This window comes from Ixodes scapularis, unplaced genomic scaffold, assembly GCF_016920785.2.
Source record: "Ixodes scapularis isolate PalLabHiFi unplaced genomic scaffold, ASM1692078v2 PGA_scaffold12__126_contigs__length_90152505, whole genome shotgun sequence".
NCBI lineage: Eukaryota > Metazoa > Arthropoda > Arachnida > Ixodida > Ixodidae > Ixodes > Ixodes scapularis.
Genome location: NW_024609838.1, coordinates 71,608,798 through 71,680,619, shown reverse-complemented (window position 1 = coordinate 71,680,619; position 71,822 = coordinate 71,608,798). Strand labels below are relative to the sequence as shown.

General features: G+C 47.2%; 2 protein-coding genes across 2 annotated transcripts; both read right to left on the bottom strand.

Annotated features, from left to right (window-relative positions):
• Positions 1–29,426: 29,426 nt before the first annotated feature.
• On the bottom strand, positions 29,427–41,906 carry LOC115312510 (sodium-dependent glucose transporter 1B). Its single transcript, XM_040218724.3, has 4 exons — positions 41,816–41,906; positions 33,782–33,908; positions 31,701–31,859; positions 29,427–30,818 (listed from the first exon to the last, which is right to left on the bottom strand). The coding sequence occupies exons 1-4, from the start codon at positions 41,882–41,884 to the stop codon at positions 29,788–29,790; spliced, it is 1,386 nt and encodes a 461-aa protein (XP_040074658.1). The 5' UTR covers positions 41,885–41,906; the 3' UTR covers positions 29,427–29,787.
• A 12,020-nt stretch (positions 41,907–53,926) lies between these two features.
• LOC115312511 (sodium-dependent glucose transporter 1-like) lies at positions 53,927–64,764 on the bottom strand. The gene is made up of 4 exons (XM_029971320.2): positions 64,576–64,764; positions 57,461–57,587; positions 55,339–55,497; positions 53,927–54,870 (listed from the first exon to the last, which is right to left on the bottom strand). Exons 1-4 carry the CDS (start codon positions 64,762–64,764, stop codon positions 53,927–53,929), a joined length of 1,419 nt encoding a protein of 472 aa, XP_029827180.2.
• Between the last annotated feature and the right edge of the window lie 7,058 nt (positions 64,765–71,822).

The window sequence follows — 71,822 nt, the reverse complement described above, 5'->3', positions numbered from 1 at the left end:
TCTGCGGTCAGTTCATGGATGATTAGTGTGACAGCTCCTTTATACACGGCAGAAGCACGTGTCTCTGCAGACTGTCGTTTGTATGATGCGTAAGCGGCGTGACGGAGCTCGTTGTCGACCCTGGTGCCGCTGTCCTTCCCCGTCCAGGACGGCGACGTGGCCCTGGACGGCGGCGCGGTGGCCGCGTCCGCCGAGGACGAGCGAACGGACGCCAGCTCGTCCGAATGGGACCGGGTGTACCGCGTCAACCTGAGCCTGCTGCCGGTCGCCCTACTCGAGCTGCTGGCCCTCTTGGGCCTCGCGCTGCTCGCCTACTTGCTCAGGTGAGGCCGCGCCGTCTGTACTTCGTCAAGAACATCTTCGTTTAGGATTGAAAAAAAAGCGTTCTTGTCGTTGTATATCGTTTTCTTTTTTATTTTTTTTATTTTAACCATTAAGGTGTGTGTGTGTGTGGAAAGGGGGGGGGATCAGTGGACGAACAAGAAAGAAAAAAAATCTATGACCGAGCGTTTTAACGCAGCGCAGCTACGAGCGCGTAGAGCGAAAGCTCGCGCTCGGAACTGCGGTGTGTGCTATCGCCCTGCCCGATTTAATCCGGATGAGCATTGTACCGGCGTGCGGTCTTCTGTGTCACTATGCTGCGTGGTGCACACGCTAAAGACGCCAGGCTAGTGTTTGTACTGCAACGGCTAAATTTCTCGTATACACCTGTTACGCTAGATGTCCGTGGAGGCTGGCTAAGTTTCGGTCGTCTATAAATGTGCACACGATACAATTATTAGTAAACCGCAAGGGTCACTAAATGTCCGCCATGTCAGACTGTTTTTTTTTTTTTTTCAGTTGTTGATTTTCTTTTTCTTTGTAGCATTATGGTTGGGCAGGACTATAAATACACCAACACAGTATTTCTAAAGAAGCCCGCTTTGCCCACACAAAGTATGGTGGGCACTACGCATGCGCAGAACCCGAATTCGGGACGAGTGAAGCGTCTGGGCATGCGCAGTACCGACAGCAGCGCCACCACAGTGGCGTGACGTCACTGAGTTGAGCCAATCAAGCAGTCCCGAGAAGTGCATCGTCACGACGCTCGTCATTTTTCTGTGTTTGCTCGCTATCACTAAATAAACCAATCAAAAAAAAAAAAAAAAAAGATAGCGCGGGTGTACCGCGCATGAACTGTGAATGACTGGATTAACCGGTGTCACGGTAAACCTGCTGAAGAACTTAAAACCAGCTCGATCAACATAGACAGAATTTTGGAATCTTGATCTTTCGAAAAACGCAAACAGTGCCCAGTACATTTTTTTTTATTAAAATAAAATGTGACAAAAAAAAAAAAGAGGGGGGGGGGGGAGCCAAATGCGTAGCCTTTGTAGGGATGGGCGTCGATTAGAAATTTCATCCAATTAATCGACACCCTTCAATCGAGTAATTAATCGTTTAATCAGTTTCGTTCAATCCCATCCATAATAACTTTTTTTTTTACAAAAGTCAAAATTATTTTTTTTTTGCCTTTGCTGAATTTTTTTGCCAAACTGCGCAGTGTGCAATTGCGGATTTTACATCAACAGAGGTCCGTAGTTGAAGTGTGCTCGTCCACGCGGCTGCGTCGTAAAAGCATTGAGCTTTTTTTTTTTTTCATGTATTAACCGATTCATCGGTTAAAAAAAAAACTTAATCGCGATTGAGAGCATACATCGATTAATTGGTACTTCCATCGATCAAATGCCCAGCCCTAGGCCAGTGAGAGCAGCCTTTGTGGAGGCGACAGCGCCGTTCGCTGTGGCGCGTGGAGCCTCAAGCCGCCTTCCAGACTCCTTATAAATTATACAAAAACAGTCTACCGACGCTGCCTGAGACTTGTTTCTTTCTTGTTTGACGCCCCTCCATTCATTGGTTATACAAGACCTCTGCAGAGATGCTGGAAGCAGAGTGTCGAACCGATATTTTTATTGGTTCGGTTCGGGTTCGGGTTCACGGCTTTCGGTTCAGTTCCGGTTCAGTTCCGGGGCGCAAAAAATAACGGTTCAAACCGGTTCGAACCGGTTCGAACCGGTTTGAACCGCTAAATTGAGAATATATTTTCCTCGTTGCTCTGTCAATAGGCGCTATTTAGGCCGTGAAACTAACTGCTGTAAACGATCTGATTTTTGCGAGGACCTATTTTTGAGAATTTCTCGAATCGCCTACAATTCGCGAAAAATGGGTCCCGCGAACAATTTCGGTAAAATGTAAACAGATTGAAATTTATATTGAGATTCCACCGCGTCGAGAAAATTACAACCCGCGAATTATTCCAAAACTTCAGCTTTGACCTAAATCGCCAAATATTGAGCCCATGAAAAATAGTCGTTTACAGTATATAGTTTTTTTTTTTTTATTGTTTGTTCAATTCAGTTTTATTCTCAGGTACCAAATTATAAAATTCTGTTATTTATTCCTACACAACAAGAAAGGAAAATCTACATTAACATACAAAACGTCGTGTTTATACGACTCAACATTCCTTCGTTTACCAGAGTCACATATATTGTACCTGAACCGAAATGTTTTCGGAAGTGAAGTAGGTTGCCTAAAATACCCGTGATTGGTACAACTTTGTATCGCAGTATTAGATGTTGAATCGTGGTTTTGCCCTTGAACTAAGGAATTAATTACAGTGAATACAATCATGAAATGGGCACCTCGTCGCCATATATATCATGAAATGTGTTTTACGGAATACGTTTCACAATATATATATGATGACGAGACGACTGAGCTTAAGGGAATATAATTTTCAAAATGTCACGAAAGTCACGGGACAAGTCCTTCCAGTCTATATTTTATAGAAACACTAACTTGTTTTTCTAACTAGCATATTGTTTGCTCTCAGCACCATGATGCGGGCGACGAATCATGCGAAAAGGAGTGGCTGAAATTGTTCACTCTAACCTATGAGCACCTTAGTACTGAGATCGAATCTGACCTAAAACAGTGCTTACCCATGTGAACATTTTCCTATATTGGATAAACTGGCATAGCCTGGATGTTGAGGTTTGCTCTTGACAAAATGCAGGTCAATTTAATTTGCAAATAAGCATCACGCTCGCTAATTGATGATTTTTGTTAAATAGTACAAAGTGGTATTTCATGCTTTACTCAATTTGGAAGCTACCTAATTGGACACTTTCTGAGAGTTTAAGTGTGCAATCGTCATAGTTCCACCATTCGTTCCAGTAAAAAAAGGCGATAGTAAAAACACATAAAAAACGCGATAATAAACTTCTATATATTTGAGAAGTTATATATGCGTGAGGAACACATATAGTTATTTAAATTAGCTTCAAAATAAAAAAAAAAAACTTATTTAAAGCTTTTCAAAATCACCTATAACGTGTCCATAGAGGATAAAAGCGCCGAAAAATATTTGCCGAACATCTTTCAGAGCATTTAAAGGCGCATTTACTTATATATCTTGGAGGTGAGAATCTTCTATTTATGCTGCCAAATCTTCAGACAGGAATTAAGTGTATTTTTATTATCATCGATAAATTTGACTTTATGAAGTTCACATAACCGCCTGAGACCGACACGGAAGGACGATACTCGAAAATACGCCAGCTGTTGTGTCTTCGGCAACGTGCTTTTGTTAGCTGTTTTGCAGTGTAAAATAGTGGGTTGCAGGGCATGCCAAAAAACACTGTGGTCACATGATATATCGGAAGGCAAATACACGAAATGTGCAGAAATAAGGAGATGACACGCAATTTTTTCTAAATAATCCCTTACACAACGCGTTACTGCAAAAAGAAATGCATAGAAGTGCATAAAATGATATTCCTAATTAAACATAGATTCCGCGCAGGGCAAACAAAGATTTTCTAGAATCCTAATATAAATCACTTTTGGGCATCAGCTTGCCTCAGCTCGAAACGTCGCGGGATACTACCTCGGGAGGCTAATGTTATCTTAGGTTTTACGTGCACTTGTTTTGAGACCTTACTTCATGACTCTGTTCTTTATCAGTCATGTGCTCCAACATTTCATTAGGCTGCCGTATATATATATATATATATATATATATATATATATATATATATATATATATATATATATATATATATATATCATCGCGAGACTACTATAAATACTACACAACTTTACACATTGGACGTCTACTGCTGGTGTTGCGAACGTCGCACTTCACCAGAAAGCTGAAGTATTTAACATGGTTCGCACGTGACGTAATCGCACTAGATACTGGTTGTCATTGCGAGTTGTTCTTGCTGAGAAAATCAAATCCGGTTTGGCAAAATGCACGCTGCAAATGTTTTGCGCTCAGTGCAAGCTATGTATTTGAGAGGCACACATTTTTCTTGTTGGTACATCGTCGTTAGGCACGGCGCGAGTATCTGGCACGACGAAAACGTGCTTTCTGGCAAGAGTGTTTTTACAAATAAAAGTTGTACCAACTACCCATCTGTCACTATCGTTTTCAGGCCACGCTTTCTAGTCTGCGCCGAAAATGTGGGGCAGAGGAAACTTTACGACACAGTATGCTTTAAAACTACCCCCCTCCCCACTCCCTTTTTTTTTAGTTGCTCCTCAAGATACTTTTTATTCCTCAGGAATTGCCTGCTCCGTATTGAGTGGTGTTCACTCGACAATTATATTTGTGTCACTTGTTAACAGTAATTCTTCCTTGCTTTAACTTTGCACCAAACTGTGAAGGTTAGACAAAATACAGGGCGGTCGAAACTTGGAGAACTTGAGAGCGACACTCCTGTGAGACTTAGAGCGGCTGCCAACGTTCGGCTATCCCCGTGAGGCCACTAGGATTTTCTTTTCAGGTATCCCTCCCGTACACACTAATAGTTCCATGTAACGTCCGACTAATACGTCACATTTAGACCCTTTAACACTTCTATTCTCGGGACAACTTTCTGAGGCAGTTCAGCAATAACGAAAACATGTTTGGGAGCCTCAACGGTGTGCATACATGTAAAATGGGTCGTGCAGCATCTTTTTTTTTTACCTTAAGTTCAATAAATACCGCTAAGTTGTAATCCTTGACGTTGATAACTTGCAAAAGCATCCATTAGTTTGCCCCTCCGCGAAATGGCAGACAGTCGAAAGAAAGAAATGAAACAGCTTTCCCCTCCTCAACTCACAATTAGAACTATCAGCCACGTGATCTGATCCTAATATATACACCGTCAGTGTTTATCATAGTCATACGCAGGGTTGGCAAAGCAGAGAGCATGGGCTGATCTTCAGATATAATTTTAGTTGGGCTATAATGCCCGAGCCCCACTAAAGCGATAAACAGAAACAAACGACAGCGGCTAGCCTTAAACCAGAGTATTTCGCGATTTGACAGGCTTTGTAGAATAAAGAAGGCTATGCTCAAACACGAGTATCATGCACACGATGGTACCATTTGCAGGCTTGTAAACACTCGTGCTAGCTTCGCCAGCACCGAACAACTTAAAGCCGTATAAAGGTACCATCGCGAACATGCTGCATGTGTCTGAGGCTTGTCGCTTTCGTTTGTTTCTGTTTCTAGCTCTAGTGGGACTCGGGCCCATCATAATCTTTGAGTTGAACACGAGCGTTACCCGAATGTTTGGCGATACTGGTTGTCATGAACCAGAGCATTTGACTCGGGATCATGACAATCGGGTATATCATGGTGTCACGTGACTCTCAGTGCGAAGTTGTGATGTCATGTGACGTCACGGTATCAACAACGTTAATAGATCTAGCGATGTCCTCAATTCGAATCGACTTAACGCGGTGAGTCACGTGACGTCACGGGGTCACGTGATGTGACATTACTTGACAGCATGTCTTGACATCATGACGTCACGTGACATTGTTACACATGGCTAATCATAGTGCCAATAAGAAAGCGCCGCAAAAAACCAGGATTTATTATACATTGCAATTCTGTATATGACGATTCGATCAATACGTAGAGGAATACACGTGCCAATAATAATAAATTTGTAATACTAACAAAAAAAAATACCGTGAACCGTTTTGAACCGGTTACCGTTATATTTTTTCCGGTTCAGTTCCGGTTCAGTTCTAAGATGGCGGCGAAGATTTCGGTTCGGTTCAGTTCCGGTTCGGCTAAAAATAACGGTTCTGTTCCGGTTTTCGGTTCGGTTCGGTTCGGTTCCGGTTCGACACCCTGGCTGGAAGTATGTACGAAGCAAACCTTCTTCGAAGCTGCTTGAGGCCTGTCTCCAAATACCTCTGTCTGTCTGCAGCAAGCACAGTGTCTTTCACATGACGCATAAAAACAGCGTGGCTGCGGCTTCGGGTCTTCTCTTCTTTGGCAGGACGGGCGCAGGCCCGTTGCCGCTCACGGAGCGGTTGTTTCGCTGCGACGACCCGGACCTTTCCTGGCCCGAGGACCCGGTGGACCTCCTGGGAAAGGCCACGGTGCTGCGAGACTTCGGTACGCCCGCACTCTACGGTGCCTGTGTAGCCCTGCCTCTGATTCTGGTACGTAGAGTCTCACTAGCTCGTCCTAGATAGCCAAAGTTTTTTTTTTTTTTTTTTTTTTATGTTTCATTTTGGTATATTATTTCAATAATACTCTCTCGAGTGCATTAAATGAAGGTGCAAGTATACACTCTAAGAAGTGAGCTATGTAACATTATGATTCGCGTATATACAATATAACGCCCTAAGCCTACCAATACACTTACGAGAGAAACACACTTGAAAAAGCGGGCATACCAATGAAAGAAAACACATAAGCACTTATCATATATATATATATAAACGCAAAAATACAAATCTATAAACATAGCAAATGTTTATATTTTCCAGAATTTTAACAAACCAAACCTGTATTCGCGGTTCCCACGACCTATAGGGCGCGCCACCATCAAACAAACATGGCGGCTGGGAACAGATCGCGTCGTCGGCTCAGCCGGGCCGCCTGGACGGGTGGCGCGTTCAATCTTACAGATTTTCTTTTGTTTAATGCCCTATTTTATAGGTATTTGAACTGTGAAAGTTAAGTGTAGCCGGTACACATAAACTTGCAGGACATAGTTTTGTTTTCCCGGTGCTTTTTGTTCTTTTCACGTCAAACTTTTGTTTCGGAGATTTGGTTCAAAACCGAAACTATGGGCTCCGGAAAGTCGGTAATAGACTAATCAGTTTTGACCAGCTAGGGAAAGCGGTGATGATACCGACGGCACCAGGAAAATCGAGGAAATAACGTACCTGCGCTACCAATCGATAATGGGAACTACGCTACCAGTTTCTTCGCTCTCTGAGCTGCGACGCGTGCCCAGCGCGACTTTAAAGAGGGACATCCTTGGCTTCAACCTAAACGTCGGGTTTTTCTTTCCGTCCACTTTCTTTTTTTGTGTGTGTAACACAATTATATATATGGTGCAATTACGCGTTCTAATCGCTGATCCACAGCCTCCTTCCGAATTTCCTCGATTTTTCGGGCCGACTTCCGCCGCTTGGCATGGGGCGCTCGCGCGTGCGCAGAACGCTTCTCGGAAAAGGTCCATTGTTCCACCCAGAGAAATTTTCCGCTAACTCGCATGCCTTGACCATGCGACTTATCTGTCCGCGAAATGCAGCTTTTGTGCGCATCCTCGTTTAAGGAAAAGTCGTCTGCTCGGTCAACAACACAAACTTACAAAAATTAAGCAAGTGCTTGCTGGCGCCCCACCAAGCAGCTGATACTCGTATTTCAATTCAACTTTAGTAGCAATCGAGAAGTCATTTTGACGAATATGCGGGGCATGTATTGTATTGCGTACTATGGGGGTCCCACTAAAGCGATATTAGTATATTCTTCGGGTTGAAATATGAGCTTAGTTGACTAGCTATTTGGTGAAGTACTGAATAAAAGTATATTTTACAGACAGAGAGATACTACTTAAACTCAACCATATGGTTCTAGCCGTAAGCACGGAGACGAATGCGGACAAACTGAAGAGAGTCTTCATCGGAGATTCACACAGAACCTCTCGGCACTGAACTTGACTTCGAAATCCTGAACGGAGAAATTGAGTATTTTTTGTGGCTGGACAACCTGAGCAATGAGGACGTATATTGCTGCTGGCTTCGACGGGGGTATAATATAAATATTTTAGGCGCGATAGTTCATCATGTCGTGACAGCTTCTTACTTTGCGAAACGCGTCCTCCATCTTTTGAAAGACACACATTTTTCTCATTAATCGTATGCAGCGAGCAGGTTTTCCGCCATCAAGTAATTGCGAAATGAGCCCAACTCCTTCGGTGTGGTCCAGAGGCCTTTTCGGCGAAAAGCAGCCAAGATGAATAGCCGACACACCGACCGGCGTGGGTGGCTTAATCTTCAGGCTAATCGAACACAACCAAACTCAAGAAAAGCAGCTATCGAACCTTCCCATTCACTTGACTGCAGCATTGGTGTTTCCTCCAGTGAAACACCTCGTCTGTCGTCCTCAGTCCACTGTTCTACATCCTTGTAAGGAAACCACTTATCAGTTACCAAGTAGTCGTCACTTTGAAGAATGTGATTCGAGACAGACAAGAAATCGAAACGTTTTTCCGTGATTCCTCCCATCCAAGAAAGCGAAAGCACGTTGTGCTTTCGCTTTCAAACACGTGATGGAAGGAAGCAATCTACTGAGGCTTCACCACACTAATGAACACTCAGGCAAACTTAAGAAATATTCGGACCTTCGCCAAATTACATTGTTCGCCACCGCGCCGACAACACGTGTCCGCGAAAGCCGCCAGAGACGCGGAGATGCACAAAGCGACCTGTTCCGGCTGGTTCCCGGTTTTCCCGCTTGGTGACGTCCGTTTTGCTGGAGTCGCGAATAAGGACGAACGCTCCACCAAAGGCCAAGGAAGAAAAATAACAATATCAATTGTATCGCGCAAAGCAGTGACGAATTATGAATTATTGCAAGATACTCATCACAAATTGGAATTTATATGTTAAGTCGTTTGTCTCCGATGTTAATTCGTAGATCTGGTGGCGGATTTGCACTTGCGGATTCGCGGGCGAATGCGCGCCACCGAAAAGTGGATTTTGTAGCTGGATGGCAAAATCTACTAGTCGAAACTGTGGATATAGGCCTAAAACTGATCCATACTTTTCCCCAGCGAAGAGTCGATTTCGCCACCCTACTCCCAAACCCATTTCCGCCTGCGCAGATCCGCCCGGGAATCCGGGAGTGTAAGCCCGCCTTGAAAAAGGAAACAACCCAAACAATGCGAATCGTTTGAAATTTAGTTGGGGATACCTCGTGCGTTTTTTCTTGGATACTAACAGATTACAATTAATGTGGTAACTTCGTTACTTCTTGGTAACTTTTAAATTTAGCGTGTTACATTTGAGGTGCAGCTTGTAGCTGTTTTTCAAATACCTTTTCCTAAAGTAACAATAAAAGAACGACTAGTGCAAGGGAATATTTAGTGTGCCACGTTCGCCGATAAGCCATTCCATCGGACGCGCCCATCGCAGCAATGATTGTCAGCAGTGCCAGGGATGTTTTCTCCATCAAGCGAGCGAAACTCTTGGACGGCAAGCAACTGCGGCCTGGTTACAACAAGAAGCAATACGCGTACTTTCCTTGCACTTCGTACAATAAACGTCCTAAAACAAAACGTTTTCTACGTTTTTTTAAAATTATTTTTGTGTTATTAATTCTAAATGTTAACGCCGTTACCAAATGTAACAAGTTACCTTTTTGTTGAGGTAACTATATAACTGTAACTTCTATTTTTTGTGAAAAAACTAACTGTAACAAATTACTTCTTGAAAACGATTAGTGTAGCATTAATTTTTTTTTAAAATAAAATACAACTTCAATTAATGTTTTTTGGGGGGAGGGGATTCCTTGGGTTCCAATTTTGATAAACCCGTCTCGAGGGTTTCGAGGTGTATCGGTGTTGATTAAAAACATGGAAGCCTAATTGTAACCTGCTGCCAGGGGCACGTTTCTATGTCTCAAAACGTTTTTTTTTTTCCTAAATAAATTCCCCTCAAAGTCCTTGTTTTTTAATGCGAAAACATTAACTGTCCCACGGAGCGAGCTGACGTCATCAGTTTGAAGCGCGAAAACGGCACCTAGTTTCCCCGATCCTTCGGTTCCATTGGCTGGCACGCGTCGACGGGGCTTCCATTGGCCACTGAGCTCGTCAGTTTCCACGACCGCTCCCCACATGGCGCTGCGTGTCCATCAGCGCGGAGCGTCCAAGGTCACCATGGGAGCACACACGCCAACCGGCGACGAAAACTAGAAAGTACGCAGCAGACGACAAAGGGAGCGGACGAGCGGCTTGCATGCTTTCGCATTCACAACTCATAAGAAATGCTAAAGTGTACTTAGATCTTTTTTTTTTTTTTTTTTTTTTTTTACGACAGGTGATCTTGGGTGAGCTGGGGCACCTGGCGTTTTCCCGGCGTCCCCGGAAGGCTGTTCGGGTCGGATGCGTCGGCTGCAAGATGCACCAACTCTCCAGAAGACTCGTCCGGCACGTTGGTGAGCTCACTCTTCTATCTCAAAGCCCCGACGAAACTCGAAAGCCACAGCCACACTGCTAGTGTCTCATACAAAAGACAGCCTGCTTGTGTGACGGTCACATTGGTCATGTAAAAACGAGCTGCAGACATGTTTGAAACATGCTCGCAGCATGTCGTGTGACGTCATGGTGTAATTTTACGTCACAGTGTCACGCGATGTCATAATTCTCCCGCTGAATTTAGCGGGTAAATCTATTAGCTACATGCCGATCGCACGTGCTCCTCGTAATAAAAAATACGATTAAGTGCTTTCGCACCTTTATTGCGTTGGATGGAATGTCTAAAGCAAGTGCATTTCTAATTAGCATTCACCGTAACAAAGAGTAAATGTTAATTTCCCTTCGAGGCAATCAGAATGACGGGAGCGAAGCATGTGACCGCCCTTACCAAATCTACAGGGTGACATCACGGCCCCAAGTTACACCATAGCCTCGAGGCTATGGTGTCACTTGTTTCCCCCTCCGACGCGTTCATTGGCTTACTGGTACCTTAGCCTTCGCCGTTTTCCAAAGTACGGTGAGCGGGAGTATGAAGAGGCCAACGTGGGCTGCGTCTCGCACAGGCCTCTACCTGCTGGGCGTTCTGTGCACCAGCATCTGCGTGGACGTGCTGAAGTACAGCCTCGGGGTCCAGCGGCCCTACTTCCTCAGCGTGTGCCGGTTGAACGGCACCTGCGCACAGCAGCAAGGGGCCGCCCCTCGCTGGTTCCGGATGGGCTCCTGCGCGCTCTCGGCGCCCACGTCTAGGGAGCGACTCCAGGAAGCCAGGTGCCCACTGTCGAGGATGCTCGCACATATCTGCGTTGCTGTTCCCTTTTATGCTTCGTTGCGAAAAACCCAGGTGGTATTTGAACGCTAAAGCTCTGGTCACACTGAGAATACATCGTGCAAAGGACACGGTGTTGGCAGCAGACCTGATGACAAATTTGTCTGCGGACACTCCCTAAGCATGTTCGAGGGGTGTTTGCTTTATACACGCTTCGAATATGACTGCAGACAGTTCTTGTAGGATCAGTGCGACTGTCATACAAGGAACACGCCTGAGATCAGCAGTGGTACCACGGCTTAGTACATCATACAGAGGACAGTCTGCAAACACTGTCAGGGGCGTGTTTCTTCCATCCATCCATCCTTCGCTACAGACTTACGCTAGGTTGCGCAAGCTTACAAAGGCTATAGCGCAGGCTTACAAAGGCTATAGTCTTACAAAGGCTATAGCCATTTATATCTATCCATTCGTCCACCCTTCCTTGTTTGACTGTCCTGTCGGTCCTGTTACGTTTCGTTTTGTAGAAAACCTGCCTGCAGAAGTATGTACGGATGGTACAAAAGTATGAAGCAAAAACATGCTCCGAGCACTCTTGAGATACTCCTGTCATCGTGCCTGCGGCGATCGCCCTCTTCTTTATGTGAGCAGCGTGAGTGCTGCTTAACAAAAATATATGCGAGTTCACTTTTCTGCAGAATATCAATAGCGGCAATGAATCGAAGGACCCACGTGAATGTCGAAGCTGATCGTGCGATCAGGTCGGAATATTGCGATGTGCGCGAGAACAATGAGCAAATGAAACGACATGCACACTGCGCACATCAAACTTTTTTTTGTTATTAATGGCATTTTGAGCTTTATTTTTTGCTGGGATATTTCTACTTTTTTTTCTTTATTGTTTGATGAGATATTCCTACTGTTCGCCGTAATTCCTCGTCTCGTGTTTTGCGGGAAAGTGAACTCACAGACCTTTTCTTATAGTGCATGCCATCGATCCCAGGAGCCTGTGTCGGTGTTCGCGGCAATGGTAGTTTACGGGGGCTAATACGCGGGTTCCTACGAAAAGTTCCTTAAGGATAAAAAATGTTATAAAAATAATCGGGATTTATTTTGTAGTGTGCTAGGAATATCGTGCTATTACTATCCTCTGGAATACTGGGTTACTTTTTTACGGTGGGTAGAAATTTAAGATTCAACTTGCGATATATGAAAACAACAGTTTTATATGCAATCGCATTTCTTTTGGGCTGTGCTGATATGATTCATCTGCATACAGTCAGCTTGTTGACATTGTTTTAGAGGGCTTGGGTGTCGGTTGATTCTCGCTGTTTAACCAGTCTCTCGTCTGTTTCTAAACAAAGGCCAAGGCACAAGCAACCTCGAATGATTAAGTGAAGCAGTTTTGTTTAAACTACTAGGGCTGCCGTCAGAGCACAGTTAACGCGATAAGCTGAACAAAAGGTTCAATAGTACTGCGCAGCACTGTAAGCACATGTGTTTAGTGTCGAAGCAGTGCTGTGCGCATCTGTGGTAGAGTTACCACTTATTGCTAGTAGTAGTAGTAGGAACGGTAGTAGTGGGAGGAGGAGGGGGAGGGGCAGTGGTATGATTGATAGGAGTGGAAGAGTGGCAGGAGTAGTGATGGTAGGAGTAATACTTGTGGTAGTAGTATATTAGTGTGGTTGATTGTGGGATTACCAACAGTAGGAGAAGTAGTTTAGTGTATTGGTAGTAGATAGTATAGTGGTAATAGGAGTAGGAGTAGTAGTGGTAGCAGTATAATGATAATAGTAGTAGGAGTAGTATCATAGCGCAAGAGGACACGAATAGAAAATGGACAGGACAAGCGTAGCGCTTCTCTAGCTGTCCCCTTCATATTCTTGTCATCTTGAGTTATGAAATTACTGCTACTACTGCTGCTACTACTGCTGCTACTACTGCTACTACTACTCACAGTTGTGAGTAGCGCTTGCCCTGTTCCTTTCATGCTCTTGTCTTTTTGTGCTATTGTATATATGATATTTAACCAACTAGCCCAGCAATTTATTTTAATTTAGGTGTAGAGTAGTGGTGGTAGGGGTATAGTCGTAGTAGCGGTAGTAGTAGTAGTAGCAGTAGGAGTAGTATAGTGGTAATAGTAGTAATAGGGGTGGCAGAAGCATAGTAGTAGTTGTTGTTGTTGCTGCTGCGAGTAGTTGTAGCGGTAATAGTGAGCACTGAAAAGAGATAAAAAAGTAATTAAAGATAACTTGGCCAGTCCTCAAAATAAGGTTGATTGTGGCCTTCTTTCGTTATTTTTGGTGTTTGCTAAATAAATTCCATCGAAACGCTCGTATAGTGAAATAAACAACCCAGGGGCAATTTAGATAAGAAATGCAGGTTTCCGACATAAAAAAAGAGCGAAATGGGAGCTACAGATGATCACGCAATCCGACATAATACTCACCTTGAGTTTATTTCGAGGCATATTTGAACGGTTGACTTTAACCGCTCAGTGAGCTGAACCATTGACCAACAACACGCGTGATCAACTTTTCTTCTTTCGGCTCTCTTTTTACACGCTACAGTATGTCCTTCCCGTCCTTCCAAGCGGCGCTGACATGCTACGCTGCTGTCTTTATCATGGTGAGTTATTCCACTCGAATCGAGAAAGCGTTAATGACCACCCGGCAAGCAGTCAGGGAGGATGTCGCGCTCTGCACGCTTAAAAAGTTACCGACCCATGGTTCATTTCCTCAGTTTTTTCGGTGGGTACTGTTTAAGTCTTGTGATTTCTGCTCCTCACAAATAGAAGGATGCTTCTGTAACGCCTACAACCTCTGTAGTACAGTATATGTTGCAACAAAAACATTTGTAATAGAAGCTCCGCCACCCAGCGCCAGCTTTCTACTTTCGATACCCTTTCGGCGACGATCTTATCTCTCAACCGATTATGAAGCTGCCCTACTCCGTTCCACTTTAAGTCCTACAAAAATAACGACAGCCGTGACGAGACACTTTTGGTGGTGCTTGATTAGCTCTATCTTTTCGTAGCGTCGGCTGAGGTGAGACTTCAAGGGCTTCTGGTCAAGGCCATTATTGCCGTTCTTCCGTATGGAGCCTGCTTTGCTCGCTTTCTGTTGTGACGAGTATGAAATGCTGGGCTGTGGAAATCGCACGCTGGGCTGTGGATTTGTAAACATTGGAATGGTGTCGGTTCTTTTTGGTCTCAGGTGTACCTGCACTCCGTGGTGCGGTTGCGCTCCTCGCGGGTCTTCAAGCCCCTGCTGGTCGTGGCCACGGGAGCGTCGGCCTTGTTCTGGGGCTCCAGTCGCGTAGCCCTGAGGCGTAACCACGCGCCGGACGTCCTCGCCGGTATGGCGCTGGGAGCAGCGCTTGCTGCCTACGTCGTAAGTGGCCTCCAGACACTCCTGCCCAGGCCAAATCACGTACTGACGTCGAGAAGACTACGTGTGTGCATGTCTAATTCGTGCGTCATTTGATAACAATTTGTGGCTGAATTTCGATTCGTCAATCAAACCCTCATATGCAGAAGTGAGTGTTGTGAGGAATCCAGTGGATGCGGACGTTCTGTCTCGGTCAGGGTGTAAGATAGAGAGGTGGGGAAACGAGAGCCAAATGAGCGACCGGATTGTGTTCCCCTCGGCTTTCTCTTTTTCTGTGGCGCAATCTATGTGGAGCACCGCGAACTCTCACTCCGGGTGGGCGACCGGTGGCGACCGGCTAAACTGACGGAAATGGTTTCTCGTGAATAAACCGAGAGCACGAATTCTCGTGCTCTCGGTTTATTTTGCGCACTCTCGCATAGAGTTCTACGCAAATCCGATTCCGACTTTTTTTTCCTTCCGCCGCAGCGCAATCTGTCGCAAATCGGGAGTACCCGCAAGCAGACGAGTACACAATCCGGTCACGGCGCTGCGGTAGGCTTCTATGGGCCGTTTTTCCACCTGTCTATCTTATACTCTGGTCTCGGTCTTTCTGGCGAACGGCGCCTCGTCCTCCTATTTTACAGCTTCTTTCTTTTCTGCCCTGGGACACGTGCACTCGGTACGGAGACGATGCACACACACTAAAAATGTTCTACCCTTAAAGTCAGAGTCACACTCATCATACATCATACAAAAGACATGGTGTTCACTGCGAACATGGTGAGAGAATTATCTACGGTCACGCCTCAATCATGTTGAAAAAGCTTCATGCACATGCATGCCCCGAACATGCCTAAAAGACAGTTTCAGTATGACCACTGTGACAGGACTGTCATGCAAGACAGAAACACGCCCCAGACAGTGTCTGCGGACTGTACGATGTATTAGGATTGTGACCAGTGTTGCTGAGATGCCACTCTGGAGTTGAAATGATTCCGGAATCATTCCGCAGTTCCCCGACCCCGGAAGGGAATGGAAATGAAATAGCGGCAGCGCTGGGGGGAATGGAATTGGAATGGGGATGCCTTTTCCGCGGAATAGGGTGGGAATGTGAATGGGCTCGGTTCTAATACGAGCTGTGCGCTAGCGTGCCGCTTGTATAAAATATCTACTTTGAGAGTGCGCTAGCGCATGGTCAAAATGGATATCGAACCAGCATCACTGCGTCGAAGGTTACTGACGGCTTGATTGTCTGACCGGCTCGTGTACCTTCAAAAATGAGAGTGCCGCCCCCAGCAAGGCAACGAAGACTGAAACGTTGTAGGCGAACAGGGTGTCGTTTCTGGCGCCATGGGATGCGACAAAGCGGCTGTCGTGACTATGCGCGATCACAGCACCAGTCATAGGTATGATTCCGTGCTTTCGGATAAATCAGACATAAATCCTGAAACACTCGCCTGTAAACTTCGGTCAATTCGAATTTATCCAAAAAACTCAAAATTTTGAGGTCAAAACGACCAAATAAGAAGCAAAACCACAACAACAATGTTTTTCAAACAAGAAAAAAAAAAAAAAGCTTTAGAAGAGCAGTGTCAGCGGTCCTGAGAAGATATGCTACTTCAGTTTCGTTTGAAATTTCGAAACACTGACAAAAGGGGCTTGCCTTTTAGCTCGCCCAGGTTCCTTTAGCACAACAAATTATAGTACCCGGAATTTTTTTTTTTTTTTAATTTTAAATTGAGAACGCAGTAAAATAAATTTCGAATATCAAAGAATTGGGAATCTAACAAAAATAAACTCCGATTAACCTCGAAATTTCAGCGATAAATAAATTGAGAAAAACGTCCTTCGATATCCACGAAATATAAACTCCGAAAACATGGAACTCTAGTCATGCCACCGGCTGGGGCAAAGCCATGCCGCCCTTGCGCGGGGCCCTAAGGGCCATAACTGGCTCGTGTTTCCGTGACACACGGGTATACCATCATAACACGGGGTCGACGAGCATCTCATTATGAAGCGCTTATACCCCGCTTCTTCTCACTAAGGACCTCAATGGACACTAAGGACAATCCAGCGAATCTAGTGCTTTGGATGAGATGGAATGAGACACGCTCCATCCGTCCCTACGTCCCTTCCAAAGGTCACGTGATGCATTTAATTAGCATCAATGGCTCGTTTCACCCTGCGCGGCCCACCATAAGGTTAAACGAAGCATAGATTTAGAAACTGAAGAAGCCACGTTAAAGTGAACTAGGAGAGAAGCAGTGAGGCTCAAGGAGCGCTCACGGCTGCAGTACCTCGTGTCGACGGCATAGAAGGCGCCAGTAAAGCATGGGCTGTAGTAGGCTTCGCGTTGCTTTTTCTGCGCTACTGGTGTTGTCGTCGTTATCGTCGTAGTCGAATCGGCATTTCACTTCAATCGACATATAGCGACAGAAAACGCGGGGGAAATATTCGAATGGAAGCCAGTTCGTGCTGCCAAACAGCAAAGCCAAACCTGCTCGCCAAGGGCCCTAGGAACGCTCGGATCTCCCAGCACATGCTACCGCAGCACCGCTGCGTACATCCGGGACTTTTCCACGGTCGTCGCTTCACGGCAATGCATGGCGCGCGTTGGTGCCTGATTTCACTTCCCCACCTCTACTTTACTCAAGCCACGTGGGGGCGGCGTTTGGTGCCACGAGAAATGTGGGCCCTAAAATGACTGAAAAGAAAGGCAACTGCTTATTACTATTATTATTATCATCATCATCATCATATAATCATAGGGGTTAAGACACCTGCTGGTATGTTAATGCTTCTGATATAGCTATAAATTAGAGCATCTTTTGACTTCGTTTCCAACTACCTTTTCCGTAATACCTCGAAAAAGTCGTAAGGAAACGTACGTCTAAACTTAAGAGCTTCCGTTCAGTAGAGTGAAGCATCTCGTTTTTTTCCTCTTGTGTCATCTTATACTCGCCACGCACGAACTATACTTCATTTCAGCTTCGGTCCAGACGCAGCCAAAGCTACAAGCGCGAGCTCCGGGCTTTCAACATCCCTGCCAAGCACGCGCGCTCGTGCAGTGCAAGCACTGTTCTGGGCCACATGCTCGCGCTTGTAGCATGGGCTGCGTCTGGACCGAAGCTGAAACGAAGTATAGACGTCTCTAAGCTCTCATCAAATAAACACGTTGGCCATGCATCAGCTGGAAGTGAAAGGCATACCTGTATTTTTGCAAAGAAAACGTGTTGTTTTACTTTTTGCTGTCTGTCGCGAGCTTTTTATGCTTGATCGCACAATCGGTACCTGGGGTACCACTAAGCGCTTCACTCGACCACCACTCGGCTTAGGAGAATAACTGCTTTGTGGACGCGTTTTGCATATTTTTGCAGCTGTCCATGCCTTTGATAAAGTTAGCTTCATACTGCTTTTGGCGGCAACACGATGCCCTGAAGCTGCCAAAATATACGAAGTAATTCAAGCCGGCGGGAGGGTGGGGGGGGGGGGGGGGGGGGGCGATAGTCACGACACTGCTACTGCTCCATCGCCTTATATGCTCGACAGCTCAAGCACTCATTTGTAGGTGGCCGTCCCCGCAATTACGAAGATTACAAGTATCTTAGATATAATTAATAGAGCGTGTTGGTTAAACATCACGGTATGCGAACGCAAAAGAAGACAAGGGACACACAAAAACACGTGAGACGCTGTCCGTGTCTGGCGTGTTTTTGAGTGTCCCTTGTCTCCTTTTGCGCTCGCATACAAATATACAAGTATCTTGTTCTGTTCTCTTCAATAGCCTAATGTATCTCACTGCAAGGAACGTATCTCCAACTATCAAGGATTTGTACAAGAAAAAGTTATTCGACATAGTCGCCATAAACAACCACCGCTAAGACTGTTTTTTTTTTTTTTTTTTTTTTTTTTTTTTTTAAGGGGCGAGCATCTTTTAAGAAGGGTGTTCGCCTTACTTTACTACAGCACACTTTTCCACGCTCTTTTCACACTCTTCAAAAATGACGGGTGTTCCATGCAGCAGCATCCTCTTTTACGATTAAAAAGTGTGTATCACTCAGACTGTGGGTGCTAAAATGATGCAGTCATGAGTGTAAGTCTCTGGAACCGGCCTTTTACAACCTTAAAGGGGCGGTGCAACGATATTCAATTGGAATGTTTTTCACTTTACACGAGCTTGCTGGCACTAGTGGTACTCAAAGATACTCGCACGCAACGCCACTGACCAAGAAACTCCATCGTTGCGCTGTAATTTCGAGGACAAAACCGAGTGTTTTCATTCAATCTCTCCTTCGCAAAACCGGATGATGTAGCTAGGCGGTAGCAGTACCGCCCAGTGACGATATTTGAATGCGGTTCACAGATTGGACCCGAGCATGGCGTGGACACTCGGTTTGGGCTCGTGATAATCGATAGCTCGAGAAGCATTCGGGTAGTGTGCTGGGCCCAATCGCTGCAATGACGACAGCAGCCGAACCATAACAATGTCTGGAACTCAGCACATGTCCTATGCCTTGCCAACCCCAGCGCATGGCTATGATCAACATTGGCGGCATATAATCGGCTCCAGATCACGTGGCCGCTTGTTCTGGCTGCGAGTTGAGGGGATGAATTCTGCTCGTTTTTCTTTATTTTTTACTGCGACTTCGATTGCGTGTGGTGAAAAACGAACCGGTATTTCACAGGTCATTAACGTCAGGGGTCTGTTCTAAGCGGTATTTGCGCAAAATACAAAAATCGTTGCATCGCCCCTTTAACGGACTTGGACACGCCAAAAATAACATATGACAAAATCACCCGGCTAGGACCCATTGTATTGTTTAATATTTTGGTGAAACTCGTCTCGTAAATGGCGCCAAAGTTTTGTGGATAAATCGACTTTGTTCGCGCGACCCTTGGATCTACCCTATTCATGAAGGCCGCCATATGTTCGCTTCGTCGGTGACATACTTCGCCCACTGTCCCTGGCGGTGCGGCGCCTCCTGGCGTGAACTCCAGAATAGACCCTATGCAAATGTACGCGCCATCGCCTGTCCGCCATTGCTGCGTCACGTGCTCTGAGCACGTTATTGGACACGAGTGCGCTGCGTCAGCGTTCGGTGAGGACTCGGATCCAATCACACGCTACGTGTCCAAGCAATGGTGACCACCGATTTTGCTTGGAGAACTTTTGTGAAGGGTCTTTTGGTTCCCTCGGCGTCTCGCGCTTCAGCTTCCTCGTCTTTCTTCCGCGTTTCGAGCAGGCGGTTTCGAAACGGTGACGCCTACGGAATCGCTCGCTTTGTCGAAGTCTTCAACATTGGGCTCATTCGCGATAAGAGGAGTTGTAGTGAAGAGATGTTGAAAGGTGGTAATTTTAGCTTCGACCCACTGGCGACCAGCTCCAGAAGAGACGACGACGAGATCGTCGCGGACAAACTCCCTGTCGTCCGCTATGATCTCGCACATAAGTGTACTGAGCCGTGAAGTGGTCCGCACATAAAAGCACCCGCTCAACGGGGTCCAGCCATCGCGCGCAACATTACGTTTCTATGACTTCCGTCACGCAGGGTTCTTCGGAACCACTAGAACGTAACCGGTGGATGTTTCTCCTGTACATTCCTACATTCGACCGCACAACAGACTTTGTAGACTGACCGGCGTAGTGGATGGGTTGAGGAACACCGAACACCGGTGTTCCTCACAACAAACTCCCACGACGAAGCCATTGAGCGCCGGGCCGCCGGAAAAAGGTGAGGAGCAGCGCCGAATGTTCACACACGTGGTAGCGCAGAGCCACTTATTGAGTAACATTTCAGTCAACGCCAAAAATACGCGCGGTGGCCTCTCCGCGAAACAACAAATCGCAACGGAGGAAAAAAGGAGGCTACCGGCTCGTGGAGAAATTTTGAGAAGAGAGGGCGGACGGAAAATGTTTTCCTTTTTTGAAAAAAGCAAAACAAAAACGAGCGCGTTCGTGTTTCCGGATTTCACTGCTCTGAAATTGTTTGGCTCTGCCCGAGAGAGCCCCTGCGCGTGCCCTCTTCTCTGCTCTTCTTTCCCCTTTACTGCAGCCATGTTCTTTCGCAATTTGACACACTTTCTAGAATAAAGGAGGCTATGACACCAGCCATCACGGCTTTTTGAATGGCTGGCCCCTGATGGTACTTCCCTGTTTCAGAGCCTCTGCGCTGCGCAGCGATTCCGGGAGCGTCGTGTGCGTGGTTCGAGCGTCCAGGCCCTGAACAGCGCCGAGCCTGGCCACGGCGGGGCCTTCATCAACCGCTACTTCAGCATCCCGCACGTGAGCTACCGGGACCGCACGGGGAGGGCGTTCAAGGACGAGCACGGCGCCCTGTGCTCCCCCCGGCCCCCCGACGCCTTTCAGAAAGACCTGCACAAGAGGATCGAAGACTACGGCAAGAGGCACCCGCCCAACTGCTCCCAAGTGCGAGCCTGAAGTCCCGGTCGCACTGCTCATACATCATACAAAAGAAACGGTGTTCACTGCGCACATGATGACATGCTTATCTGCGGACATGCCTCAAGCATGTTGAAACATGTTTGCTTCATACGGGCTCCGCACATGTCTGAAGACAGTTTTTGTATGACCGATGTGACCATCATGCATGTAAGAAACATGTCTAGTACAGTGTCTGCAGGCTTTCTTTTGTTTGACATACCAGTACCTTGACCGCGGCTTTTAGCGCGAAACGGTGTAAACAAGGACCGCGTCGTGTCACGCGCCGTCGAGTAGCAACCATAGCAACGTTTGCCTCGTCATTGTGTCGGCGGTGGTCGCTATGGTTACGCTGTTCGTCAACGCGACGCGATTTGTGATGTTATGTGTTCCACTGTTTCACGCTTCAGCCATTGTGGAGACTGTATAAAATTTCTGGGTATAAACATTCAAATTCACTCCGAGGACCTCCTCACCTGACCGCTTTGTTAATAAACAGGTTCACGCGCTTATTCAAGATGAGTTCCAGATCTCTTAGGTATTAATGGACGAAGAGTGCGTTGGTGCGGGTCAAGATCGATGACAAATACAGGAAGTTTCATTGGTGGACTCCTAACGAATGCGTTAACACGACCCTTAGAAACGCCACATACGTCCCCCTATGGGAAACGCTAACGCTGACTCCTTCACTTGTTACTTTTGCCTTTATTTGTCGCTTCCTCTATTTTTGCTGCCTCTTTTTGGCTTCGTTACGGTGTCAGTGTTAGCGTTTGCCAAAGCGGGACATGTGGGGCGTCTCCCAAGGGTCATGCTAACAGATGTCCTAAGAATCCACCAATGGGTCCTCCAGTAATTTTCTCACTCCTTTTCTGTGCCTTCTGCCTGTCAGAGTATGTCGACGCCCTTGGATACGGTCATCCATGTCACTCGTAGAAAGAACCTCATCTATACCACTCGTGGAAGGAAACGCATCCATATCACCCGTGGAGGGAACCGCATCCATCGTTTTAACTGCACACACACATCACACCCCATGCACAGCTACTACGGAAACAGAGAGCGAAGAAAAACCGGCGACGACAGGGAGGTAACTGTGCACTCGGGCACAGTGGCGTCACGGTGGGGGGGGGGGGGGGGGGGGGGGGGGGAGGGGGAGGGGGGGTTTGCGGCGGGCTATCACTCCGGGTGCCGCTGACCCTAGTGCTCTAAAAATAAAAAAAGACCGGATCTTTGAGATCCAGGGTTAAAAACCTGTGCACGAGCCTTGACCTGCTAACCTTGAGGAACGCGATTGCCGCCCCCTCAAAACAGTACCTCACTGTCTCTTTCTCTGCAAAAACTCACAAGCCCCATGTTCCGCTCCACAGCATCATATCAAAAAACGGCTGTTGGCAAAAGCGCCTGGCATTCTTCCTATTCAAGCGCCTATCATCTCTCACTCTCCTTCAAACTTTTCGCATCACCAACTCCACTGACCTGATCTCACACCTCACCCCCTCCATGATCCGCCTGCCTCCCCCGGACAGTTTTCTTTAGACATCAGCGACATGTATTATAATCTCGATATCGGGTTTCTGCTTGAATACGCGTTAACAACGCCATTGATGAGCACGGCATGTACAAGTGCCAAAACTCGTCGGGAGTCTCTGTTAAAGGTGTTTTTATTTTTCCTCCTAGACCTATACCTCCGCTTGACGCTCGTGGAGTACAAAGGAAACATTTACATCCAGAAGGCAGGCGTCTGCATCGGGTCATGCCTGGAGCCAATTCTTAGTGAAATGTTCCTAATGTATGTGGGTTGGGCTATAAGAGAGAAACTACGGTCGGCGGCATCTGGGTTCCAGGTATTTAGGTACGTAGGCGACTATCTTGTGGTGCACGCGGAACAGGCCCAACTTGAGACCATTTTCAAAGCTTTCGCATCAAGCCCCGCTAGCCTTACGCTCAAAAGAAAGGACCCGGCAGAGGGTAGCCTCCAATTCCTGGACCTACACCTTAGTCTCCGAACCGGGGGGATATGCTGGGAGTTCAGACAGAGATAAAAAAAAAAAAAAAAACAGTTCTCCACTTCACAAGCGCCCACTCAAAAACAGTCAAGCTAGGACGGGTTAAGCCCCTCCTGAAGACCGTGCGGGCTAGGTCCAGCTCATATCTTCCTACGCACAGCGTTAGCCTCCCGATAGATAGAGTGAGGAAAGCGGGCTATTTAGAAGACCTTCTGGCGAATACTCTAAAGAGTCTTGTCACCTCCAACACACCTTCCTTTACGCCTCAACTTTGCCGGAAACAATTCGCAGTCATTCCGTACATTCACAGCACTGCACATTGCCTCAAGGCTCTCACCTCACGTTTCCACGTAGGAGTTGTCTTCAAGTGTAAATTAAACTCAAGCAGATGTGCCGGCAGGCTAATGCTACTTTCCCCCTGAACCTCTGCCCCAAGAAACATGAAACGCAGTTCGTTCCCTGCCGGAGAGAGGTAATCATTCCATTCCTTTTTCCTGCGGAGGAGGATATATCGGGCAAAGGGAGCACTGCCGAGAGGTCGCCGATCCCTGTGAGGATTCGGTGTGCCCGATATTAGCACATCGCCGCACATGCGGAGGATGTGCGCCTAGGTTCAGGAAAACGCGCGTTCTCAGGCGCCATCCTCGGAGATTTGGGAGGGAAGTAATAGAATCATTTGCAATCAAAGACTCCGGCGTAAATGTCTCTTTCCCCTCGCTAGCCCTCTCAGGTAGAGAGATGGACTTTCTGCGCCAGGAATCGTTCGGGGTGACTACACGACCTTGGTGAGCAGCCCGTCCCCAACGCGTCGACGTACCCTTCCGCCCTTCCCACCTGTCCTTCCTTCTTCTGATCAATGATATGTCCGAAATTAGTTCTATATATGACACGCTGCTCGTTGCGTGGTAATAACACTCTGTGGGATTTTTTTATTTTATTTTAATTGACGCGTTTACTTTTTAGAACGCCATTATTCACAATATAAAGTAAATGTCCTAGAAAGGGACTTATTTTTGATTCATTTTCTCTTCATTTATGTCTGCAACAGGCACGTAGCCATGGGGGAAGGGGCAGGAGGGAAGGGCGCCCTCCCCATCTTCCCCCCCCCCCCTTTCCCACTCCGGGTCGAGAAAAGATCTACTGCTCGAGGAAAGCTACCTCATAGCACGCGCCAGCCAGTCCCGTGTTAGGCAACATATATGTACGTCCCTATAGAAATACTGTAACATTAATTGTGACTTTAACCGACTAAGCTTTTAAGTCACGTGGGAGCAATTGTTGCAGTCGATAGCCTGTAGGGCGATTCACACATTGCGTCGGGTTTGACCGAGTACAGCTGCAACGGCTTGCGACGACAAGTTGCTATGGCAACTGCTGCGTCAACTCCAACAAAACCGGTTTTTACCACGCTTCGTTGGAGCCCACGCAGCTCTTGCTATGGCTACCCATACGACGCAAGCCGTTGCGGTTCCACTCGGTAGGACTGGACCGAATGAAACTGCAATGTCGTCGGCCATCTCCCTGGCGAAGACGAGCTGCCGGCTTCTTTGGTGCCTTAGTACCCCGCGCACAACCTGCAAAATGGCAATGGTAGAGGCTGCGATGATCATTGGACCCCCTTTCAGAGGGTGTCGTCCCCCGCACTCTTAGAAAAAAAGGGTATCTATAGTGCTGTTGTGTTTCTCCCTTCCTCCCAAGACCGTTCCTCCTTAAAGGGAGGAACGGTTTGGCAACCTATGGTTCCTTTAGAAAGGGAGAAACTTTAGTCCTTAAAGCAGGGGAGCAAAGTTCCTCCGTTGCCTGCACCTCATTATGGCGGCCCCAAATCGAGCAAATGAAGCTCGGTAATGCTTAACAAGCACGCTGAGCCTCTTGTACGGGACGAGAGAAGCAGCAAATAAGAGCGTAACACGAGGTTTCCGCAAACTGTGTTGATTTCCAAAGCCAGCTTTCCCTCGCAGGTAAAGACTTCCCTTTCAAAAGCAGTTACTCAGTCTTCTCGTCGTCAGCACTGCGATGTTAAACGAAGACAACCGACACCCAGTTACTTCGCGCACTTTACGTTTTACCTTTGATATTCTTCGAGTCACAATTCCTTCGTCAACCGCACATCACGGAGGAAGGGTAAACCAATTCGCGAAACCAAAAGCCGCTCTCAAAAGAACAAACTTGAAGCCGCTGTTGCACGGTAATCAGAAATTATCACCTAGCGTGAAAGAAGGTTAAATCGCTTACCACCAGATGGCAGGGTCAAGCAGAGTAATTCAGTATTCAGTTGCACCAAAACCCTTTTGCAAGGATCCAGGCTAGGTGGCGCAAGGTACCGCCCAATTCATGTTCTACAAAAAATATTTTTGTTTACTTTCACAATCATTGCGCTTCGGGACCTTAGGAAACCTTTAATATACACAGATGTATAGTGAGTGACAAGTCAAAAACGAAGTGAAAACTTTTCTTACCCCTTTTTTCCCCTTCAGTGGAGCGAACGATGGAGAGAGGGTCGCCTCCTCTTCAGCGCTCGCTCTACTAAAGTGGAAAGAGGTGGGAGGAGCTACCACTTCGTTCTTGACCTGTCAACGACTATAGGCATATTACGACAAGCATCAGCTGAACGTATATATTGAGCGCATATACATATACGGCGCATACAAATATCAATACAACGGCACACTAACCCGATCACTACTTCCGAGTTCTTCGTTTCCGTCTTTTATACTGGTCATTTTTAACGCACGAACTCGGTCATGACCGCCTAAGCAATAAAAAATATTCCCAGCATGTTGATCTTTTTCCAGCAATATCATACCTCTGAGAGTATCTTGAACAGCTCAGGGGATGAATCTCTTACTAAACAGTAAACGCACATGCCGTAATTACTTGAAAGCCAATAAATCAAGCCACTCCGATGCGGTTCCAAGCCATGTGTGTGCTTCCCCGCACGGCACGTTGTAGCCAGTATTTCTATTGTAGCGTTTGTTTTTCTCTGTGCGTTGTTCGCTCGCGGCTGCAATTGTCGTCTTACAAGTTAATCTCTGTACAGCGGATATTCACTCAGCTGGAAGTGATGCTTCACGGGCAGATCGAGAAATCGCTTTCCGATCAACTTAGATGCAGTCAAAGCCGCGACTTGCAGCAGGTGTTAAGTGTACGGAGCTACGCCGTGGCGAACTGGAAAGCGTCTAGCGCTCATCCCAGTGCGTCACTTGGAGGGCAGTTTTTCCAGTAACCGTATAGTATATTTAAAAGAATAGGACAACTTTTTTGGCAATTTTATCTATCATTTTTTCTTAATGCTAAAATTCCAAACTCTGAATATGCGTACTTTTCGTCCTATGTTCATACTGCTCAGTCCTTTCCCCAGAGCGCAATTGCTCTCGGGGAGGAGACAACCGACAGTCAGATTGGCCACTGTACGATAGGAGCTTACTGTTCAGACCAGCGTTCCAACGTGATCATCCGCACGTCGATCGATTGCACCTAATCCCTCAAGTGGTCTTAAACTATTTCATGTGAAGCGGAATGTCAACCTGCGAAACCCCGCCCCCTCCGATCACGGCCCGACCAGCGGCATCAATGCCCGACAGTTTATGTCATCTCATCATGATGTTACACCACTGATATGCGAACACACGATCACATCGGCGATAATTTTAGTATTCTGTTCGCAACGTACAACAGTGCACCATCGCGATGTTGCTGATATGTTGCTGACACGCAGAAATACAGAACCCCGTTGACTGTCGGTTGGCACTCGGCATCGGAAAACCAGAACCGAACTAAGCACAGAAGGCACCTAGGCACTCGGGAGCAAAACCAGCCTGTCTTGGACGCAGTTTCCGCGATTTTCATAACGTCGTCAATGTCGACACATCCACCGTGGACCTCTGCCGTGGACACATCGTTCCGCATGGTCCGCATAGTTCCGCGTGAGTTCTGCAATCCGGAGTCGGCCATCTTAGCCCAATGTACGTAGCGCTGCTGGCACTGCTCCGGAACTTCGCTGTTTCTAGCTGCTTTAATTGTTTGCTCGCTTGACAAAATTAGTGGTAAAAACGTCAATGCAACCGATATGCTCTGCGCGTTTGGACTGGGAGACGGAATTACAGGCGCCCTTCGCAGCCCGCTGAAGCTAAATCAACTCAACAACTTTTATTAAACAACGTTAGCGACGTGCTCGAGAAACGAAACCGAAAGATGAGTCGGGAGGGCGGAAGCTTTCTCCCGTCTGCCTGTAGAAAGACAAAAACGTCTCATTCTTCCTTTCTTCTCGTGTCCGTTTGGGGGCGCGTAGAAGGTAGGAAAATGCGCCGTTGCTACCTTTTGCCTTATTTTTTTCTTAGAGTGCGTAGGCGTATTGAAACATTCTAACGGAGTAGAAGCAGAAAGAAAAATCTAGGGCCCAATTGGCCGATTTCAATGTTTCGCTTCTTCGCAAGCAAGAGATGGCAAAAACCTTTCGCGCTTTTTTTTTTCTTTTTTTATGCGAAAGCATTATTGTTTTATGGAGAAAACCGATGTGATCAGCCTTTGAAGCCGCGCCACACGGCACCTTCCCTTGTCCCAATGGAGCGAAGCCTGTCGTCTGTAGCAGAAATTTGATGGACAGGCTCCCATTGGCTGGCGCGCGTCATAGTTTCAAGGAGCGAGGCTCCCATTGGCTCTCGCGAGGCGAAATTCCAAGGAACGCCACCAGTGAAGCCCTCTCCATGGCGGCGCAGCGCACGCAGTGGCCCGGTCGCCGGTAAGAGGGAGAAGAGCCCGCACGGGCAAATTCCGGAGAGGCTGCACGGCCGAGCTCAGCGCGGCGCGGCCACTTTACGAGACCGCGGGCTCGGCCGTCGGCCGCTACCTCGGCAGTAGCGAGACGTGGCCGTCCACGCCAGTAGGCCGTAGACGGACTAAGGGAGCGGAAGAACGAAATTCGTGCTTTTGCATTCACAACTCATAAGAAGTGCTTAGGTGTCCTCGGAATTTTGTTGTTTAGTTTAAGACAAAACATGATTGCGCTTTAAGACAGGTACATAGGAAGAACAGACACCACAGAGCGCTAGCGCTCTGTGGTGTCTGTTCTTCTTATGTTCCTGTCTTAAAGCGTAATCATGTTTTCTCACGTACAATACCAACTCGCCTAACAATCAGCACTGAGTTAAGACGGCTCGTGACAGCAAACAGAAAAACGCTGACGGCGACGTACCATTAGATGACAACCGAGGACGCGGCAACACGATGGCGGCTGACGATGCTTTGTCGTAAGCAAGAGTGGTTTTGGCGGCGAAGAAAACCCAACACTGCGTAGTGGAGCGCTAAAAGCGTCCGCCAGCGTGACAATTATCTATGTGTAGAAGCTCAACGAGAAGATAATAGGGAGTTTTCGTACACCGCGTTTCCTTCTCCGCTAAGCCCTCCGCAACGAAGAACCCGCTACTGCGCTTGCGCGCTGATGGCCTTGACTGTAGAGTTCCGGTTATCCTAGCGGGTTGAGGACAGCGTTGCGGGACGGCAAAAACCATCTACGAAAACTCTCTAATGGCGACGGTTTCAGTAGTAAGCCAGCATGCAAATCTCTCGAGGCGGCGCCTCCATCTCGAGGGGGCATCTGTGTACGCTTGAAACACTGGCGTGTGTTCACCCAAGCCTCGAACACCCACCACCACCCTTTCCCTCTCTAGCATCGCGTAAACCAGCCTGTTGACCCGGCTGGCCCATGTTGAGGAGAGAGAGGCCCGCCTTTTTGGCACCAATGGCCGTGGGGACAATGGAAAAGAATCTGGGAAGACTAGAGGGGCACCACGGCAAGTCTCTAGCATGGGAACCGCTACAGGGCGAGGACGGACACGTGTGGTGACAGCGATCGCGACGTCGGGCTGCGACCCGGTGACTTGGTCTGTCCTTTACACCAAACCCGACCCTCGACGGCGACGTTCACATGACGCGATGCCCATAAGCACCACCGGTATGATCACCAGATGAAATGGAGACGCACCTCCCCAAAGGCTTTCTCGACGCTCCTTCCCCAGCGGAAGGGGAAAGGGAGGGGGGGGGGGGGCGCGAGGGAGGATTTCCGCCAAAAAACAATTCTGGCTACGAGCCTGGTTTGTAGTATGGTACTGCAAGGGGGGCCTACGGCAAAATTCGCTGGTTCTTAAGAAGGCTTTGGTACCCTTTTAATGTACAGCGGGCAACATGCAGACAAACGTTGAAATAATATAAGCAAAACCATCATACACAAAACAAGAGCATAGCAAAACATAGCCACTTACACAAATTTCAATTCCTCATCATTATACACACTTATATGCACAACAAAAAATTAGCATTCTCCATCTCTTGGCGCATTACCACTTGGTGTGTCCGAGATGAGCAGCTAAGTAGCGACACCATGGCATAAATAATAGTAAAGGGGATGCTTTTACTGGTGGATGGCAACACTTGGTTGCCATGCAAGTTAGGTGTCTGGTCGTATGCCAGTATGTCGATCAGCATGCTGGCATTGTCAATCTCTTTTTTATTTATTTCAATAAATAAAAAATAGCGCAATACATTGTGTGCAATAATGCGCAGTTTGGCGCGATTTGGCGTCTGTATCATATCCCCTTCGTGCCGCATGAACGTATGGCACGAATCTTCAGTGACATGGCTGCAAGCAAAGTTGCAGACGTCAGGCGTCGAGGTTGTTTTGAACAGGTTTTTCACTCGGCACTCTTTCAGCTTTACCTCTAGTCAAAAGATGCATAGCCACAAACAGCAGCGCCATTATTACTGTTGCCACAAAACAGACGTACATCAACACCATGGCGTCTTTCTCGATAAATAAACCCACGACGACCGGGGAAATCATGGTCCCGAAAGAAGCGGCGACCGTGATCACCGACATCATTTGGTTGGTCATCACCAGATACTTCACCGACCAAGAGACCGCAGTGGCAAAGACGGCTGCCAGAGACACTCCCGCGGCGCCTGTCAGACACCAGAGGACCATAGATGAACTGGACCCGAAGAAGACCAGGGCCCCGAAAGTGGCGAGGAGGCAGCACTGACAGGTGAGCAGGATGCTGAAGGGAGTCGCCACCATGGCCCAGAAGGCAGACGCCACCCTCGCGACCGTAAAGGTCAGGAAGAACAACGACGTCAGGTAGGCCGCCTGCGATTTGTTTAGGTGGAGAGTGCTCTGAACCGCGAAGGTCGGAAGCATCTGACCGTAGGAGCACTCTAGTCCGAGGTAGACCAAGATGTAGGCACCGAGCAGCAACAGGAGGGCAGTAGGAAACCAGCCACCGTTGCCCTGGCAACCTGCGTCACCCCCGGCACTGGGCACAGGAGGCTTGCTATCGGACTTGTCGACGAGGAAGACCAGGAACATGAGCAGTGCTACAAGCGCGTTGAAACCGGAGACAATGCCGAACGCGTACCGCAGCTGTGATGGTGCGAATGATGTGGCGTTGGTATCATTAAGGACATCAAACACTGTCCCGTCCGAATTCAGTAGTATAGCGTCAATTCCGCCCTGAAAGTTTGTGGAGTTCTGTAAGGTTGTGTTCGCAGAAAAGAGGGCGGATGCGTTGGTTGTTGAGAGGAACGGTTCCGTGATGAAGGGCGCTATAAAGGCACCGACGCCAAAGGCGAAATGGTAGATCTGGAGCGCTGGACCGCAATTGGAAGGCCACAGGTTGATCAGCCAGATATTAGCACCTGAAAGAAAAAAAAAAAAAGAATTGGCTAACAATTTGGGTCTTTTCATGCTATGCATTCTACAACGTCATCGCAAAACATTAGAGCTATCCAAACAGGAACCAATCTTGAATGAAATCCGCAGCCATACTGAACTAACTTAAAATTAAATTAAAATAAAAGTTCATTTTATAGCATTAAAGTCTCCGCCAAAATGGGGTGCTAGCTGTTTCAAATGCCAAGGTTTCAGAGCTTGCCTTTGTCTGATTCAGAAGTTATAAGCGATTTTTGGAAGTTTTCAATGGGAAAATGACGGCCGACGAAGTCAATTTACACAAAGGGCATTTTTAAGTGCGAGTTCTGGCACTTCAAAAATTATTTAAGTGCCTCTTCAGGCACCTAGAAAAAGGTTTGTTACGGTTCAGTGTCCCTCGAGGGTAGAGTGAACGGGGAGACGTATTCGAAAAAGCTTGTGAAGGAAGTCAGCGGCCCAATATCGGCACTTCATGGGTGCGCGTTTCTGGATGTCGCATCACCTGATTTATGGGGGAGAAAGGGGGCGGGGGGGGGGGGGGGGGTGGAGAAGATGAGGGCGACTGAGGCTTAGGTAAACACACCTTGATTCACGCGCTAGCCTTTAGCCGGCACTCGGATGTGCCCACGTAAGCACATCTGAGAGCCGGCTAAAGTTCAGCGCGTGAATTACTGAGGCGTTTTTACCTAAGCCTCGGCACCCCCTCCTCGCTCTGCCCTGTAACCCAGGCGATGTGAGGTTCACAAATACGGGCCAGAGTGTTGAAATTGGCCCGCGGTTTTACTCCACCCATTTCTTTTCCCAATACACTTCCCGGTCTTGTTACCCATGTAGGGCATGTGTGAACGGATCGCCCGTCGCTCACTGACCGGTGTCCATGGCTCCAGACGAGACGCCAGCCAGCACCGAGGCAGCGTGGGCGTACCAGATGTGCACGCACAGCGGCGTCAGGAGCACGCTGAGGGACGCCAGCAGCATCATGATGACGCTCAGCACCTGAGTGTTGTACCGGTCGTACAGGCGGCCACCTGCGATGCAAAGGCATGAACCGGTCACCTCTGCCTCTCCTTCCCATCAGGGCGCATGTCGTGTTAATATTATATTTTTACTGGGACGTAAGCCCGCTCAATTTAGCGGGGAAAGGTACGTTTTTGTCGTTATACTCTCGCGAAAGGGGGCTAATAGTGCACACGAAAAACAGCATTATTTTGGAGACATCTGCCAGGATACAAGTTCTTCCCGAACGACGACGCAGCACTCGTATTCAATACGAGCCGAGCCGAGTTCATGACGAAAGCTGACGCGACCATCGTGTCCAGCACATGCTCGGCGTACGTGCCCAAACAATGGCGGACTCGTATACTTGTGGTGCCGCAGTTACTAGGTAGAGCACACTTTTGAGATAGGTCTATTATCTACGACGTCATCTACCGAAGTGCGGACACGAGCGTTCCGCGTCCACGTTCGACTGGGACTAGTTTTTGATTGGTTGGGGCCGCGATTTCCAGGCGAACTTTGACGCAGCACTTGTGTCTAACCTGTGCCCCCGCGCAGGCCTCAGGTAGGTAAAGTGAAATTTCCAACAGTAAGGCCTTGTCCCGGGGCATCTTATTATCGCTCCGCAGCCAATAAGATAATGGCATCGGTCGATAAGAATTCCACAGAACCAATCACGATGCAGAAAGCGCAAACGTAATAAGCCAAGACCAGAATTTCGTAATCTGTTATTGGCTGTGTATGGACAACTGCGGAGCAAGCTTCGGGAGAACATCCGTCGGTCGTGACCCCTTCCACTGCTCTGCGGCCACCAGGATCTTGATAAAGAGCGGGATTACACGATTGACAGTTCGAACGAAACCCATGTACATTTGCATATGCGCTCATTACCTTAGGTTAGACGCCTGCCAGGACCTACTAAACTTGCCTCCTTAGCGTGGTCAGTATTCTCCACGATAAAGTGTTGCTATAGTTACTAACAGCCTACGACTCGCAGGGTGTGACTTATTTTGTCCACGCCACTAACTTCGTGATTATTTATTTTTCGACATTTTTATTCTTAATATATGCCGCAATCGCACAGGCTGAAGAGCACTGGTGAGATTTTCGGGCGTTATTACGCCTTGCATTTCTGAAACTGTCAGTGACTATAGTTATAGCCTCCTCTATACTCACAGAGCCTGGCAGCTCGACGACGGAGCCATGGAGTGCCCGGTCGCAGATTCGGAGCTCGAGTATCTGGTAGCACAGAGCATTAAAGAGCCATTTCTCGGGGAGCCTAGAGTAACTGTATAGGCTCTGCTTGCAGAGCTCCGCAAGCGGAGCATATACAGTTACTTTAGGGGAGCCTGGACGTGAGCGCGCGGCTTTTGCAGCGGCGAGTACCCGAAACACACTTGTTCGCTCGGGAGAAGTGGGCTTCGGCGTCTCGCCGCAGCGGGGCGCCAGTCGCGTGGCTCTCCTCTCATCCGTTGTCTGCCGCTTCACCTTTTCCATTTTGGTGGCCGCTTCTCGTGGCGATCTGCCAGGATTTGTCAGTATATAGGAGGCTATGCTATAGTACACTCTAAATAAAGGTATGTAAGTTTACTTTCCTAGGAACCAGGAGAACAGTCAACCACGGCGAACAATAGAGAATCCCAGCGAATGACGTAGCTCGTAATACAATTAAACAAGAAAAAAGCAGTGAGCGCCTGGCATGGACAATGAGCGAGGGAAAGATCAAGCTCATGTTCCTGCGCGCATCGAATTTCTTTGTCGAATGGTAATACAAGCTTCGCCGGGATCCTTCTATCGTTCGCCATGATTCCTTTTCTCGTGTTGTACATTAAAGCGAACTCAAAGGTCCTTTTTTTAAAAAATGCAGATATCACAATACTTTCTAAAAATTCATTTACTAACTTTTACTATGACTACGCCTCCAGATAAGTGTCCTTTTATTAGTTCTACTCACCCAGGAATGATCCAACCAGGATGCCGACACCTCGCGTGGTTGCCAGCTGGGCGACATTCTTCACGTCCGTGTTGTACACGTCGGCGAGGTCCAAGAGGGCCACTCCAGTCACCGAATGTAGCAGACCCTGCGATACGGGAACGCGACAGATCCTCCTCACACCAAAAGTCGCTTATGATACCCGTTCTATTGGAGCGACAAGCCACGCTTGTCCAGTTAACAATTAGTTATGGTTTTTTTATTCTTATTTAACAATTATGATGCCCTTTCTCTGGGAACGACAAGTCATGCTTGTCCAGTCACGAATTCTTTCCCACTGGTGTGTGTTATATTACAGGCTGTACAAAAAGTATACACCGTTTCTTCTAGCGAAAAAATAAATTACGCATTGCCGAACCCTTAGTCTGTCCAAATGCAGTGCTACTAGCTGTTCGGGCCAGATGTCAAAGTTTCAGAGCTTGCCGTTGTCTCGTTGAGAAATTAAAAGCGATTTTCGGAAGTTTTTATTACGGAGCGCAAGTTTGTCTGCTTCTTGCACAAGGGTTGCGATGATGCCAGAACAGCGAGCTCATACTGGCTTATTGAAAAAAATAGTGGGTAGACCACAAGGCGTCTATAGTCCGTTGCAACCTAAGAACGAAGGGCGAGGGTAAGACGAGCCGGGGAGGAGGAAGCAGACGGAACGCTAAAGAGAGAAGGAGGTTTCCCCTCTCTCTTCTCCAGCGTTCCGTCTGGTCCCTCCACCCCTGCCCGTCTTACCCTCGCCCTTTGTTCTTAGGTTGCAACGGACTATAGGGTTAAGGCATACCCTCAATCCTTTCAATCAGAGTCAGTCAGATCTCGGCGTCGTCCTGACGTCACCGCAACCCTCTGCTCAAGAAGCAGACAAACTTGCGCTCCGAATAGGAATACAGCCGACGAATTCAAAAAATAAAAGGAGCTGAAAGGTGTGAGCTGTACCGGGAATGCAGGCCCCATGTTCCCAGTGAAACTTTCGAAAAATTACGTATAACTTTTTAATAAGATAGCAGTTTGGCACCTTTCCCATCTGGTCCGGACCGCTATCTAGCGCTACATTTGGGTGGAGACTATGCTTTCGGCGATACGTCGTTTATTTTTGTGGTAAAAAGAAACACTGAAAAATGTTTTTATAAAACGCTTTGTTTTTTTCTTCTTTTTGCACCAAAAATCCCTCAGTAGTGTTTGTAAATGAAAAAGGTAATGTTTAATTGAAACAATATCTTCTTAACCTGTTCGGAGTGCAAAGTACACTTAAAAGGTGATACGCAAATTATACTTGGTTTACTAAAACGTTTTTTTTTTTCCTTTTTTTTTTTTCATGAGGATACGTTATTCAGAGTGACGTTAAAGCCACTGTTCATACATCATACAAAAGATACGGGTTTCGCTGAAGACATGGTGACAAAATTATTTGCGGACAGGCCTCAAGCCTATTCGTAGCATGTTTGTTTCATGCATATGTATGCTATAAACATGTCTGCAGACAGTTTTATATTACCAATATGTCAGGACCGTCGTACAAGGAGATAGCATGCCTCCGACAGTGTCTGCAAACCGTCCTTTATCTAATGTGTTAGCAGTGTGTCCACGTGCGGCAGAGCGCTCCGCCTCCTCCAACAACGGCCAGAAAGACTCTGACTCTGGCGTGCTAGTACCACCGTATGTTCGGCAACAATACCCGCAAGTGAAGCCAACCTTGCTCTTGGGCGGGAAACTAGGAGACCGGGCAACGACGACGGCAAGTGATACCGGTCGACAGGAAAGCCGCCTCCTCCATGTGCTTGACAAGGTAGCTGGCCATCGCTTTCTCGTCGACACAGGAACCGAGGTCAGTGTTCTATCATTTCTCTTTTGGATCGACAACGCAAACAGAGGGCTCCCCGCTCCAGGTGATCAACAGATCACCCTTCGCCAAGTACGGCCAGCGGTCTTTCACAATTAGCCTTGGACTGCGTCACACGTTCCGATAGCTGCTCATCGTCACCGACATCAAGCAGGCTATCCTGAGAGCGAATTTTTTAAGCATTTACAAGCTGGCCGTATACATTCATTCACGGCGACTCATTGACTCGACGACACATATCTCCGTGAAGGGCGTGCTCTTCACGACTACGGCGACAGGACTTAGAGTGTTTTCACCATCATCGGCCCATAAAAAAATTTTCGCCAATTTTTCTAACATTACGAGGCCATACACCAAGCAGTCGCCGGTAAAGCACACCATCATTAACAACATTGTAACCTCTGGGCCCTGGCCCCCTATTTTCGATGCTCCCTGTCGGCTGCCTGAAGAACGCCTGGCGATCGCTCGTCACGAGTTTGAGCATATGCTCGAACTTAGCATCGTTCTCCATCATCGACCAACTGGGCCTCCCCACTGCAGTGGCCCCCAAAAAAGATTCCGGCGACGGGCAACTACCGTGCCCTCAACACCGGCACCAACACCCAGCCTCACCGGTACCCACTTCCTCACATACAGGACATCACCCCGCACCTGACTGCATGGTTCCCACATATTCTCTAAGATCGAGTTGGTGAAGACCAGCCATGTATAGTATGCATTGCTATTAGCGAGTTACTTCTACCCAGTTACTTTTTTCGGAAACGAGTAACCAATTTAGTTACTTTTTTGAACAAGGAACGAGTAAAGTACTTAGTTACTTGTAAAGCCAAGTAACGAGTAAGGGTACTTCGTAACTTTTAAGGAGTAATGTGTACAACGCCACGCGTTTAAGCAGCCTCGTTTTTATTTTAACCTGAGTGCGCGTCTATTGCGACAATGACAGAAGGGCAACCCGAAGAACTACTACATAGTAGGACAGTAACATTTATCGCTGAGCAAGTCAGTCGAACCATATACCTTGAAATGTCCTTCACCCAGAAAACACAATGGCCGTGTTCCAAAATTTACTCGATCTTACTCCAGGGTAAGGGTTTTGTACCTTGGCGTTCTAAAATCTACCCGCGTCCAGCGCTTTTCAATCTGTGTTGTCACGTGACACAACCCGCCGGAGTAACTCGGATCCATTTGAGTAAGATTTGGAACACAGCCAATAAGGTTCCTTGGTTGAACCTTCTCGAATCGTGTGCAGATGGATAGATGGATGGATGGATGTTAATGGCTACACCCCTTTTAACGGGCGGTAGCTTGCGCCACCTAGCGTAAGTTTAAAATACAAACATGTGATTCCTCCCGCCATTTAAATTCAATTTTCTCACCCTAGCTTTTACCAGGTAGTGTGGGACATCACTTTTGAAAAATTGGGCAAAAAACACAAAAACTTCATTCCCGCCTCCTCCCCCCGGCGAGGGAGTCACCAATATTCCTCTGCCTTTTATAGGTCAGCGTTACCCCATCACCGGGCCCACTGGGAGACAGGGTTGAGACTTTGGGCCGGAGCCACGCGGAAGGGAGTCCCACTTTTTTTTTGTCCCGCTTTTTCCAAGCTTTGATAGTAAGTTGTGCATCGTTCAATTTTCTCTAGATAATTTCCACCAATCTTCCAATCGCCTCCCTCTGACTGTAACCCTTTTCTCTTCACAGACCGAATGGAAACCCGGAGGTTGCCAACGCGGGAAGGCACAGAAGCCATTGTCAACTTAGAACTTTAGAAGCAGAGATAGCAAAAACGAGAGTGGAATCCCAGATTCACCAGCTCTTCCTGAAGCACAACGCTGTCGTGCCTTCGAGCGCGTGAGTAGAACGACTCTTTAGCGTCGTCGGAAATGTATTCTCAAGAAGTGGGGAAACACAACTGATGAAGACTTGCAGAGGCACCAACTGCTTAAATGCAAAGACTACTGAAAAGAAAACAATGAACCATGAAACAAAAGCAGTTCTGTACATGGTTGTCAGAGTAAGGAGAAAAGTAACTCGCTACTTCTGAGGTAAATTAACGAGTTCTTTTCGAGATTCGGTAACGAGTAACGATTTTAGTTACCTCCTGAGCGAGTAACAAGTAACGGTATTTAGTGGGTTTTTTTTTTTTTGGGGGGGGGGGGGGGGTGGGGGGAGGGGGGTAACGTGTACACATGCCTGGTGAAGGCATACCACCAGATTCCGGAGGAACCTGTCGACTTCCCAATGACCACCATCACCACCCCATTTGGCTTCTTTGAGTATGTAAGGATCACGGATGGGCAATATTTTAAATACAACTATTTGAAATACGTCTTTCAAATACTTTGTGTATTTTGCTTTTGTATTTAATTACAAATTGCGTAATGTATTTGGCATGGGTATTTAAGTACTAAAACGTGGGTATTTCAAATACAATTGTAATTAAATACAATTTTGTGGGCGAAAATACATCCCTCAAAATTATTATTGCGACTCATCTTGCTCATCCTAAGACGTGCCCAGAGCAGGAAGAAAACTACGTTCTGCACCGAATGCAGTGTCTCTCAATCAAGCACAAGCGTTTAGTGACTTTGTGATTACGGTGCTAGTCCAGGGCAAGAATAGTGACGAAATCGACGTTCACAGGCAGACTGGCTAAATAAGTGCCTGTGACAACTTGTGGTGCTTTCCAGCCTGGTTTCCATCCATATTTTTGCCTGGAACATTCTAAATGCGCGGGTCGTCCAGATTTTCGTAACTGGTGCGAGTGGCAACAATAAAACATTCTCTAGCTAGTGCTGCGCGTCTTGGTCGTCTCGGTTCTCTGTTGGTCTATACCGAAATGTAATCGACAAAAAAAGCTGCTTGAATCTCTGTACTTTTTTTCACCTATTACGTCCTAGCTGATTACATTTTTTTGTGATTATATTTCTATTCCGTTACTAGAGCCTCTCACACTAATTCCCGAGTGTGCGATGCAAAATTAAAATGAAATACCCAGAAACCCGTTGCAGGTGTTCTGAAGTCGCTGACGCAGATTTTGAGGAATGTATTTGGAAAAGTATTTGGAGGGAGACCAAATACATTTGGTTGTATTTGTATCTTGTAATTAAATGTTTTTTTGGAAATGTAATTATATTTGTAATTAAATACATTTTTGACGAAGTATTTTGTATTTGTATTTCGATACATATTTGTATGTATTGTGCCCATCCCTGGTAAGGGTGTTCGGTTTGAAAAATGCCGCCCTAGACATTTCCCACGTTTTCACCTGAGCTCGGAGTCGGTCGCACCATCTCTTTCTCCTCAAGATCAAACGCGCTGCATGTACTTAAGTAAAAGAAAAAAGTGATATATTTAAATTTTTGAATACAAAGCCAGTAGATGACTTAAAATGTGAGTAAACCATATTATTGATGTACTTCAGTTACATTGCTTCAGTATATTATAAGTACCGTAAGTGATCTTTAGGCGCACTGTAGTCGGTGATTTGCAAGAATTTAGTAGAAGCTCCGCATTCAGCGCACGCTCGTTTCCATCCGCTGTGTTCTTGCTCCCTTTCAGCTTTAGCGAGAACAATATTGTTTTCGTTTTTGCTGACAAGTTTCCGTTTTCACTGAAATAAATACCATAAGGGGTGCACAATGTAATTTTTTCATTTGATGAATATTAAGCTTAGGTGGGCGCCGGCTCAGAAAAAAAAGTTTTCTTTTGCATATTTTATTCTAGGTAACGTCACGTTCTCAAACGTTCGCATTTTCTCATTACCGCTGCGTCACCTTTTAACGTAGTTTCAACTTTTTGCGAGGCATATAGTTCGTTTTTGGGGGCTAAAAAAGCGGTGTTAATTTTTTTCGGTCGTACCCAGTAGTTTGTAAAAACATAGCGTTATCGCCTTATGCCACTCGTCTCGTGTGCGGTTTTCGACTTTTATGATCACCCGTTTTTTCCTCACGTTGTGTTTTTGCGTCGTGTGCTCGCACTGAATCGTGGATTACAGCTTTGGCATTCAATCAGTTCAATCGTGAGCATAAAGACTTAGCTAGAAGTGTTCGGTGAAAAGAGGACCTTCGCTTCGCTTCTCCCGCTTTTGTTTGTCGGGGTCTAAAGTTTATGACGGCACCAATCGCTAGTCTGCTTGGTTTTATATTACCGCATTCTTATCGCTCGCCACGAATGAAGACAGTGTAGTTGTCTTTCTGAGCTGTATTTAGACTTTACATATCGGTTTTGTGTACATACTTGTGTCATGCATGTGTTACGGTGATTTGGGAGCAAAAGACGAGACGTCTACTCGATCCGCAATTGCTTGGGCTCGGACTCTGAGACTGTATTAAACAGAAGGTCTGCGTTAGCGTTAGGCGTGAACTCGGATCCAATTACACTCTTCGTGTCCGAGAGATAGCGAACGCTAATATTGCTGGTGGGGTTTTGAAAAGGTTACGTGATCAAGGTATTTAAAACGGGAGTTTTAAGGGTAAGTGGAAATATACTGGAATGTTGTCAACAGAACCATCATCCCAGGACATCAGGAAGTTTGGGTTGAGGTTTTTCGCCATCGTCGCGTTGCTAAATTTCTTGCCAGTGTTGCCATTTTAGCTGTCTTCCCGCTTTATTTACCGATTTTCAGAGTTGTCCAGTGGGAGAAATTGCAGTTTGGCGGGTGACGGGATTTTCAGCAGTTTTGAAACAGCCTGCCACGAGGTTACTGGGCATGGCCAGAGTCAACACGCTACTGGTCACGAAACTTCACCGTAAAGGCCCGTTCACACACTTGCTACTTCATGAGATTGAGTGCCTTGGAACCTCTTAATATCTCTTACGACGAGAGGACGCACTGGTGCCATCTATGGTGTAGCAGTGGAAACTTGACAGTCCCGTATATTTTCTATTTCTCTCGCGCACCATCCTTTCTTTCTTGTCTCGAAAAACTCTTGTCAACGTTGTAAACGACTATTTCTCATATTTATTACGCACATTTGAGCTCGAAAATCCCGCACAGCCTTCGCTCTAATGAAATGCAGTTCCAGGGTCACCGCATAGATGGCACCAGTCGTGCCAGTGTGTTATCTCGTTCTAAGAGATTTTAAAAAAGTTCAAGGCACTCGATTCAAAAAGTCACAGGTGTATGAACGGGCTTTAACGCTACCCTAGTGAAAAAGCCATTTGTACGAGAAATTGCTTGTGTCCAATAAACACATATGAATCATACAAGATATATAAGAACATATAAGAACCGCAATAAGAGCTATATAAGAAATATAAGAAACTTATATGAAACTTTTCACAAGTTTCTTATATGGTCCTTATATGTTCTTATATATCTTGTATGATTCATATATGTTTATTGGACACAGAAATTTCTTATACAAATGATATTTTTCAATAGGGTATATGCGAGAGCTTGAAACGCAAGCACGCGTGGTGCTAGCGTCGTGCGTATAGCACTGCTGGAAGTCTGGCATCCAGAAAGTGAGATCGTAATTTGGAACCTCCTCCAAATGAGTCACCAGTATGTCGCGCTGACGCGTCATAGTACTGGCAGCGTATTTCGCTAACGAAAGTGACTTCAGCTTTACGCTGAGTCAACAGTTCACACTTACTTCTCTGCAAGTTAATAATTCAAAATAATATCACTCTTCATTCCTTCGTCTTGCCTTTGAAGCTCCAGATCACGTAGCCGCTTGTTTTGGCTACGACTACAGGCAATCAACGCTGCTCGTTTTTCTGAATGTTTGGCTGCAACTGCCATTCCGGGAATTAAAAACCCTAACACGTGTTTCATTGGTTTTAAATGCCAAAAAAATATTTTTATGCGGTAATTACTGAAAGTACAAAATTTGTTGCTTCGCCCCTTTCAAGGCTTAATTAAGCCGGGGTCACACTGCTTATATATCATCATACAAAAGAGTGTCTGCATACAGATTCGAGCGCGAGTCACCATGAGATTGGAGCTTCGAATGCCGCATGGTAATGAGTTAGAGGAGATAACTTGCCAAGCGGCATTCTAACCACGGATATTGCAGTCATTCCTGTTTGCAGACTGTCGTTTGTATGATGTAGAAGCAGTGTGACCCCCGCTTACTGTCCAGAGAAAACAATGTGTTAGTAGAAAAACCATTGTATTCCTAAATTCCTCAGCTGGTTTGTTATGAAATCAAGAGTGAGCGTACCATGCCAACGCAGGCTAGATCCACGTTGAGGGTTTGTGCAGCCCTGAGCAGCGCTTGCCGGTTGACCATGACCGTCGTCGATTGCTGGAGCGCGTCCTCGGACTTCTTCTCGAGTTCGGCCATTTCTCACGCTTGCCACGCTTCACGAGCCTCTTATCTGCGTTACGAATCTCCAGATAGAAGGAGCAGTCAAAGACGTCAACCCGTCGGCAATCTTTTTACAGGCTTGGCCCCTAATTAGACGAGATAAGCACGCGAACTGGGCCCTGAATTGTCGTTGCAGCGCGCGTGTCAACCGACGCAGAAATCAAGGAGTGACCTCAGTCACTTACGTGTTTTACACTTTTTTGTCGCAAGCTCGTTGGACGCATTTTTTTTTTTTTGTTTCGGCGTCCTCACGAACAGAAAAACAACAAACCTTCAGGGATTGAAGCGGAAAGTACAAACACCACGCATACAACATAAAGCACAGCATTCGTTTCAACAAAGAACAAGCACAAAACAAACATCCGAACCACATAATTGATGATAAGGCGCTCCTGATAACAATGCGAAGCACGTAGCGCTCACCGCATACGTTTCGCGGTAAAGATTACTGTTGCGCAAGCTGCCACGGCGACGTCAGCTTGCGACGCGGGGAGTGACGTCACTAGCCTTTCATAAAGAAACCGCCACCGTTTCACCTTACGTCCGGACGCAGCGGACGCTACGAGCTATCCCAGCCAGTCCCGCTCTGTGGACGTGGCCCGTGATACTCTTTCCGCGCGTCGCTGTGCCCCCTCTCCAAGGTGACGTGACACTCACAGGGCCTTTGATTGGTTCCTATGGCTCGTAGCATCCGCGGCGCTTGGCTCCGAAGTGAAAATGAGATGCTTCACCCTAAGAATTAGAGAGTGTATTACTTACACACCCCTTCTCCTATATATAGCACCCCAAAAACTACAATTCGACGTTCATTCCACTGAAGTCGAACCCATGATACCAACTTTCACGGGCGGCTTGATCATCGAGTGATACAATTTCTTAAAATGGCTAAGATGCACATTAAAGGCTACAGCAAAACCTCAAGATTTTGTTGGCCCCGTTGCAAAACCTGAGCTTTTTGGGGTTTTTTTTTTCTGTAGTCTTTGACACGTACATTAGCTATTTAGTATGTTATCTCATACAGTCACAAAGTCGCTCGTAAAAGTTAGTATCCTCGGGTCGACGTCAGTGGACTGGATACCGGAATATAGCTTTGAGGTGTTATATATGGGACAAGGGGTGTAAGTACTACGCCTTTTATTTCTGAGAGTGCCGGGGCTTCCCACGCCTTACGTTTCCTTGGAAAAGTTCAAAAGTGTTTCCTCTTTTTTTTTTTTTTTATGTGATTGTAATTGTATGCATGCAGCTTCAACGATGTGGACGACCGTCTTCAGAGTTATCCTATATAGTGTCGGTTTCAGGTGACTAGCGTGCGACAGGGGCTAGTGTATGTTGTTTATGCGGTGTCGAGTGGCTCCCGCCATGAAAAAAAAAATGATTGGTATCTTGTCGCGATGAGCGTTTCGACTGATATTGCGGGGCGTCGCCACATGCAACTTGGGAGCTTGGTTGTGCACTCGACACTCGGATGACTCGGGAGGGATGTCATGTCGGAAAACACGTTTTACTTTATACACCTAGGGCCCTATATACTCGTCAAACACAAAGTTGGAGCCAAAAGAGCGCCGATTGGACGCCGGCGACAAAAGCGCCAAGTCATCGTCGTGATAGTCCAATCGGTGCGCTTTATAAACTTCAGCCCCAACTTTGTGTTTGACGAGTTTAGAAGCCTTAGACTCGCCAACCACAAAGTTGAAGCTGAAAGTTCGCGGAACGCGCCGATTGGATTTTGGCAAGAAAAGCGCAATGCAACCGTCGCGCTCAGTATACTTCGGTTGTAACTTTGTGGCCGATTAGTTTAGGGCCCCTAATTGAATTGCGGCAAATAAAAACTCTTTTTTTTTTTTTTTGCTGAAACGTAGATCGCTTCGAAACCTTCGATCGCGATACCCGACACTGTACCGACGCCTTTGAGCATGCATCATGTCGCAATCGGAAGTACCGGAACGATCTACTAAAACTACTATATAATACCGGTCTCGCACCGGTTCTGCTCGACGCCGGATAGTCCTCCAGTTTCTGACTCTGCAAGTGTGAACGTAACATTAGTATAAAACGAGATATAGTCTCTCTTTTTACAGCAGCACCCGTGATCGTCGATTAGCGCGCACAATATAGCTATTTAGTCGCCCGCACTCTTCGTTATCTCGCTGAGCGTTCAAAAACGTTTGGAGATATTTCCAGTTACGGCCCTTGGATTACCTCGTCTTGAATCTTTTCGTCACGCTACGAGAAAGTTTTCCCTAACCCTTTCAAAGGCCGCTCGCCAGTTATCGTACAAAAAAAGTCTCATCACAATCTATGCTTGTAAAAAAAATTTCACGAAAACGTTTTTTTTTTCTTGTTTTTTTTTTTTTTTTTTGGAAACTTCGGTTTTTGGACCGAGTAATATAGAATTCCGATAAAATTTTGAAAATTACTCGGTATGCAATATATTCCCCATCCCCCCCCCCCAACCCCCCACCCCCCCCCCCCCAAAAAAAAAAAAAAAAAACAAAAAATAAAAACGAGGGCCTTACGTGTTCGCATGTGTGTACATATCGTTTGAAAGGGCTATTAACAAGTTGTAGCACCAGAGTCGCGCTGCCGACGTTAGAAGTCAACCAATCAGATTGCTCAGAGGACCTAACGGATGGGCGTGTGTTCAGTGAAACCGCTGTGGAGAAAGTCTCTGGATGCGTTGAATACTTCATAAAGCCCCATGGGCTAACCGAATAGATGAAACGACATCTATACATGATGCCATATTACTTCAGAACAGCTGAAATGCCCTGTAAATTGTGCTATATCTGCTAAAAAAAATTTCAAAATTGTTTTTGAAAATTTGTTTTTTTTTTTTGGGGGGGGGGGGGGAAGGAGGGGAGCTTTTTGTTTTTTTGTTTTGCATTTTGTTTACTACTACTTGAATCAGCGCCGCTTGTAGTGACAAAACTTTCTAATGGTGCGTTTACACATGCAAATCCGCAAGAAAATCTGCCCATATTTTGACGCCGGGCGTCACAACGCTCGAAAAAGAAATCCCGAAGGTGAGCGGGATCGGTCCGGGAGCTATTTTTGCCGCCGAGCGATGCGTTTCTCCGGCCTCAAGCCAATCAGCGCTAACCGGAAGTTGCGTTGTTGCGTCGCCTTCTTCCTGCTTGTTTTCGGTAAAGGCGTCGACCGCGTGTAGCATCGCTAGAATGGTCAGAAACCAAACAAACCAAAGGTATCTGTATCGAAAAGTAATTGATTCAGTCGAAAACTACCCATGCCTTTACGACTTGAAATATGATACGTATAAGGAGGCAAAATACCAGAAAGATATGTGGGACAACATCGCCGAAGGATTCGGACCACGATGTGACAGGTATGTATACGTATTGTGAAACCCTCGCCATTCCCCAAAGTAATTGTCACAGCGATGAAACTGTAGTGTGCTAAAAGATAATAGGATATTGCGGCGAAACACTCTTTACAGCGCATGTCGCGAACTGCTTGCTACACCCACTCGCGACTCCGCGGTCTGTTACACGTATAAACGGTTGAAAACAAATTAAAACGTAACCATTAGCCCCCTGGTGTGGGTAAGCACGTGCAACGGCAGGCTTGCCAAAGGTACCTTCACGCGCCCGCTGCTCGTGCTAGCCCCCGGAGACATTATACTTCGTCTCACCTTAGCATGACTTGACTGTGAAGGCTGTGTAAGCGCAAGCGGGTAGCCTTGACTGCCTTGACTGGAGCCATAGCCTTCTCTATACTCACAAAGACAGGCAGTTCGACGTACAGTGCCCCGTCGCAGATTTAAAGTGCGAGAATTTGGTAGCACAGAGCATTTCTTGGGGAACCTGAACGTCAGCCGCACAGCTTTTGCATCGGCGAGGACCCGAAACATGGTTTTCAAACCCGACGAGAAAAGAAGCGGTAGCTCGAGGAACCCGAGGAGCGCGAGCGGACATTCCATCGCTCGGGACAAGTGTGTTTCGGCGTCTCGCCGCAGCGGGGCGCCTGTCACGTGGCTCTCCTCTTATTCGTTGTCTGTCGCTCTACCTTTTCAACTTCGACGGCTGCTTCTCATGGCGATCTGCCAGGCTTTATCGAAGCGTGATCCAAAGCAATTAGCTCGCGCTTTTACCATGCGCGGCTAACAATAGTCCATTTTAAGGTGAGACAAAGTGCAGCCGCGTCGCTTTGCTTGCAATCGTGTATTCACCTCGAGATCAAGGTTCGACAGTGAGCACATCAGCTTCTGTTGCTCCATGGTTTCCTATGCACCTCCTGGTAGCTCTCTGGTGTCCACAAAGCATCTAGAGACGAAGGATTCGCACCATCGAAATGGAACAAGGAGAAGAGTAGGGGCTGGAGATTTTGTCGTTTGCAGTTGATTTTAGCTCACGAACTTGCGTGCCATGCATGGCCGCTTCTCACGGCTTTGGCGTACTTTTCGCTCCAAGTAGTTCCGCTTTTTACCACAGCACTCGTAGCGATCGAGTCTTGAAGCGAATATGTCATGCTAGCTCGAATACGCCGCTGTGTTGTGGTAAACATTGAGAGTTTGTCTTCTATGCCCCATTTACCTTGTGTTGCGTAGCAGCGAAAGTTAGAAGCGCGAGCTCAAAGCTTTGGTGGCTGCTCTTTCTGCGCAAGGGTGCCGCCGAGATGCGTCCCGGTAAATCGAACGAGCCGAGTTCTGACGCTTGACCCTATTTGTGTTTTACTTCAAAATATAGGAAAATAAAAGAGCAAGACACAAGAAATATCAAAGCAGAAAAAGCCCTAAACCAAGTTGTCCCAGTCAGATGAATAGAAATGAAACACGCGCCATTAAAGAAACTTGCTCTCCTGACTTAATCGTTCATTCTTTCTGTTTGTTCGTCATTCATTTCGATATGTTTCGAAGTAAAGGGCAAATCGAGTCAAGGGTCAGCACTGTGTCTGTGTTAGTCTTCTTTTTGTTTCTGTGTCTTCCTTGCTGTTTCTATATTCACAGAAATAAATTAATTAAAAACCTGCCTGATTACTTCTGGCCAGACATCACATCATTTTGTCTTGCCACGACACCTTGCCAGCACCAATGAAGTAGTGACACGACTTGCCCCTTATTGCATAGGCTAGGCTGACGATATAAAAATAATATGTCAATAATTTGAGATAGTACTGGTGAATCTGTTTACTACAGCCATTCATAGAAGCTACAAGGTGATGGATAACCCAGTTTTTATTTCTGAAAGAAAAGGTGCCCTGGAGACTGATAAAAGTCTACAGCATGATACATAATATCTCGTGTTCCCTTGCATTAAGCAGATTTTCCATGCAATCAACATAAATATGACTTCTATCACTGTTTATCACTCCAGAGTAAATGATAATGTATACCTTGACCCGTGTTTCAGCAGGGCTATAAAACTAATATATTGGCATTCAGGTTCCCAGTTGCAGATGGTTCCTTCTGAACTATTAATTGCTAACATACACGTATAATCATTTACCATGGAACACTGTGTCACACTCTTGTGCCGTTTTTCTTCAGATGTAATGTCTGCCCCACATATTACGCACGCTTGGCAGCGGATTTGTGATAAAGTGCAGGCTGACTCGGTATAGGATCTGATGGGGCTTCGAAATTTTGTCTCCTTCTTGATGTGGGGGCCTACGAGGCTCAGAAGGGAGTCGAAGGTAAGCGGAGGCATCCTGAAGAACCTGTAAGAAACGCGTACACGGACAAACATGAGACGATCGATCAGGTTCATCGCAAGTGGTCGAGGAGGAATTACTATCTCAATTTCTCGTATAAACTGCATGATCGCGGGAGTTACAAGAGCGAACGCAACACTTTGAACGTCATTCGAGCCAAACATGTTCGTGCACGTAGCAGCAGCTTTGCTCACACCCTTGTTGAAACGGAACATAGTGAACATTTACACGTATTGCTGCGATGTAGCCGACCCAAAAAATGAAGGCGATAACACCGAATGGCTCGATCATGGACAACATGTAAAAGTAAAACCTTATTTCTATATTCGTTACAAGGGTATAGCGGCGAGACGTTTCGGTGGCGCCCTCGTTCGGTTACCTTTCGTGACGTCATTACCTTGTGAACAACAAGTTCGATGGTGTTTGTAATGGACATGGTGGAAGCCTGAAATCATAGCGCTCTCAAAGCAACACTGCCAACACCGTCAAAATTGAAGTTCTTACATTCCTCTTATTTCCGTCGATGAGAAATCCTTTGCTGACGTCATTGTCAGCATTCGGTCAATCGTGGCAGGCCGACCACAGCGACGCTTTCGATCGCTCACGTCGCCAATACATAATTGCAAACAGGCATCTGGCAGCCGCCGTGTTTCTGCTCGTGTGAACAAGCACGTGCAATTGCAAGCTTGCCAAAGCTACCTTCAAACCAATGATTCGCGCGTTTGCACGCATGGGGCATCAGTCGGGCAGGCATGCTTGCAAAAGTCTATACAACATAGAAAAGAGAGTCTGGAAACAGATTCGGACACAAGTCACCACGAGATCCGTGCTTCGAAAACCGCATGGCAACGAATTCAAGGAGAAACTTTGCACGCGGCATTCTAACCACAAATATCGCAGTGACTGATGTCTGGCAGATTGTCTTTTGTATGATGTATAAGAAGTGCGACCCCGGCTTTACCCTCTGTAATACTCCAAGTTGCTTAATTAAGAAGAGTCGAGGAAAGAGGCAGCTCACCTGACCCGTCCCGTGGCGGTCCTGCAGGCATGGCCAAAAGCACCACCGCCGACAGTGCCGCTGCTTTTTTCAAAGCCGCGTTGACTGCATTCAAGTTGATCGAAAAGCGATTTCTCTGCCTGTGAAGCATCGCTTCCAGCTCAGTCAATACTCCTTCTACAGAGATTAATTTAAGACGACAAATGCAGCCGTGCGCGAACAGCACAAATAGAAAAACAAATACTACAATAGAAATACTGGCTACGACAGGCCGTGCAGGGAAACAAACGCACGGCTTGGGACCGCATTGGAGCGGCTTGATCTATTGGCTTTCAAATATTTTCGGCATGAGCGTTTACTTTTACTAAGAGATTCATCCCCTGAGCCGTTCTAAATACTCTCAGAGTTGTGACATTGCTGGCAAAAAATCAATATGCTGGGAATATTTTTATTGCTCATTTGGTCACCGAGAAAATCTGTATCTTCAAAACGACCAGTATAAAAGGCGGAGACGCAGTACGCAGAAGTAGTGATCGGGATAGTGTGCTGTTGTTTTGATATTTGTATGTGCCGTATATGTGTGTGCGCTCAAATGTATATATTCCGCTGATGCTAGTGGTATGCGCAATGTATCTACATGTGTGTATAGTAAAGGTTCCCGAAGCGAATAATGGCGTGAACAAATAAAAATATTTTTGTAGAACATTAATTGGGCGGTACCTAGCGCCACCCAGCCTAGCTACTTGCAATTGCTCTCCTTGAGCCTGCCATCTGGTGGCAACAAATTTGACCCTCTTTCATGCCTCGCGATAATATCTGATTACCGTGCAACAGCTGCATCGAATTTGCTCTTTTGAGAGCGGCTTTTGGTACGGAGCTACGCCGTGGCGAGCTCGAAAACTTTTAGCGCACATCCCAGCGCGCCACTTGGTGGGCAGCTTCTCCAGGAACTGCAGTATAAACAACTAAATAAAATCTGCTTTTTTTTCTAGTTTGCTTATTATCTTTTTTTAATGGTAAAATTCCAAACTCTAAATATACGTACTTTTCGTCATATTTCTATACTCCTCAGTCTTTTCCCCAGAGCGCAATCGCTTTCGAGTTGGAGACAACAGGACATCGCAGACGGCAGTCACAATGGCCACTGTACGATAAAAGCTACAGTTCAGATCAGCATTACAACATAACTATCGGCAGGTCGATCGGTTTCATAGTAATCCCTCTAGTGTTCTTGAATTCTTTAATGTAAAGCGGAATACCAACCTGCGACACCCCGCCCCCTCCGGTCACGGCCCGACCAAGCGGCATCAATGCCCGACAGTTTACGTCATCTCATCTTGTTGTTACACCACTGATACGTGAACACACGGTCACAGCGGCGATAATTCCAGTCTACTGTTCACAACGCACAACACTGCCATCGCGATGTTGCTGCTATGTTGCTGACACGCAAAAATATGAAACTAGGGGTGTCGCGAACTTCTGTCAAACCAGATTTTAGGTCAAGCTTCCGGGGTTCGAAACCGTCGAACTTTAAACCAGATTCAACCGGCTCGACTTTGTGGACACTTTGTGGACAGGACCTTGATACAAGCATGCACCTAAAGAAGCGCGAAAAATACAAGGACGAGGAAGTAAACAGACAAGAGCGCTCTTGTCTGTTTACTTCCTCGTCCTTGTATTTTTTTTGCGCTTCTTTAGGGTATCACGAACCAACTGGCCCAAATTGCTACCTTAATAAGGCATGCTTAAGTTTGGAATTTTATTTTTTTTTATGGAAAGGGTTATTTTAATTTTATGAACAGTTTCAATTAAAAGAAACTAATTCTAATCAATGAAGAAGTTAACTTACTTTTTTGTACTGTATTAACTGAAATAACCAATCAGTGCTTCCATTAATTAATTCCTTAGCCATCATGCACCATCCAATTCTAAGCCAACTGGCCGGGTACCCAACTGGCTGCAGCCTGTCGCGCATGCGCAAAGCAGTCGAACCTGAGTCGAACCTTTGTGGAACTTTTAACAAGAAGCTCGAAAAAATCGAACCTGATCCAACTCAAACCTCGACCGGTTCGCGACATCTCTATACGCTACCACGTTGACTGCCGGTTGGCATTCGGCATCAGAAAACAGAACCGAACTCAGCACGGAAAAACTTCTCGTTCCTCCCTTCTTCTCGTGTCCGCTTGGGGGCGCTTCAGTTGAAGGGAGGAAAACGCGCCGTTGTTACCTTTTTCCTCCATCTTTTCTTAGAGTGTATATGGCGGAATTGCGTTGATTCATGTGTTTTTGAAGTCTCCCGTTTGTAGAGCCCTTCAGTTGCCCTGTCGTTTTCTTTCATTCTCGCTTAACACATCTTTCATCAGAAATAATTAACTTCACATGCCGCTCCCAAAGTGCACAAATGCAATTCATTTCTTCGACTTTTCAATCCTGTCCATCCTCTTTTTGCGAGCGAAATCGGACTTGAATATTCCAAGCGAGGATAAACTTACGGCACCCATTTGCCTGGAACGCTAGTACTTTTATCTCTTCTTTCAACGGAGCCGCTCACATGACTTCAAAGTTCAAAACCCCTCTTGTGGCGATTTTAAACGCCGGGAGGGATTGTCGCATTCACCAGCAAATAAATCCTGGACCCTACGTGTAATGTTGTGTGTTTGTGCTTTTAAAGGGATTGTCCGGTCGAAACCGGAAGTACTTAAGTTCTTGGGCTCGTTACGTCGAGGGAGCCTTCATATAGACAAACGTCATTTTTATTTTGATATATGATCTCCCGTTATTAATTAAACCTTTCATGATCCTATGTACGAAACTGCACCCCGAATTTCGCCAGTGTCAATGGCTGACATCCGTAGGTGCTGCGTGACGTCACAAATCGCAAAGGTTTGTCGGATGGTCGGGATAACAAGCGTTGGTCGATGGATATCTTGTATTTTGTTTCGAATTATATAGTCTCCTAGGCAGTACCTTACTGAAATACGGTTCTTTTAATGCAGTTCCCAAGCACGTGCAAAAAAAGTCGCACCTTTTAGCAGGATATTACTCGCAGACAGCCATAAGCTTCGAGCAAACGCATGCCGCTTCGCGCAAACACAACCGCGACGGACGCCGATCGAACTAGGGGCACTTGCAAAGCAAAGTTTGCAGATTTCGCCTCTGAAGCGGCACTTAGGTACACGAAGCGGCATCTGGGTTTACATTTCGGCGGATCCACTGGATCGGTGATGAGGCTGCGGGTCATTCCCTCAGAGGCGACGTCCGCGGGTCGAAGGCAAACGGCGAACCGTTCCAATGCATGTCGTCACTTACCTTGTACGAGCTTGGTGAATTGTAGCTACGCTCCATTTTCACACGCGGGTCAAACAGATATCGGGCTGCATGCGTGCTAAATACAACTTCTGGTATCATTTCGAGATGGCTAAACTGTTGGTTTCGGTTTCGCTGCATTATCAAGGTCTGTTCGATTCGGCCAGGAAGTTCTGAACTATAGTCGGTTACAAGTCAAGAAGGTAGGGGCAATAGCCCCTCAAAGGGAATCTTTGCATTTCGACGATAGGTTCGCGGCATCAGGATGATTTTGCGTCGGGAGTCACTGGCAGTGGCGGCAGCGCGCGGTCGGTATACCGGTCACCTCGAAGACGAAGGCCTGACGATAGCGTCTTGGCCAAGACAATTATCGACCGTAACTTTGGCGTCAAGTTGAAGCGAGAATCGGCAAAAATATGCCGATTCTCGGTATTTTTCCCAGGCCCGTTAGTGGGCGTCCACAGATACCAGCGGACAAAGCATGCAGTATTATGCACAGCTACGGGGACATGCGAGTGCCAACGCACTAAATCCCAGACCTCTGCAATGTATCGGAGTCGTCAATATGCATCCAAGAGCAACTGAAGGCGGAGACTATCAAGAGGGCAATACCTTTCCCGTATCTGTAAGTAAGAATATCAACACTGTGGATCCCCACATAACATCAAAAAGAAACAATTTACATGAGCCAATATTTCAACACTCACTACAGGGAGCCAAACCTACACGAGCAGGTGCCTAAAACGCTTTTAGATTATCATAATCAAGGAAATTCCTACCCTCGGTTATGATCTCAATTCCGCGTCCACCGCGGGTACGTTATTATCATAAATGAGAGGAAATGCAACCTCCGTATCGGCGTTATTGTTAAACATCGCAGACATTTGAGCAAGCGCTGCGAAAAATGGCACCGCGAGCAGATACGGACGAGGAGTACTGATATCACCGTCTGCTCTTGTCGTCTGCTTCCGCACGGACGCTAAACCGAGTCCGCAGCCGGTGCAAGATTTCGAGGAACTGGGTCTGAACTCGTTCAGAACTGGGATGAATCGAACGCGCCAGTGCAGCGGTCGTGCAACTTCCGGTTGAATCGAATGCTCCAGTTCCTGCACTGCCGAACTAGTTCAGCCAGTTCAGGCGAATCGAACAGACCTAAATTGACTGATCCGATTTGGGCGAGGAGTGGGTGGACGTAGTTTAATATCGCTGGCACAGCATCACACCTCAGCTTACAAGCCTTCTGTCCGCTGAGAGCTCAGCTCGTAGCTTTCTTCTGAGAGATGATTGCTGCATAAGCAGGATCTCGATCTGGACGGGAACCCAGTCCCTACGCACTACGACGATCCACTTTGCTCGTCACTGCACGTCTCGCGGAAAAGTGTGGAACGTCATGTCTTGGCTCGTATGTGCTGCCCAGTGGTTGTGGCACCCAACCGCGCAACGAAAATCTCACTAAACCACGAAAGAAGTCGAGCACAACAACAAAAACGAAGCACGCTGAGGCGTTCACTCGCAGGCAAACAACGAGACAAAAATGCTCGCTTTGTGTTTTGTGACGTCAGAGCTTCAATGTTGCCAACGAAAGCAGCGTTTACGCTAGAATGCGAGTGGAGCAGTATAAATTCAATTACTCACGCAGAGGGGCATATAAAATTCGGATATTGCACGTACGATGCTTCTCGAGGCAATAACAATGATATTCAATTGTTTTCTCGAATACCAAATTTGACCGGACAATCCCTTTAAGGCATCGAGAATATTTGGTGGGGCAAAACAATCTGAAAATAGTTTATTAAATCTACGAGCCCACTCGATTCATTGTGTCGTATATGCTACATACCTATAATTTTGACAGACGTTAGGCATGCATCTCTAGAATAAACTTATACAGCAAGAGCATATTATAAACACGACTAACGGAACTTCAAGAGTTCTCTCAGCGTGCAAATTTGACAAACCGCTTGGTAGAAACAACGGCAGCGGCTAAAGCTCTAATACGATCGCCGGCGTTCTTCCATGGGAAGAGATATGTAACCGCCGATGACGGCTTCAGAACGATGAATGAGCACGTTTGCGCCCACCACCAAGAGCAAGGAAATGAACGCAAGCCCCAAGAATCCGTGGTAAAAAAGCATCGGGTTCCGCTCCATCACGGCTCCGACGCAGAGCGGACTGATGGCCGAGCTAGCGCCGACCACGAAGAGGACGCCGGCGAACCTTGCCGAGGACACCCCGGATTGGTCGTGCAGCAACAGCAGCGTCGAGGGCAACACGGGAGCGAGGCAGGCACCGACCAGGGACGTGCCCACCCACATGACACGTGTCTGGTAGCCCAGTCCCGAGTTGAGGCACGCCGTGAGCACCAGGAGCCCGTTGCAGATCAAGAGCACCGTGAGAGAGCCGTGCTGCTGAACCCAGAGGATGCAGACACCGCGGACGGTGGTGAAGGTGGCCCAGAACAAAGACGTCAGGTAGGCGGCAGTTGTCTTGTTGTGACCCAGTAAGAGGGCCAAGCTCGCGATCAGCTGGCTGTAGAGGATCTCCATGGCCACGTAGACGGCAAGGTAGGCCACCAGGACCGCGATGATGGGGCTCAACTTTACGGGGTTGCAACGGGTTTCCATCATCCCCAGATTTTCGTGTCTCGGGTCGACGAAGAAAACTGCCAGCAACAAAAGTACGACAGCAAAGAGATAGATGCCGACGACCCAGTACGCGTACGTGACGTAGATGAAATCCTTGTCTTCTAGCTGGGACAAGTAGGTCAGACGATAGCTGGGGGTTGCCGACGGCGCCTCTATGACGCTGCGGTGAGTCAAGAAGGGCTCCCCGACGACTGGGCCGAGGACACAACCCATGCAGTGCATAAAGCTGAGTGTCTGCAGTAGGAAACCGCTGTTCTCTCGCCACATTGCAGACATCCAGAGGACCCCCACTGTCAGAAGGGAGTCGTTACATATAATTAGAAGGCTCCTTAAGTCACACGAACAGTGTCACAGCCACCATAAACAATTTATGATGTCAGCGCATGACTTAATATGCTCGTTTATTACTTCGTGATTTGTTCTTATGAGTTATTTTCAGCTAATGTCGCAATCTCAATGGCTGCGGGGCGATGAAGAGGAATTGCGTCGCTCGGCACGAGCACACTATTGTATGACGTAACAGAAAGAGAAGAGCATATCACGGCACCTTCTTTTCTAGACTGGCGCTTACACAAACAAAGCTCCGCCTAAAACCGAATGCGCCTCGACGCATTGAGCATGGTGGGAAGGCTTGTTTTTTGGGCGTTTCGTCTCTAGCAGTTTTAAAGCAAAACTTTCTTTGTCTTGTTCTCGTTACCGCGGTAGGCCTTGTTACCGCGGAGGTGTTGGCTATGGCCACCGACCCGGCGTGGACGTACCGATGTTAAGGGCACCCAGTGCGATGCCTCCGATGGCGAAAATGAAGACGTATTGAAAGAGAGTATCGAAGTAGGACAGGCCGATGCACGCCATTGCCAGGAAAAAGTCGAATATGACGAAGAGTACTTGCGGGTTCACCGGCTTCAGGAATACGCCACCTGCGATGGACACAATGTTAGGATGCTATGGCGCCGATTTTTTCGATTCGTTTTACCTCGCAGGAAACACTGCGGCCAGCCCGTACGAAAATATGCAGACGGATGAACCATACTGATCGAAAGGAATAATCGTTACGAGGCCGCCAAAAGACAAAATCTTTGGTGGCGCCGGTATTTGTTTTTCGCTAGCTTCGTAACAATTATTCTATTGCAAGAGTACAGTTAAATCCTCTGCACATTTGCGATTATCTCCCCCCCCCCTCCCCCCAAAATAAAAGAACTAAACTTTTTTTTTTTTCTTTTTTGCCGTGCAAATAAATTTTGCGCTGACGAACACTCTGCGATATTGGTCCAAATCAGATTCCAAAGTTTGAAACTAACCGTGATCTCTTTCAAAAGTTATGAGATTTTCTCAAATTCCAGTGGAAGAATGGGGCTCGTTTTCATCCGTTTTCGTTAACTGGCGCCGTTTATTCGAAAGATCTGTCGGCCGCCATTTTTCCATTCTAAATTTCACAAAGAATCGCTTATAACTTGTGTATAAGATAATGGCTAGTCATGAAATTTTGGCATCATGTTCAGACCACTAGGGCTACATTTGAGCGGAGAATGCGTGTTCCGCGATGCGTATATAGTTTATTTTTGAACTAAAACCAACCACATATTTTTTTATGAAGTTTTGAATCTGCGCAGCGATTTCATCAATTTGTCTTCACGTTGTTTTTTTGTGTTTTTCTTGCGTATTTCACGTTAAAATAGAGAAATTAATCTACGTTTTAACGATCCTTTTTATAAAAGATCGTCTTTAGTGCACACTGAAGATTACTTTGCCGTTCATACTAGTATGTGCACGTTTTAATGTTGTAATACTAATCATTATACTTTGGGGATCTTTAAGGTTATATAGATTATTCGTGCTTGGCTCCACAACTTTTCATTACCCGCTGCCTACACTCTCCCCCCAATCAGTGTAAGCGAGAGCGTCATCTGCATCGAGAGTGGGGTCTGGCACTCGAACACAAGACTCTGGGCGAGGGGCAGACGGCGCTCTTCTTTGCTATGATTGGAGGAATACAGGGGGTAGAGTCAAAAGTAGCTATCAGTTGCCTCTACCAGAGCCGTATATGTAGAGAGTTTGGCCATTCGTTGGGAAGTATAGGAGACAAATGCGGAGGCGCCATTGGCCGCAAGCGGGCTGGGCGTGTTCCAGGGCGTCTTCAGAAATTCGAATGTGACCAACCAGAAGCCGGAAATAATACCCTGGCGGTGGTCGCGAGAAACAAAGCTGATAACTGCATCGGAGTAACTCTCAGTGACTGAAAATATGGTACACGTGATGTTTCAGTCACGCTCATTCAAAATCATGGCGGAAGAGTGCAACTAGCAGAACGATCGACATAATCGGTACGCCAAGCGCCGAGGGCCGGGAATCTGCCGTCCGAGTGGTCACACTCTGTCCAAGCAAAACAGAGTTGAGCGGCGCATTCGTTTCTTACATCATTGTGCATGATCATGATCGAAACATCACGTGCACCCTATTTTCAACCACGAAGGGTTACTACACCTCACTCTTATGTGCTTATTAAAACCATATACGAGCATATACCTTTGATCAGAACTGTTTCTCGCTACCACCGCTAGGGGATTCTTTTCGGCTTCTAGTTGGTCAAGAGAGCATGCCAAGCCCTCTTTCTGAGTCTGGCGCACGCCCTGGCTCTGCCCGCGCCTCCCATTGACCAAACTCTCTGGCGCTTGTGGACAAACGAATCGCCTGCCTTTCATCTCCTGACCACTGCCTTTGCGCGTGAGTATGGCCAGAAAAAAAAGTTATCACGTGGTGGAAGACCGACGACTGACTGCTCCAACAAGCTTGTAGGTCGCCGCTCTGTAAGTTTAGCTGTGAACGGAGTGTAATGGTACAGCTCAAAACCGTGCTGAACAGAAAGGCGAAATGGATGCCCACCGAAAAGGGCGCCGACGAAGCCTCCGATGCCCCTGGCGGCGAGTAGAAAGAGCACGCGGAATAGGTCGGCGTCCAGGCTCACAGCCAGGTCCTGAACCGTGGGCCCGAACAGGGCGTAGTACATGCCCTGCGGGAGAGAAACGACCTTGGCCACACGCATTCGTGATTGCAGGACGCACGGTTCAGAAGATGCATCCTTGGCAAGCACCCCCTTCTCCCACTTTCCGATTTTGCCAAGCAGACTGCCAGAGACAGCACCTCCAGAGAGCAGACGGGAGCCCAAAATATTCTTTTGTTCGTGGAAGATCTAGTAACTTAAAAGGAACCTCCTGGAAGCCTCAAGGATCATACACACATTTGATTTTTAACGCGTTTAAGTGCTGAACGGCGTCCATGTGGAATAAAGCGGTCGCTTGTGGTGTTAAGCGCGGCGCACGAACCAGGCTAAACTTTCGAACGCCGTCAGTGACGTGCATCTTGTTCCCCGTTCGGAGACAGAATCTTGGCCTTGCGTGATGGACTGTGAGGACACAGGAGCTGTAGGTTTTTCCAAGGCTGCAATGGTTCAAGCTGGACAGAATCACGGAACCCGGCGGGATCCTCATGAGATCGACCACTTCGACGCCGCTGCCTGGTGCCGCCATGTTTCTGTGCATTTCACTTACTATCGATGAGCCGCAAGCGACGATAGTGCGTTCATATTAGCAGTTTACTTCGGTCGACTGCTTCTCAATGCAGCTGTGTTCACCATCTTTGCGCAAGCGCTTTCCGCAACATTCTGCAATCACCTGTCGCAAATGAACGCATCGTTTTCAAAATTAAATGTATTTATGGGCCTCCAGGGTGGCAGTCGACGTTTCACTGAAAAACTTGGCTTCTTCAGAGCTTCTTCAATGCTAACGTTCCTAAGAAGCCGTCTCTTAGCAAAACGCTACGAGATTTCCGACGGCCTCCAAGATATAAAGGTATTTTATGCGGGAGACTCGCCAATTTGTACTTGTTTTTTGTGTTTTTTTTTTTCAGTCAACAATAATTAACATGTTTTTTTTTTTTTCAGTCAACAGTAGTTAACTTGTTCTGTGATCTTGTACGGGCCTTGCTGTCTTACTTTCGTTTGCCCAGCTTGGGCTGCACCGTGTAAAAACATAAATAAACAAATAAATCCGCCGAACGACAAAATTTTCCGAGGCTGGGCCAGTCGGGTCGCGTACCGCGACTCCAGCAAAACGGACGCCACCAAGCGGAAAAACCGGGAACCACCCGGACCAGGTCGCTCCGCGCCCCTCCGCGTCTCTGGTGGCTTTCGCGGATACGTGTTGTCGGCGCGGTGGCGAACAATGTAATTTGACGAAGGTCCGGAAATTTCTTAAATTTGCCTGATTGTTCATTATTGTGGTGAAGCCTCAGTAGATCCTTCCATCGCGTGTTTGAAAGCCCGTTTACTCCACAACACACGGTCGCGTGCTTTCGATTTCTTGGATGAGGAGGAATCACGGACAAACGTTTTGATTTCTTGTCTGTCTCGAATCACATTCAAAGTGACGACTGCTTGGTAACTGATGAGTGGTTTTTTTTATAAGGATGTAGAACAGTGGACTGAGGACGACAGACGAGGCATTTCACTGGAGGGAACTCCAATGTTGCAGTCAAGTGAATGGGAACGTTCGATAGCTGCTTTTCTTCAGTTTGGTTCTGTTCGGTTAGCTTCAAGTTTCAGCCACCCACGCCGGTCGGTGCGTTGGCTATTCATCTTGCCTGCTTTTCGCCGAAAAAGTCTCTGAACCACACTGAAGGAGTTGGGCTGATTTCGCAATTACTTGATTCAGCAAAACCTGCTCGCTGCAAATGATGAATTAGGGAAATGATCTGTTTTCAAAAGGTGTGGAACGAGTCTTGCAACGTTAGAAGCTGTCACGACATTTTGATCTATCGCGCCTGCAATATTTATATTATACCCCCGTCGGAAACAGCAGCAATATACGTCCACATTGCTCAGGTTGACCGGCCACAAAAAATACTAATTTTCTCCGTTCAGGATTCGAAGCAAACTTCAATGCAGAGAGGTTCTGCGTGAATCTCCGATGAAGACTCTCTTCAGTTTGTCTCCGTGCTGCCGGTAGAACCATTCGGCTCAGTTTAAGTAGTATCTCTCTGTCTGTCAAATATACTTTCATTCAGTAGTTCACTTAATAGCTAGTCAATTAAGCCCATATTTCAAACCAAAGAATATACTAATATCGCTGTAGTGGGACATAGTACCTAATATAATACATAACCCGCTCGTCAAAATGACTTCTCGATTGCTACTGTAAGGATGGCGAGGGGAGCTTAGCGGAAGGAGCTCGGGGAATTGGCGGCGAGGTCACCCGAAGCGTCCTTCGGAGGCGCCCGATGTCTTGTCTTTCCCTTTGGCGGCAAGCGGAGGCCAGCTCCCGAAAGTGGTAGCAGATTTCCCCGCGTGGGAAGTAAACAAACCTCTGTTCGCGGGTGGTCGCCCTTGCCGCCGTGGTAATTGGGGAAGCGACTTTGTCAAGGCATGTCGGCGACTCCGGGGAGAGAGGGATGTCCGGCCTCCCTTCGGGATGTCGGCGCGCCTCTTTGGAAGGGGCGAGTCTGAACGAGCCCGTGCGCGGAGCAAGACGTTATTCTCCCGCGGTCCCGAGGGCTCCGCGTACTTTGTCCTGCGGGACGAAGAACTTGCCGTGCGCGGCAACGGATTTGGCGCTGAGGCGCCATTGTTGGCGTTGGACTGTCGCGAGCGACAGTACGCCAAGCGTGACATTTTCCTGTTTTGTCCTGTAAAAAGTTGTTCTTCGTTTGTAAATATATATTTATTTACTCAACCGCCGAGTCGTGAGCATCCCTGTGGGCACTGGGAAAGAAGCCACCCTCCAGCCAGCGCAGCACTCCACGATAGACGAGAAACATTACTGCTACTATAAAACCTGAATTGAAATACGAGTACCAGCTGCTTAGTGGGGCGCCGGCGGGTTAACATAGTCCTTGGCTCAAGAAGCGCTTGCTTAATTTTCGTAATTTTCCTGCAGCCTGTGTTGTCAACCGAGCAGACGACCGGAGCTGTTTCTTAAACGCGAATTCGCACAAAAGCTCGATTTCGCGGATAGATAAGTCGCATGGTCGAGGCATGCGAGTTAGCTGAAAATTACTCTCGGTAGAACAATTCTGTAGTCATCGCCGTTTTCCTTAGATGATCAAAGCTGATTAGTATATTACCGTCTCTCCGGGGCCCATAGTTTCGGTTTTGAACAAAATCTCTGCAACAAAAGTTTGACATGAAACGAAGAAAAAAAAAGTAATCGAGAAATTACTCTACAGTAATCGATTACTTCCCACGTGACTTTTCATTAAACTTCTTTTATTACCGTAGCATGATCTTTGGAATCTCGCCCTCAGTTGTTCCGAAAAAAAACAGAAAAAAAATGAAAGCCGTTTACAACTCCCTGTAACGCCGGATTAGAGCGCAGCTCTTGAGGAGAAGGATGGAAGGGTACTGAGAGATAGGATGGTAGGGTACTGAGGGATAGGTGACTCCCTGAAGTCACGTGACCTCGGCGGGGGAGGGGTCACGTGACCTGAGGGGGGGTCACGTGACCTGAGGGGGTCACGTGACCTCAAGGGGGTCACGTGACCTCAGCGGAGGGTCACGCGACCTCAGGGGGGTAACCCTCATGACCCTCGTGAGGGTAACCCTCGTGACCATCGTGAGGGTAACTCTCATAACCCTATAGCAACCCTTGTGAGGGTAACCCTCGTGACCCTCGTGAGGGTAACTCTCATAACCCTCGTGACCCTCATGAGGGTAACCCTCGTAACCCTCATGAGAGTAACCCTCGTAGCCCTCGTGTGGGTTACGAGGGTTACTCTCACGTGAGGGTAACTCTCATAACCCTAGTAACCCTTGTGAGGGTAACCTTCGTGACTCTCGTGAGGGTCTCATAACCCTCGTGACCCTCGTGAGGGTAACTCTCATAACCCTCGTGACCCTCGTGAGGGTAACCCTCGTGACCCTCGTGAGGGTAACTCTCGTGAGAGTAACCCTCGTAACCCTCGTGAGGGTTACGAGGGTTACGAGGGTTGCTACCCTCACGAGGATTTCGAGGGTTACCCTCGTAACCCTCGCGAGAGTAACCCTCGTAACCCTCGTAACCCTCACGAGGGTTACGAGGGTTACGCGCGGTTACGCCGACGGCGACGGCGACGCCGACGACGCTCAAGCCGGAAACGGGCGCCTAAGAGCTGCGCTCTAAAAAAAACACCGGGAAAACAGAACTATGCTTTTGCAAGTTTATGTGCACCGGCTACACTTAGCCGTCTCAGTTCAAATACCTATAAAATTGGGCATAAAACAAAAGAATATCAGTTAAATTGAACGCGCCACCTGTTCAGGCGGCCCGGCCGAGCTGACGCGACCTGGACTCGGCCGCCATTTGTGTTTGGTGGTGGCACCCCCTATAGGTCGCTGGAGTCGCGGATAGAGGGAGAGAGAGAGAAGCGTTGTAATAGAGGTTGGGGGGGGGGGGGGGGGGGGCAAAGGAGAGAGCCAATCGGAGTCGCGGATAGGCATACACGTGGCATGGCAACGCCGCTCGCGCCGGATTGGCTACTCGTCGAAGAGGACACTGCGTCGTCACACATAGGAAGCAGAAGGCACCCTAGTCACACATAGCAACGTGCGTTTGCTGCGCCGGCAGGCAGGCTTTGCACGTGATCACTGGGGCGCGTTTTAACCCCCCCCCCCCCCCCCCCACCACACACACACACACACGCTTTTTTGCAGCGACGCGGCCGCAAACTGTCGCCGCGAAGTGGCGTAAACGCGGGAGAGGGGAGGAGGGCTAGGTTAAAACGCGTTCCATGGACTTCCTCGCCGCGGCGCCATATGGTCGGGCGGAGCGTCTGTGCGCTGTAGAGCACGCAGAAAAGCCGTGTTTGAACAATATCTCCCGAATCTCTTCATCGGCCGTGTCATGCCCTTGGAGTGTCTTATGATGAAGACGTGATCGTTCATTCACTAGCATGAGGCGTTGTTGTGTGCCGCTGTATGCCGTTTCGTTTGAAAAAGGACTCCGTTGTTTTCGTTTCCACCGAGAAAAGGCTCGAAGCAGTGAATGGGAAACCAAATTCAAGCGCTATCGCTGGAGGGCTACTGAGAACTCCAAGATCTGCGAGGTAATTTACAAACGCGCGTCCGCTTTCTGCTTACACGTACTGCATGCAATATTAGGCCGTTATAAGGAAACGTTTTCGCAACTCCGATCGATCGGTCCATGATTGGAGTTGCTGCCCTGCGAAATCAGTCCTTGCTTTAACTCAGGCGACGTGAGCGATCGAAAGCATCGCTGTGATCGGGCTTCCACGATAGGCCGAATACTGACTATGATGTCAGCAAAGGATTTCCCATCGGCGGAAATAAGAGGAATGGCAGAACTTCAATTTTGACGGTGTTGGCAGTGTTGGTTTAAGAGTGCTATGATTTCAAGCTTCCACCATGCTCATTACAAACACCTTCAAACTTGTTGTTCACAAGGTAATGACGTCACGAAAGGTAACCATACGAGGGCGCCACTAAAACATCTCGCCGATACCTAGATCGCAACCTATTTTCTGTCGTTAGAGAATAGGGAGTATTCACTGGACGCCATATTTGTGGGTGCTGTTTAGAGCGCATGCTCAGAACGAGCTCACATCATAGGCTGCTAAGACCGGCACTCTTAATGGTGCGGAATGCACGTTGCGAAAGAACTGTGGAAGCTCGCCATCAGCACGCGCTCAGCATTCGCGCACACAGCTATGGCCGCCAGTGAATACTCCCTATAGCCACTACTCTTTCACGATTAAATTACGTTTAAGGGGTAGCTCTCCAGCCTTAGATTTTCTCGCTTACGAACAACCCTATGATAACTTTTTGTGCCTATTTCAGTTTGTAAACACCCTGATACGGTGTGATAAATGCAGGATGTTGCCGTCTACGCGTACACCAGAATCGCGTAGTTAACTGATTACGTACCATCTTCGCCCATCGGTCTCTAGCCTAGATTCGCGGCTGCGTTTAATTGTTTTCTGAGTGTAATTTGTTTTCTGCAACATGGTACGTATTTGCAAACATTATTTAATACAATAAATCACTGAGCAAGTGTATAATGTAAAACGTGCTTAAGAATAATAAAGCATGTGTGTATGTATGCATGTATGCAGCTCTGCAGCAGGTCTAATTAAACGGTAAAACAGTTGCTCCAGTGTAACAAGCTATTTCATCATCTCTTAAACCTATAATAAATTGGACATCATATGCAATTTCATATCTCGAAGCGTATGATAGGGATTGCCGCTTAAATTGTTGCATTAACTTTAATCGGAAAAAACGAGTAGCACAAAAATAAGGCGCGAGAGGCAAAAGCCCGCGCGTTCGCATGTCGTAATTTTTTTTATCTGCTTATTCATTTTCTATTTGTCTTGGTAAAAAGGCTCTCTGACATGCGCGTCTAAGTAAAAAGAAACAGCGCGTATTGGCAGTTGCACGACGTAAGCTTATCCTTGTCAAGAAGTAATCCACCCGCAATAGCGCAGTTGCACGGAACGCCCCAATATGGCGTCGTCGACGGGGTTGTCTGCACCCTGGACGAAGGGGCGCGTTATCGAGGCACCCTACCACTAAATAATACACGCACAACGCCCCCTGCCGGCCGGCGCAGCAAGCGCTCGTTGCTATGTGTGACGACGCAGCGTCCTCTTCGAGGAACAGCCAACCCGGCGCGAGCGGCGTTGCCATGCCGCGTATCGCCTACTGTTTACAAATAAGCCGCCGGGCCTCGGCATGCTAAGCACTACATCACCCCGCCTTGTCTTTCGGCGTTTCCTATATGTCTTATAAGGACACGGATACGAAATGTATCCAATTAGAAGCGTTCTGGAGGCACACGCCACCGCGTGAAACGCGGTACGACATTTTGTGGTATACCTGTTACGTGCTCCTAGAGTTTCGGAGTTCCTCTGCAGCCGAAAGGAAAAAGGAAGTCGCTGGCTCCGCCATTTTAGTTGGTCTAGTCACACCGAGAGGTTTATTCCTGCTGAGTGCAAGACTGATGGTTACTCACCGTCCCGAAGAAGCTGAGGTGGATGCTCAGGGTCCTGGTGGTCTTGATGAGCCTCTCCCTTCTGTTGGCCTCCTTGTGGGCCTGCCTGAGCGGCTTGGGCTCCAGGAAGTGCTCGTGAGCCCTCACGGACGGCGACTTTCCCGAGGGCATAGACAGGTCTGCCGTCGCCTTTCTCGGCAGCGTGGCCATGATCGGAGGCGTGTCTGGCGTGAGCGGCAGGGATAGCTTTTTACGGGACTTCGCGCCGCTGGGCTCCAAGTCACGAGGCGGCTCTGCGCAAAAAGAACGACTCAGTGCTAAGGTGAAACTTTGAATGACGCTGAACCTAAGTTTACATCAAACATAGCGTTGGAGCGAGCGATAGCTGCAGCAAGTTGTCGTCGAGTATAGTGAGGATCATATTCATTGAAGTAAATGTTGGTGGCGGCGTTACGATAGGGGTAGAAACCTAACAGGGTGCCACGGAAGCATCTTCCCGCCATCGGTGTCACACGGACAGTTCCTACATGCAGCGGACCGCTACCAGCATAGCGCTAACCTTTCGCTAAGCGCGTACTGATGCTTTTCATCAGCTTTTTATCGCACCGTAAAAACTGTTGCTCATGGCAGACGATAAGTATACCTGACGACACGTGAGCAGCGCTACATCAGCGCTTCGCTGCGTGTGAGAGAGAGAGAAAAAACTTTTAATAAACAATTCGTTTGGCTCTTCCGAGGTGAGAGGAGAACCGGCCTTTAAGGCTGAACTCCATGGAGCGAATTGTACGACGAATAACCGACGAACGCCGCCCGACGGCATGCATGCTCCCTTTGCATAGCATAGCACCAAATGTGCTAATCCCACGCGCAGAGCAAAAGCCGCTGGGCAAAATTCGTCGATTTTTCGCAGCATATTCGTCCCATGGAGTTGAGCCTTAAAGGCTGAACTCCATGGGCTCCTCAATAACACAACAATGGACTTTTGTTACTACGTGGGACATATCATGAGATTCAAACGATAAGATCGGTGGTGTGCTAAAGAGCACAGTGGAAGCTTCGAGTCGTCCTGTCCACAGCAGCAACACAGCCAAAGTTGTCATTCTCACCTCCATTTCCGTCGATTAAAGAGTAGAGTAGATTCTACAGGGTGTCATAAAAGAAAATTTGCAGGGTCTTTTCTACCGCAAAAATAAACTAGGCATCGCCGAACGCTCATTATCTGCCCAAAGGTAGCGCTAGAGGTCACAACCAAATGCCAAAGTTTAAGCCCGATCCGATAACTTAATAAAAAGTTATGTGATTTTCTGAAAATTTCAATGGGAAAATGGCGGCCGACCGAGTTTTCGAATACATGGGGATCTATGGCACCAGAAACCGAAAACGGGCAAAAATGGGCTCCATTTTCCCCTTGAAGTTTTAGGACATTATTGATTGTGAGCTCTTCGCCGGTTGTGGGAGGTCGACCGCAGCAACGCTTTTGGTGACAACTTCGCTAAAAAAACCTTTCCTCGCTTAAAAAAAATAATAATACAAAACGTCTCAGTTGCCTCAACAAAGTTCCAGAAGAGCACATACCAAAACAATTGGTTACTTTGCGCCTATAACCCAACGGAAGGTGAAACAATGATCGCAACATCTCGCATGACTAGGCTGGCCATGGGAAGATCCCGAACGGTGGCGAAGGCAACGCAGCGCATCTGCAAATACCCACCGAAACCACAGTTGAGAGATCGCCTCACCTTCCGGGAATGATGCCGACAGGGGAGTAGTCGGCGGCGGCGTTGTTGCCACGAGCGCCTGGGAGCCCTCTTCGGGAAAGAACAGGGGAGTCGTCCTCAGGGTCGTTCGAGTCGGCGTCTCCAGGAAAGGGGAACGGGCCAGCGGAGGGACCTCCGGAGTGCCCTGGGACACCACTTGCGGTCGCGTCCGGGGACTGAGCAGACCGGGCTGGGGGCTCAGTTCGCTCTCAGGCTCGAGCCTCGAGGACACGTCAGCTGACTGCGTGAGCAGCGGCTCGGTGGCTCCGGGGGTGGTGATACTCGCCGAAGAAGCAGTCGGTCCCGCTTCCCGGAAGTCCGGGGTGAAGGTGATCATGGAGCGCCCCTCGGGGCCAGTGATCATGGTCCGCTCTTCTCCCTTGTCCCCCATGGCTCCTGCCTCCCTGTGGTCCCCCGGGCGTCGTCCGGGCGGACGCTGTTGGTATTGTTGTTGTTCCCAGGGCGGCTTACATCAGTCTCCTCTTCGTCTTCTCCCTCGCAGCTCCTTGCAGCTCCATACGTACACATGTGTAAATGCAAGCCTCTATCTGTTATCCGCCCACACGGCCTACGGGTGTTGGCCTGCTGCTTTCTGTGATAAACTGAATCTCCAGAGGTAAATAAAAAAAAATATGCAAATACAAATAATCAAAGACGCAAAACATCCTCCATTTGGAGCGATTTTTCTCGGCTTCACTCATACCGCTCTATGCTCAACCATTTACGATTACATTGTGAGATCCTAACGACTACATTGTTAGAGCCTCAAAGGGAAACTGAAGCGGTTCTGTATTTGAGGAAAATCGCTTGAATCCTCTTGAGTCCTCCAGGATCACGAATATCGAGATTATTTTTCAATTTGGTGCACGCACGCTGCAGGAATTTATTTTCTATGAACCGCTGAAGCCCCTCTTCCCCCAGCGTGACGTCATACTAGGAGTTTTTTTAATCTCCGCTATCGCGCATCTTCAGCACCTATCAAAGCTATGCACGCGTACTCTTGTTATTTAAAAAAAAAAAATGTCAGAAAGAGACATCACGACTGGTGTCAGTGCAGGGCAGGGGGGTAAAGGTGGGTGAGGAGGAGTGGCAAATCCCGTGCGCCGACATCCTGGGTCCCGAGTGAACGAACGCAAAAGAGAGCGACAGAACACGAGAGAAAGAAAGCAACGTTGCCTTGGTAACGCGAAGAGTGAAAACTCTTAGCAATATAAACAGTGATAATTTAACGTTGTAAACTAAATTATGAGCTATTCTAACGCTTATAAAAAGCAATAAACTCATTACGCTGCATTAACTTCCCTTCTGTCGAAATCTCGGAAATCTGGTGGTTGCGCAGTTTCGTATTCCTCATCCCCGCCCAGCCGCGCCCCACTGGCGAAGCCGGGTATATGGTTTAGTTTAGCGTTAACGCGAGGCCGTACATCTGCGCGCTTTTCAAAAAGAAAGCTTCGAAAGGAACGTGAATATCTTTCCACCGGTAAGTTCGTGAATTGTTGAAGTTCACGAAACTGCTCTGATGATGTAACCGTGTTTGGGACCCAGAAGGTCTGCCTGCATGATCCGCCGCTTGCGGCAGCCAGAATGTATGGGAAAATGGCGGACCTTTTCCTCTAGAGTTAGTATGTATGATCTCTATGGTGCAGGGGGATATATAGGTACGTATTCACTGGCGGCCATAGCTGTGTGCGCGAAGGCTGAGCACGTGCTGATGGCGAGCTTCAAAAGTCCTTTTGCAACGTGCATTCCGCACCATCAAGAGTGCCGGTCTTAGCAGCCTATTAATGTGAGCTCGTTCTGAGCATGCGCGTTAAACAGCACCCACAAATATGGCGTCCAGTGAATACTTCCCGAGGCGAAAGTCAACGCGGCGACATCGTTTTACATCGCTGCGATGCCAAACGTTTGTTTGGTTACGACTTGCCCCAACCGCAAATCGAAGAACGCCCGAAAAGGTCTGCGTTTCGTCGTCCTCGGAACCCGAACACGACTCCGAAGCGCTGCTATCGTCCACATCGCACGTCGGAGTGGCGTCATAGGAAATCATCCCCAGGTCGGCTGTCCAGCATTTCAACCTCTAACGGCGTCAGGTCCTCAAGCGTAGAGAATTCCGCCACGATCGAAGCTCGAATGACAAAAAAGTTCGGCCGGTGCGGCTACCTCGGCTACCTCGGGATCGCTGCGCCGCTGCGCGACGGAACGTCGTCCAATGCCATTGGCCCGAGGTCGTTTTGATATGCGAGCGGTGACCAATAAGAGTGGTTTCGTTTTCGGATGGATCCGAGGTTTGGCGGCCTTCAATTACATTCTTATTAAAGAAATAATTACCGTATGACTATATTTCTTGGTTTCTAGGAACACATACGGCGTCTAGATTCAGTTGTCATCATCAAAACACGAACTCAAAAACCACTTGAGTGCCCCTTTAACAAACCTCACTCCAATTGAGGGGACCCTCCACTTCCGCGACGACGGATCCGTTATCGCGATTGGCCAGCGCCGGCCCTCGCGCCTTCCTCGAGGAAGAGGCGGGGCCCCTCAGCTGGAGTGAGGTTTGTCAATTAGGCGGTTAGAGGTTGCACGTGCTGCCCACACGAGCGACACGCGCTTGGTGGCCCAAAAGACCCTCCTAGTATGACGTCACGACTGGTCGCAGGTTTTTCGTGGTTTCTCGTGTTTAGTTAGTTCTTCGGGGAAAACGGAACAAGTTTGATGAGTTGAATATTTTTTTAGACGATTTTGGTTTCTCTTTTGATTTCCTTATGTTAACCGAGACGTGGTGCCGTTCTGATGAGACGATGGACTCTTTGGATGGATACACCGTTTATGACTTATATCGCTGTTTAAAGCGCGGGGGTGGTGTTTGTATTTACGCAAAAAACTGCTTTCGAATGTACGGTCATAGATCAGTTGACTACTGTTACAAATGATTTTGAAATTCTGACTTTAGAAAGTTCAAAATCTATATTATCTGTTATGTATCGTCCACCGAATGGTGATATGGACTTGTTTTTGGAATTCATCGAAAAACTCTTTATGTTCATGGGTGAAAACAATGTCGCCTTCTACTTGGGCGGAGATTTTAATATAGATATGATGACGTCATCTCCGCGACAATTGCAGTTTTTGTCATTGTATAATTCCTGCGGTTTCTTTTGTCCAATATCCCAACCAACTCGGGCAAATCATACCAATGCAACGCTTCTAGACTTGTTCATAACAAATATTGATGATTCACGCCTAACTGCTGGTGTCATTGGGGCCACAATCAGTGACCACCTGCCAATTTATTTGTTTGCCGATCTAAAAATTCGGTCAAAAAAGTCTTCGAACACAAATTACACTTTTCACCGAGATATAAGCTCAAGAAGACTAAACTATTTTGAAGAGGAAATACAACTTACAAACTGGAGCACGGTTCTTTCCTGTGACTCAACTGACCAGGCATATGATCTCTTTCTTGAAACGTTTACAAATATCTATAACCGGTGCTTTCCCTACAAGAAGTGTCGAGTGCATAAGAAATCGCGCAAGCCGTGGGTTACTTCGGAGATAATTAGAATGATGAATCGAAAGAATGCGCTCTATAATAAATTTCTGCACACTAGAGATTTGGGCGTCCTCCGCGAATTTAAAATTCAAAGGAACATGGTGACTAGCGCTCTTCGCAAATCAAAGCGTACATACCATTACGATATGTTTCAGGGTGAACCTAGAACGGATGTCATGTGGAAAAAAGTGAACATGTTGGTAAAACCTCACTCTCGTAGTGACTCAATTAAAACGATTACTGTAAACGGCGAGTGCATAACTGGCGCCGCGTTGGCTGACAGGTTCAATAGTCATTTTGTGGACTTAGTTGACAGTGCTCACTCCGTCAATGCTTGTGACCTAGTCGATAAAATTTTGGAGAGTGTTTTTCTTCTGCCTGCTGACGACAGTGAATTGATATCAGTATATAACAATTTTAGAAACAGTAAAAGTAACGACGTGCATGGCATTCGGATCAGGCCTGCAAAGCGTGTAATTCATTCTATCGTCCCTTGTTTGACCCACATTTATAACCTCGCCCTTCAGGATGGGGTGTTTCCTAAAAGAATGCAAGTGGCTAAGGTGTCCGTCCTCCACAAGGCAGGGGATAAGAACAACGTGGGTAATTACAGGCCTGTGTCTGTATTGCCGGTATTCTCCAAAGGACTAGAAAAAATTAAGCACATGAGACTCTTTCTGTGACAAACACTCAATTATTACCCCTTGTCAATTCGGTTTCCGAAAGGGGTCTTCGACAGAGTTGGCGCTACTAAAACAGAAAGAAATGATACTTACAAACATCGAAAACAAACTGCTAACATCAGGCATCTTTATCGATTTTTCGAAGGCATTCGATCGCCTTAATCATAAAACTTTACTGCAGAAACTGGACCTTTGTGGCATCAGGGGTGTTGCCCTGAACCTAATCGAAAGCTATTTGCAAGACCGTTATCAGTACGTTGAAATTGACGGGGAGCGTTCAAACATGCGCCAAATAAAGGCAGGTGTACCGCAAGGGAGTATTCTCGGGCCCCTTCTCTTCAATCTTTTTATAAATGACATAGTGAACTTAGATAATAGCGTCAACTACATAATATACGCAGATGATACAAGTTTGTTTTTCTCTGGAACTAGCCTTGACGTCATTAAAAGAAAAGCAAATCAATTCTTGCAGAGTCTAAACGTTTGGACCACCGCAAATTCATTAACAATAAATGTTGCAAAAACTAAGGCAATTATTTTCCGCGCCAAAAATACAAGCTGCACCAGCAGCCTGCCGGGAGGGCTCTCTTTTGCCTCACGAGATGTGGAAATTGTAAAAAATGCTAAGGTGCTCGGCGTAACTTTTAATGAGCATATGCTGTGGGATGAGACGGTGCAGGACACAACCATAAAGCTCTCAAAGGTTGTAGGCGTTTTATATAAATACCGTAATATCTTACCCCCCTCGATAATGCTTGCTTATATTATATCACGCCCTGTTCTGCTCATATTTCGATTATTGTTTCCTGGTTTGGGGTACTACTACGAAAACGAACGTTCAGAGACTTTTTGTAATGCAAAAGAGGGCAATACGAATAATATGTAATGTAGCGTATGATCACTCCACGAAATCTTTGTTTAAAAAGCTTGACACGTTAAAAATCACCAATTACTATAGTTATATACAAGCTTTTGATGTCAAATGACAGATCATTAAACAACTCTGTTAGAGTTTTTAATTCAGTCTCAGGTTTGGAGTCGCGAGACGCAACATACAGCACTCGTCATTCTCGAAACTGGGCCGCACCGCGCTCCAGAACCACTTATGGTGACCAGAGACTGGCTTTTACTCTCCCAAGGATTTTAAACAACCTTGAAGCAAAGGGAATTTCCGTGGCCAACACAAGCAAAAAGGAAATTCGTAACCTATTAGAGTGATCTATTGAATAGGTGTTGTCATGTTTTGAAGGTGCAGAGGCAGTTGCGTATATATTTTTT

What these genes read in the sequence shown, in the direction of transcription:
- LOC115312511 (XM_029971320.2), bottom strand. Translation starts at nt 64,764, where the DNA reads ATGGCCACGCTGCCGAGAAAGGCGACGGCAGACCTGTCTATGCCCTCG. An exon ending in ACCTCAGCTTCTTCGGGACG is followed by an intron (nt 57,588 to 64,575) that starts GTGAGTAACCAT and finishes TCTCTCCCGCAG; the next exon opens with GGCATGTACTACGCCCTGTT. An exon ending in ACTGGGTGCCCTTAACATCG is followed by an intron (nt 54,871 to 55,338) that starts GTACGTCCACGC and finishes CCCTTCTGACAG; the next exon opens with TGGGGGTCCTCTGGATGTCT.
- LOC115312510 (XM_040218724.3), bottom strand. Translation starts at nt 41,884, where the DNA reads ATGGTCAACCGGCAAGCGCTGCTCAGGGCTGCACAAACCCTCAACGTG. An exon ending in ATCTAGCCTGCGTTGGCATG is followed by an intron (nt 33,909 to 41,815) that starts GTACGCTCACTC and finishes CCCGTATCGCAG; the next exon opens with GGTCTGCTACATTCGGTGAC. An exon ending in GTCTGGAGCCATGGACACCG is followed by an intron (nt 30,819 to 31,700) that starts GTCAGTGAGCGA and finishes TTTTTCTTTCAG; the next exon opens with GTGCTAATATCTGGCTGATC.